The 71699-nt window shown below is 50.8% G+C and overlaps 1 long non-coding RNA gene across 1 annotated transcript; it reads left to right on the forward strand.

Annotated features, from left to right (window-relative positions):
• The first annotated feature begins 359 nt into the window (after positions 1-359).
• Positions 360-32645, forward strand: LOC142071982 (uncharacterized). The gene is made up of 4 exons (XR_012668265.1): positions 360-691; positions 3094-3221; positions 9599-9763; positions 32061-32645. It is a non-coding gene; the product is annotated as an uncharacterized LOC142071982 (long non-coding RNA).
• Positions 32646-71699: the final 39054 nt, after the last annotated feature.

Here is a 71699-nt window from a genome sequence, read left to right on the forward strand (position 1 = left end):
CCACAGGAAGAAATTCCCAAGTGTGCCTTCCTGGGCTCTCCAAGGGGTTCTGCACTTGGGTGGTGGCAGCATCTACCCATCCAAGGTCAGAGAAAAGCTGTACCCTTGGGAGTTTAGTACAAGCCTGGAGTGGCCAGCATTAATTTTTAGAGTCCTTGCAGGCCTCCACCTTCCGCACTCGAAGTGCCAGAGTGGGGAATCAGCCTTGACAATAGCATAGCAGCAGCAAAGGTCCTTCTTGCTGAGGCAGAGCAGTAACACAGCGGCTGAGAGTTCTGGGTGACCTGAGCAAGACCCCCCCCCAGCACTTGTAATGATCACTAAATTGTTAATAGACTGTTTGTGCCTGTAATGTTTCGACTCTGTGTAAAGTTTCATTTGCTCACTTGCAGGTAACCCACGGGCAGAGGCTGCAGTATATCTGTGAACAACTCAGCCAAAGGCACTCAGATGGAACAAACTTTACCAGTCTCTCAAAAGAACTGCACCACAGCTTACACTAAGCATTTCTTCAAGCGCTAACTCCTATCAATACAGCATGTATAACACTATCTGCAATAGTGTTGCCTCGTGACTTCCATTTATGTTACAGCCGACGCTGTACCCGACTGTACCCGCTGTACCCGACGCTGTACCCGCTGTACCCGACGCTGTACATGCTATCCACAACTTTTGGCCTAACTAATAGCTGGTAAATACAGTAATTATCAAGACCCGGGAATAGAGTTTTAATCTTGGGGTCCTGCTAGATGAGCTGATTATTGATCATTGTTGTAAATGAAAACCTAAATCAAAGGGGATATCTGAAGCTGAGGCTCACCCTGCAATTTCCTTAGCTCCTTTCCAGCTGGCATCTTTTCAGCATGGATAAGCTGCTGCTGCTACTGTTGCGGTTGCTTTAATCTTAATTTGGCCTGCAGGTCACAACCTCCCAAGCTGGCCAACATTGTCGCCTCTGACCTCGAGGGAAATTGCACAAGAGTACACCCAGCCAAAGCTGCCACGGATCTGAGTCTTTACAGACAAAGCAGCTCAGACACCGTCAGAAGCCCAGTCCCAGGAACGGAGAATTTTGACAAATGATTATTTATTTGAATTAGGTTCTGCCCCGCCGTGCCCGAGCTGTCTGGTGATGGAATCTCTGGCCGCTTCCCCTTGCCAGACAATGCGAGCAGGGAGATAATTAAAATTTGCTGGAAGCAAAGTAAATCAAAAGGGCCGTTTATAAAGAAAAGAAACGGGGACACCTGTGGGAATGCAAGAGCCAGGAAAATGCAAAGCCGGCATCCAACCGCTTGTAACAGAGATATTGTCTCCCTCCCCATTGGCAGGATTTAGCAGAGCACAAAAAGAAATCGGGGGGAGGGGATATTTTTTATGTGCTATTTAGAGCGTTGATTAATATCATGCCTGATTCTTATTAAATCCCACCTGTAGCAGCCCATTGGAAGCCAGTGCAAGATTATACCCCATGCTTTCTTCTCCAGGGTGATACCCAGGGCTTCCCCCTCTTCCCCTGGAAAACAGGCACTGGAGTGTCTGACTCTGATCCTGAGCAACCACACTGCCCAGTGAGGTCAGCAGCTGCTGAAGGTGTGGAGAAGCTCCGGAGCATACTGTGTGTGCTCAGCTTCGCCAGGCCCTCCAGCTCCACACAATGGGTACAACAGCTGTTGGCTACCAGAACCCTGTTCAGCCCAGTGGATACAATAGCTAATGGCTACCAGGAACCCAGGTCAACCCAGTGGGTACAATAGCTGTTGGCTACTAGAACCCTGCTCAATCCAGTTTATACGCTGGAATAGAAACATAGAATCATAGAATATCAGGGTTGGAAGGGACCCCAGAAGGTCATCTAGTCCAACCCCCTGCTCAAAGCAGGACCAATCCCCAATTAAATCATCCCAGCCAGGGCTTTGTCAAGCCTGGAGGCAGGGATAGGATACAGAGGGACTTAGACAAATTGGGGGATTGGGCCAAAAGAAATCTGATGAGGTTCAATAAGGATAAGTGCAGGGTCCTGCACTTAGGACGGAAGAACCCAATGCACAGCTACAGACTAGGGACCGAATGGCTAGGCAGCAGTTCTGCGGAAAAGGACCTAGGGGTGACAGTGGACGAGAAGCTGGATATGAGTCAGCAGTGTACCCTTGTTGCCAAGAAGGCCAATGGCATTTTGGGATGTATAAGTAGGGGCATAGCGAGCAGATCGAGGGACGTGATCGTTCCCCTCTATTCGACATTGGTGAGGCCTCATCTGGAGTACTGTGTCCAGTTTTGGGCCCCACACTACAAGAAGGATGTGGAAAAACTGGAAAGAGTCCAGCGGAGGGCAGCAAAAATTATTAGGGGGCTGGGCACATGACTTATGGGGAGAGGCTGAGGGAACTGGGGATGTTTAGTCTACGGAAGAGAAGAATGAGGGGGGATTTGATAGCTGCTTTCAACTACCTGAAAGGGGGTTCCAAAGAGGATGGCTCTAGACTGTTCTCAGTGGCAGCAGATGACAGAACGAGGAGCAATGGTCTCAAGTTGCAGTGGGAGAGGTTTAGGTTGGATATTAGGAAAAACTTTTTCACTAGGAGGGTGGTGAAATACTGGAATGGGTTACCTAGGGAGGTGGTGGAATCTCCTTCCTTAGAAGTTTTTAAGGTCAGGCTTGACAAAGCCCTGGATGGGATCATTGAGTTGGGGATTGGTCCTGCTTTGAGTGGGGGGTTGGACTAGATGACCTCCTGAGGTCCCTTCCAACCCTGATATTGTATGATTCTATGATACCCACTGGGTGGAGCTGGAGGGCCTGGTGAAGCTGGGCCCATACAGTATGCTCTGGAGGGATTCTCCACACCTTTGGCAGCTGGGTCAGACCAAAGGTCCATCTAGCCCAGGATCCTGTCTTCCGAGAGTGGCCAATGCCAGGTGCCCCAGAGGGAATGAACAGAACAGGGAATCAAGTGATCCATCCCCTGTTGCCCAGTCCCAGCTTCTGGCAAACAGAGGCTGGGGACACCATCCCTACCCATCCTGGCTAGTAGCTATTAATGGACCTATCCTCCATGAACTTACCTAGCTCTTTTTTGAACCCCGTTATAGTCTTGACCTTCACAACATCCTCTGGCAAAGGTGGCCTACAATAGGAGCTAGCAAACAGGAGCGGTGAACAGGGGAGTTTGGCGAGGGAGTTCTCCAGGTGAAGGAGGAGCGATTACGTGACCCTTGGGGTAAGTTTGTTGTCTGTAGTGTGTGTATCTGTGTTTGTGGTGTGCTTGCTGCTTGACTGAAATATCCCGTGGGCTCTGTCTGTTTGTTTGGAGGAGCGTGTGCGGAGCGTGTGGGTGCTGAGCCTAGAGCTTCTGAGAGCTTCTTAACAAGGCTGTGATCCCTAAGCCTTTCAGCACCCATCCGCCCTTAACCAGGGGGCAGGGCTACTCAGGTTTGTCAATGGGAGGGGGATCTGAACTACTTAGTGGCCCAATTGGGGCCAAAAGGGCCCAGAGAGGGTGAAACCATTGCCTCCAGGGAGGAAGTGGATACTGCCCAATACCAGGAGCGGGACTGCTTAAAGACTGCAGACACCCCCCCCCCCAGAAGGAGGCGCTCACGAGGGGGGGTGCCATGCCGTTACATTGTACAATAGTTGTGGGCTATCATACTTTCACCGTTGCACCGTGACGTGCGGGTTTCTTTGTCTGGTCCCAGGTTTTGATATATGTCCTTTCCAACGGAAGAGTTGATGTAGAGATTAATTTTTTCTCTCCTTTTGCTTTCAACTACATAAGTTGAAAATTGCCACAAAAATCCCAGTCAAGACAAAGAGTTGGCACATCAAGAAATGCATTAATTAAATCAAAAAGATAGAGATGACCGTGCCGAATGAATCAGCCAATGCTGTAATGTTCAGCCCCGGATTTTATTTCCTGTAATTAGCCCATTAATACGAACGTCTATAGAAGGGAGCTTTTAGCAGTCGCTACCATTAGCGTAATGGGGATGGGCGAATAGAGTTTTATTGGAATTTTCACTTCTACATCAGGCCTTTTAAACCAGCTGTCTCAATAGGCATTATTGCTCTGATTAGCGTTGAGACAGCACAAATCATGTGACGTCATCATTCTGTGTTACGCCGCTCTTCCTGGGGCAGGATTTTTTTTAACGGCAGCGGAGGTTGTGGGGGTCTTTTGTTTCCATAGGACTATTTCCGGCTCGACGTGCTAATAAACGGAGCAGGAGGGGCCTGCTGCGACCTGTGCACCTCAGGGTGCTGCTAGAATGGGAGGTTCCTTTTTCCTTCCTTGCTCGTGGGAGGAGCTGCTGGCAGCAGTGTCCGGAGGAGTGAGCTCAGGCCGAAGGGGCAGGATGTCCTGCATTTGAATCCTGAGTCTGCCACTGAGTAGCTACGAGCTAATTATTTCTGGTCTTTGCCTCCGCTTCTAAAGGAGCTCGATTCTTACCTACCTCCTGCAGGGGTTTGTTAACTAAACTTTGAAGAGCAGAAGTGAGCTGACTAGCAAGTGTGTGCTCGCACGTGCGTGTGTGCACAGCACTGCCCCCTGCTGGGCAAGAGCAGCGGCGTCTATGTGTTTCATAGACCCTATGCTGCTAATGCAGAGTTTCCTTCACCTCAAGTTGTAGGGGCACGAGGCTGTGAAGTTCTGAAGTGGGGTGGGTAGCATGTGACAGCTGTGGATTTCTACCTGGTCATTGGTTTGTGTTTGGACTCAGAGCGACTGCCGTTTCCTGAGACGGGCATCTGCTGGCCTGGCCCGGGGAGGGGAGGTGCTGCTCTCCTGCACAGCCGCTGCTGAGGCCTTGGATGGGCTTGTACCTCAAGCTTTGTCGTCAGCACAGGGGTGTCTATGCTGCAGCTGGCAGCGAGCGCCCCACCCAGGGCAGACAGACTCAAGCGCGTGGGGCTCAAGCTCGGGCAGTAACCAGAGCAGCGGGGATGCGGTTTAGGCAGCCGCTCAGGCTCTCCAGCCCTGCTGACCCCCTGGCTCGGAGTTCAGGAGGCTAACCTGCGTCTAACGTGGCCACTGCTGTTCAGAGGGTCCTAGCCCTGCCCTGCGAGCAGGAGTTTGTCTCCCCCGCTGAGAGCAGCGCAGCCAGACCCACATCAGCTAGAGTCACCCGCAGCCGTAGGGAGTAACGAATGGAAGGAAGGGGGAGAAGGTGCAGGACTGGGAGTCGGGGAGCTGGCCTCTGTGCTGCTGATTCCATCTTACAAATATGGAAACTGAGGCAGGGCGGGTCGCGGGCTTGCCCAAGGTGACAGCAAGCAGAAGTCTCAAGAAAAAAAGCCAGAAGTCCTGACTCTCACCCCAACTAACTTGCACTAGTGCCTGGGACAGCTGCTGTGAATTACTGACATGAGGAAACAAGCCAAGAAGCATAATCAAAAAGCCAGGATAATGCAGCAGAGAATGCACTCTGTCCTATTCCTATTTATGCCCGGGGGGCTGTTTAGCGGTGATTATTTAGAAAGATACAAGCATGGTGTGTTTTGTAAAAGGGAGTGAAGTCTCCCTGCTATATGTAGCTCAGCAGGCTCCATTCTGAGAAGGGGCAAGACGCTGGCGTGTTTGCTAGGTGTGGGGATTATCTGCCTATCTTGCATGGTCCCTGACACGGCCATGTGTGGATGGATGTACTAGCCAAGTGCAAATGAGGATGAACCAAATTCTCTAGTCAGTGTCGGGTGCTGGAATGCCAGGGCAGGGAGACGGGGGGCTGCATGGGGTTTGTTGGCCAGAATGATTTTCTAGACAATCCCAGAACATATATCCGTTTAGTGCTGTTAGCATCACCGGGGGGTGGGGCGGCCTGAGATCGGGACCTGTTGTCCAAATATGGAGCAAGAGACAGTCCCTGCCCTGAAGCGCTCATGAGCTAAACAAACAAGCGAGAAGTCGTGCAGCAGGAAGGAAGTATCATGCTTTCACGGAGGGGAAATTGAGGCCGTGAGACAGACATTCTGTCATCCCTGCCTGGGCGCCTGACTGATGCCCACCCAGGACCGGGGAGACTTTGCTTCTTCAGGACACTCACAAAGCTGGTGAAGTCCATTGGGCCAAGTCTTGAGGGGGCTTCCTTAGCCTTAGTGGGGTCCTTCCTTGGGCCAGGCTCCCATTGACTCCAGGAGGAATCTGCTTGTGTTCGAAACCGAGCCAGGGCCTCGGGGACTGGCCCATTGGGAACAGGTGTAGGGCTCACAGAAGCACTTGGAACAAGTCAGGTGCCCCGAGAAGCCTGGGATCCTCCTTCCAGCGCCACCCCTCCCGTTGGAGCCGCTCAAACAACAGCCCCTGTGAAAGGGCCAAGCACCCCTCTCCCTCCTTGTGTCTGGAGGCCCTCAGAGGCTACAAAACCCTGATCCTGGCTCTGCTGCAGGTTTGCCGTAGGACCCTGGATAAATGGCTCTGTAAAGTGGGGCTGATGATACCCAGCTTGCTAAAGCGGTCTGATATCGCAGGATGGGATGTGCTCAGTATTGCTTGGAAATGCCCCCAGCGCCAGCCCCCCTCGGAGAGTCTCCCCCAGCTTCACTTCTAACGTGACTGGTTCAAGCCCACAGCAGGGACAGACTCCTTGCTACAGAAGTAATTAGGCTTTGCTGTCAGGCTTCGCTCTCCTCCATTGACTCAGATCTTGTCAAGGGAGGGCAGTGTAAGGACCACCAAGCTGCCTGAGTGACTGACACCAGCTCTCTCTGTTCAGACACTCAGTGGAGAGGCGGCACGGTCCTCGCGGGTCACTGCTACTACCCCTGCTGTGTGGGACGCATGAAGTGCAGCCCGCGGCAGAGAGGCACATGCCGGAAAGGCCGGAAGACGTTTCCCTGCAGAGCCAGATGCTGGCGGGAGAGCAGAGCAGATCAGGGACAGATGCTGCTCTTGCACTGAGCCTCCCTTGGCTCTTCTTTTGACCTGTCAAGAGGCTCAGCTGGACTAGCTATGTTGCAAGCAGGCAGCAATCTTGCATGGATGTCAACACATCAGCAGAGAGCTGAGGCCTGGCCAGAGGCCAGTGCTCTACGAATTGACTCAAAGGCTATTTTTAATTCATTCTTTTTGTTTAAATTGCACGAGGTGCTGAATGAAGTGCTCTGGAGACGGATGCTCTCTGCAGGACCCTGCAGCTGGCTGCAGCAGGGCCGATTTCACACTGTCCCCAGCCCAGCTTCCTCACCGCTGGCCTGGGCAGGCCAAAGCGAGTGGGAAGGGCCATGCGTTGCTCAGCATTTCTGCAGAGGGTGCCAACAGGGGGACCATTCACTGCTGGCAGCAGCGGTAGCTTTAGTGACACCCTGTTGGGAACCCAATGGAGATCTCCAGCCCCATCCGCCTGGAGGTTTGGTTTAAAGCAAGGCCCGGTAGTGCCTGATTTCCAGATACGAATCTGTACCGTTCCACTGAAAGGAAATGCACAGCCTCCGAGTTAGTCATTATGTTCTTCTTGGGTTTTGTGCCATGCAGCAGCCTAGGTGTCCTTGGATCAAAGCCGTTAGAGATGAGAAAAGCCAATGAATTGGGCCCTGATTGGCCCATCTCTGCCCAGGCAGCATTGCTCCCTATATTGCCAAGTGTAATTTTCAGTATCAGCCATGGGACTTATCTATTTCCCCAAGAGGTGGGGCTCCTGCCACTACCCTTTGGGAAACTCCCTTGCAGCCTGATACATCTCACGCTGAAGCAGCTCTTCTGGATGCTCCATCCCGTTCCTCCTCCTCAACCCGACGTACATCTTGTTAACCAGTTCCTGCCCCTGCTGGGTGTTTACACTCTTCGGAGACTTGCAGGTGGCTCTCATGTTCCCCCCTGCCGTCAGGACTTAGCCCAGCGATGCAGATCTAGCGCTGTACATTATTCCTTTCAAATCAATCCCTCACGCTCCCCTAATCAGTTCAGCGGCTCTTCTCTGAGCTCCCACCCTCCCCCGATCTACTGATTATTTTTTTCTATATCTTTTTGACCAGGAGATGCCTGGAGGGAAAAGAAAAGGGCAGGCACACGGCTAGTGAGGGACTGGCACCATGTAGGAGTAGGCAGCATTGTTATCAATATATTCAGGAACGAAGATTCTCGGGAGAAAGCAGGTGCCTTACTAAATGCAGGTGTGTGTGTGTGTGTGAAATTAACCAGGACTCAGAAAATGGGCAAGATCTGGAATTCTGTCTGTGTCTGGCAAGAAAAACAAAGACAGAACAGTTTGGACAGATAAGGAAAATCTGATTCAGATCACGTAAGGGAATACTGAGAGGATGGAAACCTACGCAGCTAATCCGGCGAATATACCTCCTGGGGTCCCATGTCCTGAACTTACCGTGCCACTGGCAGTCATGGTAAACGGGGGAGAGGACTGAAGACTTGGAGGAACCCAAATGTAACAGTAACGCCACTTTTTGCGCAAGAAAAGATGAGTGATCCTACCAGTTACTTCCCCTCTAAAGCAAATCTTCCGTAAAAGAACAGAAGTTACCCGGCGGGGAAGGAATCGCTAACCCCGTTAGGGTTTCTGCAGCTCTGAGCACTAAGCAGCCGGGCTTTCTTGAGAACAGATCTTGGCAGACAAACCTGATGGCTGTATTTGACAGACTTACGTGGAGGGAGAGAGTGTCGGAGATGTCAGAGATCCAGCTGGATGTCAGCATCTCGGGGTGGAGGAGAGGCTGGTACAGAGAGAGATGTTGGATTTGTTAGGCCCTGGGGACTGTCTGGGGAAAAAGCAGAGTGCAACAGAGTGCCTTGCCCCAGGGGCTTCAGAGCCTGGAGCCAAGCCAGCCCTGGTTAGGGGATGAGCCCACCTGTGGGGAACTGGGCACTTCTCTACAAAGGGCAGAAGGTGGCTGCAGGAGAGGGGGAAGCTTGGGGAGCAGTAGCTATGTTGGTGGACACTGCAGGGAGAAAAAGGCTCCTTCAGGACCATGACCCCAGGGAGCATGGTGGGTAAAACTCAGCGAGCAGGAGGCTCCTGGTGGGGGGGCAGGAAACCCTGCCGCGTCTGGGGCTGGACATCAGAGCCCCAGCAAGGGAGGGCTGGCTGGGAGATCAGACTGGGATAGAAGAAAATCTCTGGGCATTAGAGAAGACACCAGAGCTATGTATGGACTTTTCCTTTGTGTCGTTGGGCTGGACTTCGGTGTGGGGCCCTGGGTGGTCGACCACTGGTTCTGGTATTAAACTAGCCCTAGGCAGGGGTATTGTTAACCCCAGAGAGTGTCTGGGAGTTTGTAAAGGCCCTGAAGGGAGGAATATCAGAAGCTGGGAGTCTGTAGAGCCGGCCCTGGCCAAGAGGAGGCCTGCAGGGAGCAGCAGTCCAATTGCAGAGAGCCTGCACCAAAAGGAAGACGGGATCCACCTGAAGTTAATATGCAAGTGGAGTCCGAGGGGCACAACAAATTAATATGTGATGGGGGGGGGGGAAGGGGAAATCATTGAAGCTAGGATCCAGAGGAGAGCCAGCCAATGACCAGAGAACACTTAGGACAGACAGAGTCATTTGCATCCGATGAAGTGAGCTGTAGCTCATGAAAACTTATGCTCAAATAAATTTGTTAGTTTCTAAGGTGCCACAAGTCCTCCTTTTCTTTTTGCGGATACAGACTAACACGGCGGCTCCTCTGAAACCTGTCATTATGCAAGGCGCTGAATTTAGCCGTATGGAGTGGAAATCTATCAACTTAATGAAAAAACTCGTACAGATACAGACAGGCATCATCTTCCTTTCCAACTGCAAACAGATGGACATCGTATCAAAAGGACTGAAGGTAAAAAATCCATTACAGTCTACGTACCACACAGACTGTGCTGACAGATTGCGTCACATGCTCTGAAAGAAACTGGGGAACCACTTGATCAACATCCTCTACAGCAAACAGGGAAAGATTAAGAATGAGCTCTCAGAACTGGATACTCAGCCATGCATCCGATGAAGCGAGCTGTAGCTCACGAAAGCTCATGCCCAAATAAATTGGTTAGTCTCTAAGGTGCCCCACGTCCTCCTTTTCTTTTTGGGGAATGCAAAGGTAACTGTCTGCTAAAGGATAGGGCACCAATGACAGCGGGGTGGGAGGAGGGAGAGGTGGGGATCAGAGGTATCTCCTGGAGAAGTAATGGGATATCTGACAAAGTTGCTACCCAGGAGGCACACAGCCAAAACTCAGAGCTGTACCTGGCTCGGTAGCCGTGTGAAAAAAGCTACAAAGCAAAGACAGATGGCTCAGGCTGCCAGGCATGAAAAGTATTCGGGGAGTGCGGCAGAATGGCTGAAATCAATGGGATACTGCGAGGCCTGCCCGTGAACTACCCCAAATAGGGCTCTCAGGGCAGGGAGCAGCCCTACACTGTACTGCGAGGATTTCATGCCACGGAGATAAGGGCATAAGCCTGTCTCTAACTGACGAAGGCTAGGAATGCCTGCGGCTCTTGGTCGCAGGATATTAGAGAGACAAGGTGGGTGAGGTCATAGCTTTTATTGGCCCAGCTTCCGGTGCTAAGAGACAAGCTTTCGTGCCACACAGAGCTATTAGGAAGATGCTTTCCCCAGGGGTCGTTTATTCCATAACTTCCCACTAGAAGGGTTCTTGCACCTTCCCTGGTACAGATGCTGCCAGATGCTGTTAGGCAGAGGGTGCTGGGCTCACTGGACCCTGAGTCTGAGCCTGTCTCTGACGTCCTATGTTGGACTATAAGCAAAGGGTTCAGCTACAGCAAAGTATCAAGCTGCAAGGAGATGTCCACGCAGGTTCTTCTCCCACTCTTGGCAGTATCTGAGCTTCTTCCAGGCATGCCTGACACCTGTCCCCTGCGGTTTGTTCTCTCTTATCCTCTCCCCAGAGGGATGATTGTGTGTGTAGGGGAGGTGGGGCTAAATACGCTCCCACGCTGCTGGAGGCCTAGAGAAGGCCAGTTGGAAAAATGTAACTAGCACTTTGAGTGGAAGGTGATGAATTTGGGGTGGTCCCTGGTTTCTGTGGAGTTCATTCCAGAATCTCAGCCTGGCCCCTGAGAAAGCTCCATCTCCCTCACAGGTGAGCACCACCCTTTGGCCTCATGGGGAAATGCAGGTATCTGTAGTAGGTCCAGTTTTATTGTCTGCTTTCTCAGGTGCTCTAGAAGAGGAAGAGAACAGCTTGTTAATTGCATCTACAAATAAGACTAAGGAAATGGGGAGGAGCTGTGAACCCCACCCAGAGGGATGCAGAGAGATCAGGGGCAGCAAGGAAAGATACAGAGACTCAGTAGACCACAGACCCTTGGTGAGAGGGAAACCCTGGGCAGAAGTGCCCTTGTTGCCAAGAAGGCCAATGGCATTTTGGGATGTATAAGTAGGGGCATAGCGAGCAGATCGAGGGACGTGATCGTTCCCCTCTATTCGACATTGGTGAGGCCTCATCTGGAGTACTGTGTCCAGTTTTGGGCCCCACACTTCAAGAAGGATGTGGATAAATTGGAGAGAGTCCAGCGAAGGGCAACAAAAATGATTAGGGGTCTGGAACACATGAGTTATGAGGAGAGGCTGAGGGAGCTGGGATTGTTTAGCCTGCAGAAGAGAAGAATGAGGGGGGATTTGATAGCTGCTTTCAACTACCTGAAAGGGGGTTCCAAAGAGGATGGTTCTAGACTGTTCTCAGTGGTGGAAGAGGACAGGACGAGGAGTAATGGTCTCAAGCTGCAGTGGGGGAGGTTTAGATTGGATATTAGGAAAAACTTTTTCACTAAGAGGGTGGTGAAACACTGGAATGCGTTACCTAGGGAGGTGGTAGAATCTCCTTCCTTGGAGGTTTTTAAGGTCAGGCTTGACAAAGCCCTGGCTGGGATGATTTAACTGGGAATTGGTCCTGCTTCGAGCAGGGGGTTGGACTAGATGACCTTCTGGTGTCCCTTCCAACCCTTATGTTCTATGATTCTATGATTCTATGATTCTAAGTGATGCTGAGGGGGCGGCGGGCAGCCAGACACAAATGGGCAATTATTATTAATATTTCAGTCGCATCTAGAGTCTCTGTCACAGGGTCACTGCCTCCAGAGCACCCACTTGTGGCCTGGGTTGGCTCTGCAGCAGCCCCCCTCCATTTCCCTTCTCAAGGCTCCTTAAAACTCTACACAGTCCTAGGTACGCAAAAGGTGATTCCCCTTTCGGGGCCCAATTTATTAAGTCCTTGCACCATTTCCAGCAGCGTCCAAGTATCCTCATCTAGTTCCACCCGGACTGGCCGCCTAGCCTTTCTACACAGCTAGAACTCAAAAAACCCAGATCTTCGTCACAGTCCTTCCACAACCACAGCTGGGAGGCCTCTATACCTCTGGGCGGCAGAGTCTCCCCTGCAGTTTCCACAGCCGTCTGCCACCACCTTCTCTTCCCCAGGCCTCTTCATTATCTACCCCAAAGGCCTGGTTAGGTCACATGACCACCTGCACTTTCCCACCTGGGGTAGCAGTTGGCTGGGTCACAGGTGGGGCTGAGACCCATCTCCCCTTAAAGGGCTGCCCACCCCGTGACAGTCCCTTACCAAGATCGGGGCCCATTTGCGCCAGGAGCTGCACATACACCCAGTAAAAGACAGTCCCTTCTCCGGGAACTAATCAGACGAAGAGTGGGAGGGGTAACAGGCACAGAGAGAGTGGCCTGCCCAACCGCACTCAGCAGGCCAGTGGCGGAGCTAGGGGTAGAATCCAGGTCTCCTGACTCCCAGCCTGGTGCTCTAGGCACTGAAGCCTGCTGTCTGACAATGCCCTAGGATACAAGAGCAAACAAAGTCCCTGCAGTTTTGGTCTTCATAGTTTCCAAGGCCAGAAGGGACCGTTGTGATTATTGCATCTGACCGCCTGCATCACACAAGCCAGAGAACTGCACCCAAATAATTCCTAGAGCAGAGCTGTGAGACAAACATCCAGTCTTGATGTGGTAAGTATCATCCCACTGGAGAGAGAGGTGATCATTTCTCTGTATACAGTAAGGATCCAGATGTAGAACTTCACTACTATGTGCTAACTCTACAACCAGCTGAAACTAAAACCTGGATCCAAACCCACTTCGGTGTTGGATCTGAGTCTTAAATTGGCCATTCCTTTGCCTCCTTCCACCCTGGAGACTTTGGTACCTCCCTCCATCAGACACGACTCATGAGATCCCTTGGTTCCATGGAACTGCCTTCCTGAAGATGCTGGAGTCAAGTGGCTCGGGATCATAGGTCCAGTTCTGCCTTGTGCTTCCATGGCCTTTGGTTACTACAGAGCAGATCTAGGGTGGCTTCTCCTTTAACCAGCATCTCCACCCTTCGGGCCAGCAAGCTGGGCACCTCATGCCGTAGGAGGCTCTCCTGTAGCTTTCCTCTGGCTGAGCTGGTTACCAGACGTGAATGTGGGTTTGTGTTCAGTACAAACCGTGGGATCACCACTCTTCTGGGAGCAGGCTGGCATCTTACAGCCTGGCTGGCAGAGAGCTGACCCCAGCACCTCTCCCCTTGCTGAAAAGCAAATGGAGGTCTCTGATCCCAGTCTCTGCTATACCATCCCCCTTGCTTTGATTGTCACCCGTTGAAGGGATTATGGGCCTAATGGACAGGTGACCTAAGGGATAGGTGCTGTGCAGCTCCAAATGAACCATGGCCCCATGATTGCAGCATCAATTACCAGGACCTAGCCCTGCTTTTCACAGGAGGAGGGCTCCATCTAGATCTGTGATGCATAAACCTAGATCACAAAACATATCCTGTGCCCCCTGGGATGTCACCCTGGTGACCACTGTGGGGGTAGAGAGTGGTGCTCCAAAAACAGCTGAGCTAAAGGAGAATTGCCATTATCTGCTAGCAGTATGGGGCCTATGACACTATAGAACAGTTCTGATTCCTTCCAGCAGAGGGCAGTGGTGCAGAGATATACTAGTTGGCTTGTTGCAGTCATGTTCAACTCCTCAGTGGCCATTGGGTGACAAAACCAAAGGCAATTGAGAGAACTGGAAAACTGACCGCATAAGGCTGTGTAGTGACATCAACAGCTGATCCTGAGTGGAAAATGAAAAGCAACATAAAAGGAAGATGACAAACCCATCTACCCACAGAGCAACGTAAAAGGAATGATGTGGCTCGAAAATACAAGAGACAGAAAAAAACCATCATGAGCCCCAGCCATGCACCAGCCAGAATGGGAGAGCTCCCCGGGGCGTTCAGGAATCTGTTCCGTTGGTGATGGGCCTTTTCAGGAACAAACCAGCTAGGACTGCTCAGTTATTACCCTGCTGCAGCCACACAGAAATTCAAGGCGGGTGCTACACCCCCCAGTTCACCTGTTCTATAAGCACAGGCCCCTACTGCATGAGGTAAAGGAGAATCCCTATTTGCTCCTTGCTGTGTAGGGCCTAGGATGCAGAGCAGAGCGGTTCTGGGTCCATCCAGAAGAGGGCAACGGTGCATACACCCTGCAGCTGTAAGCATGGCTCTGATCGGGGCCCGGTGAGGCAGGGGAGACCACCCACCCACCCCACTGAGTGCAATGCAGCATTGCAGTGGAAAAGCTTCCAGCCCCATGCAGCCAGCCTGTGCTCTCCCCTTCCGCTAAGTCCTGTTCTCACTGCGACTGGACAGAGCCACGTAGCGGGGCTGCCAGCTATTCGGGGGTACCCCGGGGGAGGGGCTAGTCATGGGCAGCAGGCCGCATTAGTGGTAATAGCGAGGTCTGTTTCCAGGCCTGAATTCAGTTACTCAGCCTGGGCTCGGCAGCTCTGGCCACCCCAAGAAGCCCCTTTTTATGGGGAGCCAGCAACTGGCACCTGTTGTGCGGCCGTACGATGAAACGACACCGGGGCTCGCCTGAGGCCTCTTGGCTGAGCTGTGATGGGAACGTGCCCTCTAAACGCTCCACGCCAGCTTCCCCGGCCTCCCACGTGGCGCCGGGCCGGGGGAGAGAGGGCTGGAGCCGTGTTTATGCCTCCCCGTGTTCTGGAGTTTGAAACTGGGGCAACTCTCAGCTGCAGTGCCCCTCCCCGGCCCATCTGCCAGCCACGCTCCCTCCTTTCCCCACCACGTCCCCTATGCCAGGGGCTACGGAGTGCAGTGTAAAGGTGCCACGGAGAATCGGGGTGCTCACACAGCAGGCACTGGTCTCTGGGAGCCAGTCCCCTGCTCAGTCCAAGTTGGCTGGGTGATCTCCAGGACCCAGTGCAAGGCCTGTCTGCTCCCTTGGGCGTTTGTCCAAGTGAGGGTTCAGGTGGGAGGCACCTTGGGCTAGGATCCAAGCTCGGCTTTAGCACTGTATTGACAGAGGGTCCCCCAGGCAGCTGACCCCACAGCACCACTCTCCTACCCCACCCTCCCACGGGGGATCCAGGGAATGCTGGCTGTTCCCGTGCCTCCCTTCTGCATGCTCATCTCCACAGGGCCTGGGGAGGTGGTCCCCAGCCAGGAATCCTCCTGGATTTCGTCTCTGCTGTGGTGAAGATGTGCCAGATTCCCCTCGGCCCTGGGTCCCCTTCACAGAATCAGGAGCTCTGGAGTGAGCAGGTGGGGAATTTGGCCTGGGGAAGCATTCCACACCCACTCTGCACAGGTGTAAACGGACCAGTGCTACACACAGGCCTGGTGCATGCGAACAGGTCCCCCTCCAGTGTCTGTTTTCCCCGTGGAGGAGCTCTCCTTTGGCTCTAGCGTTCATGTCAGGCTTGTGCTGCAGAAGTTTTCTCAAACTTCCCCCAGCTCCTGACGCCGGAGGCTTTTAACCGGGGAGTTATTACAAATGACGTTTTTTAAAAAAACCAAAATCTGTTGAAATGCAGGAAAGGGCTTAGGGGTATTTTGGTGTGGGAAGAGGCAGAGGTCCATTATGATCATCTAGTCTGACCCCCTGTAGAACCTAGGCCAGAGACCTGCCCCCAAATAATTCCTAGAGTGGCTATTTTAGAAAAACATCCAACCTTGATTTTAAAATTGTCAGGGATGGAGAATCCTCCACGACCCTGGGTATGTTTTCCAATGGCTAATTACGGTCACTGTTAACAATGTAGGCCTTATTTCCAGTCTGAATTTGTCTAGCTTCAACTTCCAGCCATTGGAATGTGTTCAACCTTCCTCTACTAGACTGAAGGGCCAAGTATCCAATATTTGTTCCCCATGTAGGTACTTCTAGATTGTGATCAAGTCACGTTACCGGCACAAAATTCTCTGTTACTCACACACTCTAGGACACCCACCCTCACCCGTTCCTAGGGTTCGGGCATAACCGTGCGGGTTTGCGGGGTCTTTTACCGTGCGGGTTTTAGGCAATTTACTCCAGTGCCTAACCACTCTGACAGGAAGCTTTTCCTAATGTTCAGCCTAAACTGCCCTTGCTGCAATTTAAGCCCATTGCTTCTTGTCCTGTTTTCAGAGGTTAAGAAGAATAATTTTCTCCCTCCTCCTTGTAACAACCTTTTATGTGCTTGAAAACTGGTATCATGTCCCCTCTCGGTCTTCTCTTCTCCAGACTAAACAAACCCAATTTTTTCAATCTTCTCTCATAGCTCATGAGAGATTTTCTAGACCTTTAATAATTTTTGTTGCTCTTCTCTAGACTTTCTCCAATTTATCTACATTTTTCCTGAAATGCAGTGCCCAGAACTGGATACAATACTCCAGTTGAGGCCTAACCAGCATCTAATTTAGCTTGTGATCCCCTATGGCCCCCAGATCCCTTTCCGCAGTACTCCTTCCTAGGCCATCATTTCCCATTTTGTGTGTGTGCAACGATTGTTCCCTCCTAAGTGGAGTACTTTGCATTTGTCCTTATAGGATGAAATTCACTTTACTTCAGACCATTTCTCTAGTTTGTCCAGATCATTTTGAATTTTAATCCTATCCTCAAAACCACTCCCAGCTTGGTGTTGTCCGCAAACTTTATAAGTGTACTCTCTATGCCATTATCTCAACCATTGATGAAAATATTGAACAGAACCAGACCCAGAACTGATCCCCGAGGGGCCCACTCAATATCCCCGCCCGTCCCTCTCGGCCAGAGCCCCAGCAAGGTGGTAAGTGGTGCTATGCAGCTGCATTGGTATACATTAAACATCCTTTGGCACTTTGCACAAGAGATTCAGGTGTTAGCCTCCGTGTCCTGGCCAAGGTCCTGCTCTGGTTTCTAGGTGGTCAATGCCTTAAGACCCTGGGTAAAAAATGGGTAATAGCGACCATAATATAATTATATTTAATGTCTTTGGGAAGGGGAAAAATACCAAAGAAACCCACTGCAGTAGTATTGAACTTCAGAAGGGGAACTGCACAAAAAGGAGGAGGCGAGTTAAACAGAAATAAAAGGTTTCAGAGGAACAGCCGTGTTAGTCTGTATTCGCAACAAGAAAAGGAGTTCTTGTGGCACCTTAGAGACTAACCAATTTATTTGAGCATGAGCTTTCGTGAGCTACAGCTCACTTCATCAGATGCAGTTTCCACGGTATACATCTGATGAAGTGAGCTGTAGCTCACGAAAGCTCATGCTCAAATAAATTGGTTAGTCTCTAAGGTGCCACAAGAACTCCTTTTTTTTAGAAATAAAAGGAACAGTCACAAGAGTGAAATGCCTGCAAGCTGCATGGAAGCTTTTTAAGAACACCATACTAGAAGCTCAAATAACTATATACCCCAAATTGAAAAACTCAGTAAGAGGACCAAACAAATGCCACCATGACTGAATAACAGAGTAAAAGAGGAAGTTAGAGAAAGCGGCATCCTTTAAAAACTGGAAGTCAAATCCTACAGAGGAAAATAGAAAGGAGCATAAACTCTGGGAAGTCAAGTGTGGAAGTACAATTAAGCCATTCTATTTACAAGGTGATTCCTCAGATTTGGAGGTGACAAATCTGAGGAACTGTCCCAGACTGAGGTGTCAATAGAGGAGATTTGGGAATAAATTGATCAGTTAAACAGCAATAAGTCACCAGGACCAGATGGCATCACCCAAGAGTTCTGAAGGAATTCAAATACAAAATTGCAGAACTACAATTGCGGTATATAACCTCTCGTTTAAATCCGTCTCTGGACCAGATGACTGGAGAATAGCTAATGTAAGGAAAATATTTTTTACAGGCTCTAGAGGTGATTATGGCAATTACAGGCCAGTAAACCTGACTTCAGTACCGGGCATATTGGTTGAAACTATAGTAAAGAACAGAATTGTCAGACAGATGAACATGGTTTGTTGGGGAAGAGTCAACATGGCTTTTGTAAAGGGAAGTCACGTCTCACCAATCTATTAAAATGATTTGAGGGAGTCAAAAATATGTGGACAAGGGGGATCCAGTGGGTATGGTGGACTTGGACTTTCAGAAAAGCTTTGACAGGGTCCCTCACCAACCCTCTTCAGCAAACTAAGTAGTCGTGGGATAAAAGGAAAGGTCCTCTCATGGATCAGTAACTGGTTAAAAAACAGGAAACAAAGGGTAGGAATCAATGGTCGGTTTTCAGAATGGAGAGGGGTAAATAGTGGTGTCCCCCAGGGGTCTGTTACTGGGACCAGTCCTATTCAACATGTTCATAAATGGTCTGGAAAAAGTTGTAAACAGTGAGGTGGCAAAGTTTGCAGATGATACAGAATTATTCAAAATAGTTAAGTCCCAGGCAGACTGCGAAGAGCTACAAAGGGATTCCACAAAACGGGGTGACTGGGCAACAAAATGGCGGATGAAATTCAGTGTTGATAAATGCAAAGTAATGCACATCGGAAACATAATCCCAACTCTACATATAAAATGGTGGGGTCTAAATTAGCTGTTACCACTCAGGAAAGATCTGGGAGTCATTGTGGATAGTTCTCTGAAAACATCCACACAATGTGCGGCGGCCGTCAAAAAAGCCAACAGAATGTTGGGAATCATTAAGAAAGGGAGAGATAATAAGACAGTAAATATCAGAATGCACACCTTGAATACTGAGTGCAGTTCTGGTTGCCCATCTCAAAAAAAATAAATTAGAAATGGAAAAGGACAACAAAAATTATTAGGGGTATGGAACAGCTTCCGTATGAGGAGAGATTAAAAAGACTGCTCACCTTGGAAAAGAGACGACCAAGGGATTATCTGATAGAGGTTTGTTAAATCATGACTGGTGTGAAGAAAGTGAATAGGGAAGTGTTATTTACCCCTTCACATAACACAAGAACCAGGGGTCAGTCAATGAAATTAGTAGGCAGCAGGTTTAAAACAAACAGAGAAGTATTTCTTCACACAATGCATGGTCAACCTGTGGAACTCACTGCCAGGGGATGTTGTGAAGGCCAAAAGGAATAATTGAGTTAAAAAAAAACAGAAGTTCCTGGGGATAGGTCCATCAATGGCTATTAGCCAAGATGGTCAGGGACACAACCCCATGCTCTGGGTGTCCCTAAGACTCTGACTGCCAAATGCTAGAACTGGATGACAGGGGATGGATCTCTTGATGATTGCCTGTTCTGTTCATTCCCTCTGAAGAATCTGGCATTGGCTACTGTCAACAGACAGGCTACTGGGCGAGGTGGACCATTGGTCTGACCCAGTATGGCGTTCTTATGTTCTTAAAGTACAAGTCTAGGCGTTGGGAGACCTAAATTCAATTCTCTGGTTTACCACAGGCTCCTTGTATGATCTTAAGTGAGTCACTTAACTGCTGTGTGCCTCCATTTCCCATCTGTAAAATGGGGAGAATAGCACTGCCCTGCTTCCCAGAGGTGTTGTGAGGATAACTAAAGATAGTGCAGTGCTTTGAGATCTACTTCTGAAAAGGGTTAGGTATGATATCCCTGCAATATCTTTAGGAGACAGGGTTCTTTTTCCCCCTTCTCCTAACCTGCCATTTAGTATTCATGGGCACTGCCATATTCCCCTCCCCAAAGGTGGCTGCCATCCAGTGATAGGTGAAGTGGTTGTTCTAGATGGATTCCTGTTGTTAATGAGTGGTTGGTTTATTTTGGCTTTGAGCACTCACTGGGAGCTCCTCACCCACCGGGAACATGCGTGAAATGCTAAGGATTCTATCTTTCCTTTCTTTCATAGCTGGAGATTTTCTTGCAAGTAACAACCCTGGCTGCTGGCATGTGATGATATGAATCATTTGCTAGCGCCAGTCCATTGTGCTATGGCATTAACATATTAGATTATGGTCTCGTTTATGTGGTTTTTAATCCTAATGCCACATCTGGAACTGATGTCTCTCTGCTCTTGTCGGATATCATTAATGTTAGTGCTACACCAGCCCGGTAATCCTACCGCCAATCAGCCATAACATCTGCGGGAGGGGAGAGGGATGGATTTTGCGGAGCAGAGCTGCCCAGGGAGGGCCAGTGTTTGCAAAGCGGGGAGGGTGCACTGCCCTGCCTTGAGAGCACACGGGGAAAGGGGCGAGGAGGAGCTAGCCGGGAGAGGCTGGGGGAGCATGTGTGCAGAGGGGGGGAGAAGGGGGTGACAGAAAAAGGGACACTGCAAACATTTCTTCAGAACTCAAGTTTCCGTTGTTAGCCACCCAACAGTAAGACTTGGGGCTTTTCATCGCCCATGCCTGGGGACAGAGCAGCCCTCGTCTGCCATCAGGGTGGCGTTCTGAGCACCCGCACCAGGCCATGGCCCGACTCACGGCCCATGTGAGGCTGCAAAGGGGGGTTTAAGCGGTGTCAAGGCCTCGTGCTGGGCCCTCTGCCCAAGGGCAACATTCATCCTCAACCTCTCATGGGGTGAAACTGGCTCCTGTGCAGAGGGGCCGGCGGGGGCCCAGCACGGCTGTCACCCTTTTCAAAGCCTGAAGTGGCCTGGGAATGGGTGTGTGACGCGTGGCAGCTCTACCTTTTCCAGACAGGGAAACTGAGGCTGTTTGTCCCTCCCACAGCCACAGAGGAAGAGCGTGTCAAAGGGGTCCTCTCGCACTCATTGGCCAATGCTGACTCGTATCAGCACTCAGGCTCTCCTGGAGTGGGAGGATGGAGTAGTGGTCAGAGCACCAGTCTGGGCCTTGCACGTTTTCCCTCTGTAAAATAGACTCGCCCACTTCCCAGGTGCTGTGAGGGTGAACCCCGTCGAGATTGTGAGGTGCTCAGATACTGCAGTGGTGAGGGGCAGTTAAGGAGAGGGTTGCCAACTGTCTAATACAAAAACCCAAACAGCCTTGCGCTGCCCCTTCCCCGAGGCCCCACCCCTGCCCAAGCCCCACTCCTTCCCCAAGGCCCCGCCCTGCCCACCCTTTCTCTGAGGCCCCACCCCTGCCCCACCCCTTCCCCAAGGCCCCCCCCGCCCTGCCCCGAGGCCCCACCCCATCCCCCCATCCCCACTCCCTCCATCACTCGCTTTCCCCCACCCTCACTCACTTTTACCAGGCAGGGGCAGGGGGTTGGGGTGTGGACTCTGGGAGGGAGTTTGGGTGCAGGAGGGGTCTCAGAGCTGGGGCAGCGGATTGGGATTCAGGGAACAGGCTCAGGGAGGGAGTTTGGGTGCAGGAGGGGACTCAGAGCAGGGGGTTGGGGTGCAGGAAGGGGTACAGGGTGCAGACTCTGGGAGGGAGTTTGAGTGCAGGAGCGGGCTCAGGGCTGGGGAAGAGGGTTGGGGTGAAGGAGGGGGTTTGGGGTGCTGGTTCCGGGAGGGGGCTCAGGGCTGAGGCAGGGGGTTGCGGTGTGGGACAGGGGTGAGGGCCGTGGGCTCCGGCCTGGCAGCGCTTACCTCTGGCAGCTCCCAGTCAGTGGTGCAGCAGGGCTAAGTCAGGCTCTCTGCTTGCTCTGGCCCCGTGCTACTCCCAGAAGCAGCCAGCATCTCCCTGCAGCCCCTGGGAGGGGGGCGAGGGGACCTATGCCCGCTGCCCCTGCCTTCAGGCACCGCCCCCGCAGCTCCCACTGGCCGCAATTCCCAGACAATGGGAGCTGCAGAGTCGGCGCTCGGGGTGGGGGCAGTGCGCGAAGACCCCCTGGCTACCCTCCCTAGGGACTGCAGGGATGTGCCGGCCGCTTCCAGGAGCGGCGCGGGGCCAGGGCAGGCAGAGAGCCTGCCTTAGCCCCGCTGCACTGCTGGACTTTCAGTGGCCTAAAATCTCCCGGTCTGGCTTCAGTAGCCTCCAGGAGATTGAGCCTGGCCAAACCAGGAGGGTTGGCAACTCCAGTTAAGGACCACAGAGAGAAAGAGCCAGAATGGAAACCCAGTAGCTTCTATCACCCAGTCTTATAGCACACTATAAACGGGCAGCAGGTTTAAAACAAATCAAAGGAAGTTCTTCTTCACTCAGCGCACAGTCAACCTGTGGAACTCCTTGCCTGAGGATGTTGTGAAGGCTAGGACTATAACAGGGTTTAAAAGAGAACTGGATAAATTCATGGAGGTTAAGTCCATTAATGGCTATTAGCCAGGATGGGTAAGGAATGGTGTCCCTAGCCTCTGTTTGTCAGAGGGTGGAGATGGATGGCAGGAGAGAAATCACTAGATCATTACCTGTTAGGTTCACTCCTTCTGGGGCACCTGGCATTGGCCACTGTCAGCAGACAGGATACTGGGCTGGATGGACCTTTGGTCTGACCCAGTGTGGCCATTCTTATGTTCTTATGCTGCACCATGCCGTCCCCACCGATCCTCTGAGCTCCGACAAGGACGTGGGACACTGAAAAAGTGAAGAAGGAGGGGGGGACATCTGTCTCACCAGAGAGGACTAGTTTGAATCCACTTTGGGAAATGAAATCTCACGTCTAGCAGGTGTGTTTATTTCAGCTGAGGGGTCTGATAGTCTTTGCCAGCACCAAGCCCCATTCATCACCGTGCCTGGCAGGGAGATATATTTGAGTTAGTGGAATCAGTAATGAACATATGGCACTAGAATTTTGATCCTTCCTGCTGCAGATAATTACTGGCTTCCCCCCTGCCCCAGTAAGAAACCAGAACATATGGAGCTTACAGGCCAAATTCGATAATTCCGATGTGACAGGCTTCAGAATAAATATCTCCAAATTAGTGCTGGAATTGCTCGTTTAAAATCCCTGACATCAATAAATAATGAACGGGGAGGATGTTGTGTGTTAAAATTCCCCAGATAAAGAAAAATGAACTTGTTCACCTTTCTGTAGCTGCAGCCTGGGAACACGTAAACCTCATTGAGTTCCTAGGTTCGGGTATGTCTTCTCTACAGAGACAGGATTGGCGTAGCGACCGTGTAATAACTGTGCCACCTTTACTCTATAGCAGAGACGCGACCTACACCGATGGAAGAGGTTTTCCCATCGCTGTCGGAACACCATTTCCTTGAAGTATGCTAGCTACATTAACGGAAGCATTCTTCCAGAGACCCAGATGCATCTAAGCCTGGGGCTGGGTCGGCATAGTGACATCGGTCAGGGCAGTAGTTCTGACTGACGAAACTATGCCAAAATAGCTTTTACTTGTAGACCAGACCTTAGGTTCCTCCAAATCTATATGCAAGTCACTGGAGTTTGCGGCCCTTTCTGTCTTTGCCCCTTCTGTTATTTAACGCACGGGGCTCTCCGCATAAATCCAGCTCTGAGCGCCGGTGGAGTCACTCTGGATTGATGCCTGTGTAACAGTGAGAAGACACTGATCCATTTGGGGCAGATGTAAATGGCTTCACAAGGTGCGAGGCAATGGAGACTCATACCCACAGGTTTACCTAAATGCCCAACTAAACTGGCGAGTGTGCATATGCACCATTGCCCTCCACGGGGTAGACTCAGAACTACTCACCTATGAGTCATAGGTCCTATACTGCTAGTGTGATTCTCCTTTAGGTGGGGCTTGTGCAGTTAACAATAGTAGCTCTTCTTTACATTCCTCCATTCCAGCCTGGCCAACTGTCTGCATTTCCTCCCCTGCTGCCACATCCCCATCACATCATGGCACCGGTTCCCCTTCTCCCACTGCATGTAGCACCTTCCTCCCCCTCGCTCACGCTGGCTCCAGCTCCCGCAATTGCTTTTGCAAAATGTGAGACAATCCCAAGCCAATTCCATCCCTATGAGCTAACGCTAGCTGTCTGATCACTGGCTGAGTTGCTCGTGATGTCCCTCACCCACCTTCTAGCTGCTCTTAGCCATTTTGAAATCAACCTAGGTAGCCAGCTGTTAATCCCAGGGGCCCTACCTATGTGCCCTGCTCTTGGATTGAACAGCTCAGATTGGCAGGAGGTCAGATAAAGCCCATCCTGTGTCCCAGCGTGATGCTGTGGGCAGCCTGGGGTGGCCCAGGGACGTTACATTCAAGCCCTGGGTTTGTCAGCAGGGTCCTGTCAGTTTATGGCAAGATCTAAAGCATTTTTTCTCCTTCCATAACAAATCTCGGGTAAATGAAATGTTACCGCTCCACAGAGCAGTTTGCTGCAGGGCAGAGGGGCGTTTAACATCTGCTTTTCATTTGAAATTGTTTTTCTTGTGTGAGCGCCTCTTGCTGATATCTTTCATATATAAGATGGAGCACCTCAGGCAGCTGAGAAACAAGAAACACACAGAAATCACAAGTGTGTACTCCCCACCCCGGCACATACATATCACATACTTTTCCACGTACTTGTGCACACAGAAACACATACATAACGCACACAAAATTCATACATGCACAGATGTGCAATATGGATCCCCATCAACAAATGCTCACGCACGCACTCATATGTGACTCATCGTCACACACGATTCACACACGTGCAATCACAGAGATCTCAGCTCTTCTCAAATACACAGTAGCATTCTACACCAACACACTTGTGAGCATTAGCATTTGGGTCCATTCCTGTAGAACACTGTTGTATTTTTATTTCCATAATGAGAAATGATCATCTGGCACCATCACCTCCCATATGCTGAAAATCACAGGTAAATGAGAAACAAGTTTGTTCTTATCTTTCAATGTCCTGTCTTCTTAAAAATATATAACCCAAAAGTCACCTTTGCAATTGCACCCTTAATTTCTCGGTATCTTTCATGCACAATGATATTTCAAGCTTTACCCACATTCACCAGTCAAAATCTCTCTGAAATTAGTTTCCTAGGTAATCAGCACAAAAACACCATTTTAAACCAACTGCAGGAAACTGCAAGGAATAAAACAAATGAATGCACATCATGCCCTATATATCAGACGCAGACAATTCATAACGCGCCCTCGGAAGGAGCTGGCGCCCTTACTAAAGAAGAGCTGGATAGCTGCCCATGACGCTGGTACAGCAGGGGTCCTGCCATGCAGGGGGCACTTACTGCAGGTGCATTGTGGTTTCCCGGTAAGGGATAAACTCAAGCAGGGACGAGCTGCGTGGCTTCATGGATGCAGAGAGGCTGTGGGAAGGAGAAAGCTTTGCTCACTTTCATACGGCTCTGTAAGAGCAGGTGAAGGCAGACAGAGATTGTAAGAACTCAGGAGCATCTACACGTAAACTGTAAGGAGGCAGAGCTCTGTCAAGCCACCCTCTTAGCAGGAGTGAGAGCCCTGCATAAAGCTGCCAAGTGAGTGTTTCCAATTCATCATAGCAAGTATGGCTGGTCAGCAACCCCTGACCCCCCGTTCCCAGATATACAAAGGAATGTAACCCTCTGGTCAGAGGGAACTAAGGGCAGAGCTAGAGAGATTCTGCAGGGATTCCTCCCAACACCCTGTCATGTGCAATGGCAAGGAATTGCAAAAAGCATCACTTTCCTCCAGCACGGAACAAGGAACTTTAGTAGAACATAGAAACCAGCTAATCTCACTCTGTTTCTGTGCAGTGTTCCCCAGCCCAGCTCCTGCTTGGCTTCCTGCTACCTAAACTGCACACACACAGCCAGGCTTGGAGAGAAAGTTCAGACTTGGATTTATTATCACTGTAACTGTTCATTTGTACAGTAGCAGTGCCCAAGAATCCCCATCATGGACCAGGATGGTGACCTTCATGGCACCAAATTCTGTACAAAGACAGAGCAAAAAGCTTACAAAATATAACACGAGACAACAGATGGCAAAAGAGGGAAAGAAGGACACAAGGAAGCAAGGAAACAATACTTCACACAACACACAGTCAACCTGTGGAATTTGCTGCCTGGGGATGTTGTGAAGGACACAACTATAATGGGGTCAAAAAAGAATGAGATAAGTTCCTGGAGGACAGGTTCATCAATGGCTACTAGCCAAGATGGTCAGGGACACAACCCCGTGCTCTGGGTGTCCCTAAACTTCTGACTACAAGGAGAGGGGACTGGATGACAGGAGATGGATCATTCAACGATTCCCTGTTCTGTTCATTCCCTCTGGGGCATCTGGCATTGGCCACTGCTGGCAGACAGGACACTGGGCTGGATGGACCTTTGGTCTGACCCAGTGTGGCCGTTCCCATGACAGGCAGTAGGCTCAGTGCAAGAGCAGCCTAACCATTGTCAAGTTTTTTAGAGGCCTAGTGGCAAAGTGAGCATTGCAAGGAGGGATCTGAAGATGGACCACGAGGTAGCTCTGTGGATGCTCACAAGGAGCCCATCCCAAGCATACGGGGCAGCCTGGGAGAAAGCACAAAGGGGCTTGTTTGAAAATGTGGGCAAAGGAGGCTGGACTCATGAGGAGGTGGGAGCGGGTGTCTCGGCAGTGACTGAGAGACGCTTGGTAGGTGAGGACAGGCCATGGAGGGCTTTGAGCGTGAAGTCACCTACATTGTGTTCGATCTGGGGAGCAGGGAGGAGCCAGTGGAGGGATGCAGAGAGGGGTGATGTGATGGGACTGACGAGCCAGCAGAATGACCTAGGGAGCTGTGCTTTGAATGGATGTAAGTGGAACAGGGCAGGGTTTGCCTTAGCTGGAGCCATTCCCCTGCACTGCATTTCAGCCAGGCCTAAGCCTGCTTTGTGCTGCTGATGCAGAGCCGGTGCTAGCCCATGTGGGGCCCTAAGCATGGGGCAGTGGCAAGCGAATGGGTCCAAGGACCTGGCCCATGGCCTCCCTACGCCAGGGCCTGAAGACCTCTCCCCTCCTGGCTGAGCAGGTGACAGGCCAGGCCAGGGTTAGCAGGGAGACAGCTTTCAGCACCATGGAAAGCAAGGGCCCTACTGCAGACTGAGTCGCTTATTTCCTCCCGGCTGGGATTTCCTCTAGTTTCATCAGCACTTCGATCCCCTGACGACGGGAACCCTGAGGACAGATGATGCGAGACACCCATCTTATTTCGCAGCCTTCTGGGGGAAGGGGCTGGGCTGGGGGATGGTGGGTCAGGGGGTCTTTTACTGTCCTCCTGTTAGCTCGTGGCTAGTTATTAACACGGCAGGTTGGGCAGCCCCTTATGGTACGTGGTGTATTTACTGGACACAGTGAGTTTGCAGAGGCTTTTATAATAGAAATACTGGGCGAGAGTGGACAGCCTATTTCCTGCAGGATGCAGTGAGAAGAGCAATATTGCTTGTGTGATTGGGGCAGGGGAGGGTGATTGTGGGAACTGTGGGATAGGAAGGCAGAGGAGAAATCAGCGGATGGATGCTCTGCACTGTCAGCAAAACCGCCTGTTCTCTCCCACCTTCTGGCACATTCTGGTGAATAAGTTTTAATCTCTTGCCTATGCATTTCCCTGGCCGAATGACAACTGGTGTTGAGTCGGGGGGTAGGAGCGGTGATGGGTATTAGAAGGGTGCGAGGATCTTTTGACCCCTGGGCCCGGTGGGTTGATACTAGGAGTAAGGGGAGCACACTGAGCAAAAGGCAATTTCGGCTGGATCTCCAAGAAAGCTTTGGGAAGATTTGTGCCAGTGTGGGGCATCCTGCCAAGAGAGTCCTAGGTCCCAAGTTCGGAAGGGACCACTGTGATCATCTCGCCTGACTCCCTGTAGAAAAGACATGGGTCTTTGCTGTGGCTGAGACGTTAACCTGAGCTCTCCAACGCCTGCCAGAAGGAAACATAGAATCACAGACCTGGAAGGGACCTCGAGAGGTCTCTAGTCCAGTCCCCTGCACTCAAGGCAGGACTAAGGATTATCTAGCCCAGTGCTTCTCAAGCGATCTGATGTGGGGGACCGGCATTTTTTTTCCCAATGTGCGTGCAGACCGGCAGCCGACGGCTCGCGGACCTGCACCGGTCTGCAGACCACCACTTTGAGTAGCACTGATCTAGACCATCCCTGACAGGGGTTTGTCCAACCTGCTCTTAAAAATCCCCAATGGTGGCCATTCCACAACCTCCCGAGGCAATTTATTCCAGTGCTTAACCACCCTGGAAGTTAGGAAGTTTTTTCCTAATATCCAACCTAAACTGCCCTTGCTGCAATCTAAGCCCATTGCTTCTTGTCCTGTCCTCAGAGGTTAAGAAGAAAATTTTTTCTCCCTCCTCCTTGTAACAAACTTTTATGTACTTGAAAACTGGTCTCAAGGCAGAGGCTGTTTCAGAGGTCCGTGTCTGTGTACGTGCCGCCCACTTTCCTCCCACCTCCGCTCAGGAGGCGTCTGGCTCTAGTGAGGATCAGGGCGCCTGGAGTATGAAACACGCTGCATCCAAGACCGGCCTCATTTTGCCAGGCAGTGGGAATCCCGAGGGGGGACAAATTCAGATTGCCTGGACGTTGTCTGGCATTTGAGCTCTTGATTTTACATCTTTAGTAGCCTTTGAATATAGTTTTTTGTACGTCATTTTCTAGAGTCAAGGGACCTGCACACAAATCTGGGAGTCTGATTTCCAGGCCTGTCTCTCACTCCTGGCGTGACCTTGGCCTTGTCATTTCCCCAATTGGTGCCTCGGTTTTCCCTATCTGTAAACTGGGGATAATGAACTTACACTATTAAAAAGTCTGCCTGTAAGACAGCAGTATCTGAGAAGCCACAGATCTTCCCCCTGAGGCCATAGCTGTGTGGTATCTGAGGGCAAAGGCCAGTTAGTCGTTGTTTAATGGTGACCGCTGTGCTTCATGGGGAGATGGGAGGGTTAATTAGCTAATGTCTGTGTTGCACTTTGAACACCCAAAGCACTATGCGTTAAGTGCTGAGTGCTGTTATTACCAGCTCCATCCCTTCTTGTGCTGAGCGTGGCAAACCCCACACAGCGCCTACGGGGTCGGCCCAGAAAGCGGGGTTCTTCACTCGCCTGTCACTCGAGGCTCTCTCCCGCTTCTTTGCTGGCAGAGCCGCGGGCTCGCTTGCCGCCGGAACTAATTGTACCAATTAGCCCGCCCTCGTCTGTGCAGGACCATCGCTGTCTACACTGTATAATTTGGACCTCAGCGAGACAGGTACCATTTATCTGGGCCGGTGTGTGATGTACTGCCCGACAGCTTCCACAAAGGCGGCGAGTCTGGCTGCAGGACTCACTCTGACAAGCAACTGCCACCTCTTGGAGTGCGCAGGTCCCTTCCCAGCTAGGGCCCTCTCTGCCTCTGGCAGGTGGGAATGCGCTGGCTTTCCTATCTGCCGGTGCTCACCCGAGAGGTTAGCAAAGGGCAGCTGGCCTGGTCTGACATGAGGCTCTCTAGCTGGGTTGTTGCTGGAGTATCTCGTTCTGCGCTGCATAGTCTTGTTGCCTTATTTTGCATTTCTTTGGCCAAGCCAGTGACTCTACCCTGGACACTCGGTGACGCCCATCCATCCTCAGCCCCTCAGCCGTATTCTGCGCTGCGTCCCTGCGTGGCCTGAATGTGACCCTCTGCAGGAGGTCTTTTGAAGACACTCCATCTTTCTTGCTGGGTGATCCACTGCTGTAAGTGCATCACTCAGTGGCCGGCTCCCGAGCAGCTTGGTCTGATGGACAGAGCAATGAACGAGAAGCTAGAAACACACGACATTTAGCCCTGCCTCTGCCAATAACTCGCTGTGCAAGTCAGTGCCCCTCCCGGTGCTCGAACGTGGCCTCTGCCCAGCCAGCTATCCCAGCACGTGACGACCCTCCCCACGCCACGCACGGTGTTCCCCGAAAGCACAGGTCCAAGCGGTGGGAGCGGATTGCTGTGGGAGTCGCAGATGAGTCCCATCACAGCGTGTGGAGAGGAGCAGCTTCCGTTCCAGCTGGCCAGCAGCGTGCAGAAAGTGGACCAGACAGGCCATTTGGCCAGTGGCCAGTGCACTGTTGGCTATCACTTGGAGGACTGCTTGAGTGGTTGGCCTAATCCCCATTCACACAGTCACCAGGAGGGTTCAGAGTTACCCAGTTAATTTCTACCTGTCCATAAACCCGCCGCCAGGGTTCTCTGTTGTAACCAGTCATAAAACCACTAGGGTGTGGATACAAAGACCTCTGCGGACACATGTAGGCTGTTAGCCAGGTCCATGAATGCCCATTTCTCCAGTACGGTCACCCCTAGGGGCCTCCTAGATCATCCCTGTGCCTTTGTGTTCGGTCCAGATGAGAAGAGGCAGCCAGGGCCCTGGGATGATGGGCTCCCATCAGCCAAGGAGCTGGGGGCTGCTATGAGCTGTCTGTGTGTCCCCCACCAGGCAAAGAGAGTGGCTGAAGTCTGAGCTGGAGGCGAGGAGCACATGGAGTGCAATGGTTGGGACTTTGTTGGGGAGGAAGGGATGTAGGCTCTCGGGCAAGCACAGTGGGGGCAGAGTTCCCCCTCACTGCTGAAAGCTGCATCTCCACGACTTGCATGACCCCAGGGCTCTGCACTGACTTGACAATGAGGGGTCCTTGCACCCTTAGCCCTGGTCTACACTAGGAGTTGAGGTCGAATTTAGCAGCGTTAAATCAATTTAACCCTGCACCCGTCCACATGACGAAGCCCTTTTTTTTTTACTTAAAGGGCTCTTAAAATTGATTTCCTTACTCCACCCCGACAAGGGGATTAGCGCTGAAATTGGCCTTGCCGGGTCGAATTTGGGGTACTGTGGACACAATTAGATGGTATTGGCCTCTGGGAGCTATCCCAGAGTGCTCCATTGTGACCGCTCTGGACAGCACTCTCAACTCAGATGCACTGGCCAGGTAGACAGGAAAAGGCCAGCGAACTTTTGAATTTCAATTTCCTGTTTGGCCAGCATGGCAAGCTGCAGGTGAGTGCAGAGTTCATCAGCAGAGGTGACCATGCAGAGCTCACCAGCAGAGGTGACCATGTGGAGTCCCAGAATCGCAAAAGAGCTCCAGCCTGGACTTAATGGGAGGTACAGGATCTGATCACTGTATGGGGAGAGGAATCCGTGCTATCAGAACTCCGTTCTAGTTTTCAAAATGCCAAAACATTTGTCAAAATCTCCCAGGGCATGAAGGACAGAGGCCATAACAGGGACCCAAAGCAGTGCCGCATGAAACTTAAGGAGCTGAGGCAAGCCTACCAGAAAACCAGAGAGGCGAACGGCCGCTCCGGGTCAGAGCCCCAAACATGCCGCTTCTATGATGAGCTGCATGCCATTTTATGGGGTTCAGCCACCACTACCCCAGCTGTGTTGTTTGACTCCTTCAATGGAGATGGAGGCAACACAGAAGCAGGTTTTGGGGACGAGGAAGATAGCTCACAGCAAGCAAGAGGAGAAACCGGTTTTCCCGACAGCCAGAAACTGTTTCTCACCCTGGACCTGGAGCCAGTACCCCCCGAACCCACCCAAGGCTGCCTCCCGGACCCGCCAGGCAGAGAAGGGACTTCTGGTGAGTGTACCTTTTAAAATACTATACATGGTTTAAAAGCAAGCATGTTTAATGATTAATTTGCCCTGGCATTCATGGCTCTCCTGGATGTACTCCCAAAGCCTTTGAAAAAAGTTTCTGGGGAGGGCAGCCTTATTCCGTCCACCATGGTAGGACACTTCACCACTCCAGGCCAGTAGCACGTAGTCAGGAATCATTGCAGAACAAAGCATTGCAGTGTATGTTTGCTGGCGTTCAAACAACATCCGTTCTTTATCTCTCTGTGTTATCCTCAGGAGAGTGATATCATTCATGGTCACCTGGTTGAAATAGGGTGCTTTTCTTAAGAGGACATTCAGAGGTGCCCGTTCCTGCTGGGCTGTTTGCCTGTAGCTGAATAGAAATCTTCTTCGCTGTTAGCCACGGGGAGGGGGGAGAGATGAGGGGCTAGCCACGTAGTGGGGGAAGGCAAAATGCAACCTTGGAACGAAAGCACATTTGCTATGTTTGTAATGTTAACAGCAAGGTTTACCGTGAAAGAGTGTACCCATTGCTCTATAAAATGTGTCTTTTTAAATACCACTGTCCCTTTTTTTCTCTCCACCAGCTGCATGTGTTTCAAGGATCACAGGATCTTCTCCTTCCCAGAGGCAAGCGAAGCTTAGAAGGCGAAAAAAACACATTCACGATTAAATGTTCTCTGAGCTCATGCTGTCCTCCCACACTGACAGAGCACAGACGAATGCGGGGAGGCAGACAATGTCAGAGTGCAGGAAAGCACAAAATGACCGGGAGGAGACATGGCAGGCTGAAGAGAGGGCTGAAGTTGAAAGGTGGCGGCAGCATGATGAGAGGAGGCAGGATTCAATGCTGAGGCTGCTGGAGGATCAAACTAATATGCTCCAGCGTATGGCTGAGCTGCAGGAAAGGCAGCTGGAGCACAGACCGCCGCTATAGCCCCTGTGTAACCAACCGCCCTCCTCTCCAAGTTCCATAGCTTCCTCACCCAGACGCCCAAGAATGCGGTGGGGGGGCCTCCGGCCACCCAGCCAAGCCACCCCAGAGGATTGCCCAAGCAACAGAAGGCTGGCATTCAATAAGTTTTAAAGTTTTAAACTTTTAAAGTGCTGTGTGGCCTTGTCCTTCCCTCCACCACCACCCCTCCCAGTGCTTCTTTCTTCCGCCACCCCTCCCGGGCTACCTTGGCAGTTATCCCCCTATTTGTGTGATGAATTAATAAAGAATGCATGAATGTGAAGCAACAATGACTTTATTGCCTCTGACAGCGGTGATCGAAGGGAGGTGGGGAGGGTGGTTAGCTTACAGGGAAGTAGAGTGAACCAAGGGGCGGGGGGGTTTCATCAAGGAGAAACAAACAGAACTTTCACACCGTAGCCTGGCCAGTCATGAAACTGGTTTTCAAAGCTTCTCTGATGCACACCGTGCCCTTCTGTGCTCTTCTAACTGCCCTGGTGTCTGGCTGCACGTAACCAGTGGTCAGGCGATTTGCCTCAACCACCCACCCTGCCATAAATGTCTCCCGCTTACTCTCACAGATATTGTGGAGTTCACAGCAAGCAGTAATAACAGTGGGAATATTGGTTTCGCTGAGGTCTAACCGAGTCAGTAAACTGCGCCAGCGTGCTTTTAAATGTCCAAATGAACATTCTACCACCGTTCTGCACTTGCTCAGCCTGTAGTTGAATAGCTCCTGACTACAGTCCAGGCTGCCTGTGTACGACTTCATGAGCCATGGCATTAAGGGGTAGGCTGGGTCCCCAAGGATAACTATAGGCATTTCAACATCCCCAACGGTTATTTTCTGGTCTGGGAATAAAGTCCCTTCCTGCAGCTTTTGAAACAGACCAGAGTTCCTGAAGATGCGAGCGTCATGTACCTTTCCCGGCCATCCCACGTTGATGTTGGTGAAACATCCCTTGTGATCCACCAGTGCTTGCAGCACTATTGAAAAGTACCCCTTGCGGTTTATGTACTTGCCGGCTTGGTGCTTCGGTGCCAAGATAAGGATATGGGTTCCGTCTATGGCCCCACCACAGTTAGGGAATCCCATTGCAGCAAAGCCATCCACTATGACCTGCACATTTCCCAGGGTCACTACCCTTGATAGCAGCAGATCTTTGATTCCATTGGCTACTTGCATCACAGCAGCCCCCACAGTAGATTTGCCCACTCCAAATTGATTCCCAACTGACCAGCAGCTGTCTGGCATTGCAAGGTTCCACAGGGCTATTGCCACTCACTTCTCAACTGTGAGGGCTGCTCTCATCTTGGTATTCATGTGCTTCAGGGCAGGGGAAAGCAAGTCACAAAGTTCCATGAAAGTGCCCTTATGCATGCGAAAGTTTCGCAGCCACTGGGAATCGTCCCAGACCTGCAAAACTATGCGGCCCCACCAGTCTGTTTTGAGAGAAGTCTGTGTCCATGTCCTCATCACTCTTGTCATCGCGCTGACGTCGCCTACTCGCCCGGTTTCGCTTTGCCAGGTTCTGGTGCTGCATATACTGCTGGATGATGTGTGTGGTGTTTAATGTGCTCCTAATTGCCAAAGTGATCTGAGCGGGCTCCATGGTTGCCGTGGTATGGCGTCTGCATGGATAAAAGGCGCGGAACGATTGTCTGCCGTTGCCCTGACGGAGGGAGGGGCAACTGACGACATGGCTTACAGGGTTGGCTTACCGGGAATTAAAATCAACAAAGAGGGTGGCTTTACATCAAGGAGAAACAAAAACAACTGTCATACAGAATGGCCCCCTCAAGGATTGAGCTCAAAACCCTGGGTTTAGTAGGCCAATGCTCAACCCACTAAGCTATCCTTCCCTCTGGTATTTCGGGCAGGACTGAATCCCATTAAAGTTTTCAAGGTGCCCCTGACAGACCTCACCAAAATGATTGTCGGCCGTTGATTTCATGGAGGGAGGGAGGGGGTAGCAAATGAATACAAAACAAATCTGGTCTATTTCTTGTTTTGATCCACTCCATCTACCTTTTACATTTTTGGCTGGCAGCAGACAGTACAGTAGGACTGCAAGCTATCCATATCTCCTGGCTGCCTGGCAGAAGATGGTACAATAGGACTGCTAGCCATCCACATCTCCTGCCTGCTCACCATAAGGTGGTGCATTAGGACTGCCTGCAGGACTAAAGAGAATGTCCTGGTCAAGTCACTCCTAATTTAGTCCCTGCGCCCATGTCTGCCCAGGCGCTCCTGACCAACCTCACCGAGGCGGCCAGGAGCACCTTGGACATGATGAGGATGGTTTTCAGGCCTATTTCACCACCTGCTGCCACAAGGCAATGGGTTGCTGCTGCTGTGTAGCAATGCAGTACCGCGTCTGCCAGCACCCAGGAGACATATGGTGACGGTGAGCTGAGCAGGCTCCATGCTTGCCGTGGTATGGCATCTGCACAGGTAACTCAGGAAAAAAGGCACGAAACGATTGTCTGCCTTTGCTTTCACGGAGGGAGGGAGGGCCTGAGGACATGTACCCAGAACCGCCCGCGACAATGTTTTTTGCCCCATCAGGCATTGGGATCTCAACCCAGAATTCCAATGGGCGGCGGAGACTGCGGGTACTGTGGGATAGCTACCCACAGTGCAACGCTCCAGAAGTCGACGCCAGCCTCGGTAGTGGGGAAGCACTCCGCCGAGTTAGTGCACTTAATGCACTTAGAGCATTTTGTGTGGGGACACACACACTTGACTATATAAAAATGATTTCTAAAAAAACAACTTTTATAAATTCGACCTAATTTCGTAGTGTAGACATACCCTTAGTCTGGGGGGGATATCAGCATCTCGCAAGCTCCCGCTTTGCCTGCGTTAGGTTGCATCCCACCAGGATGCAAAGCACAGTATATCAAGGTGACGTTCTTGCCATTCACCCCCAACATCAAGACTGTGCAAACCTGTAGTGAGAAACAGTCCTGGCCACAAACGGTTGCCAAACAGTCTCAATGCACAGGGCTGACAAAAGGTGGGAGGGGAAATAGAGGCACAGAGGGGGTAAGGGACTGGCCCAAAGTCAATGGAAGAGCTGGGAGTAGAATCATAGAATCATAGAATCATAGAATATAAGGGTTGGAAGGGACCCCAGAAGGTCATCTAGTCCAACCCCCTGCTCGAAGCAGGACCAATTCCCAGTTAAATCATCCCAGCCAGGGCTTTGTCAAGCCTGACCTTAAAAACCTCTAAGGAAGGAGATTCTACCACCTCCCTAGGTAACGCATTCCAGTGTTTCACCACCCTCTTAGTGAAAAAGTTTTTCCTAATATCCAATCTAAACCTCCCCCACTGCAGCTTGAGACCATTACTCCTCGTTCTGTCATCTGATACCATTGAGAACAGTCTAGAGCCATCCTCTTTGGAACCCCCTTTCAGGTAGTTGAAAGCAGCTATCAAATCCCCCCTCATTCTTCTCTTCTGGAGGCTAAACAATCCCAGCTCCCTCAGCCTCTCCTCATAACTCATGTGTTCCAGTCCCCTAATCATTTTTGTTGCCCTTCGCTGGACTCTCTCCAATTTATCCACATCCTTCTTGAAGTGTGGGGCCCAAAACTGGACACAGTACTCCAGATGAGGCCTCACCAATGTCGAATAGAGGGGAACGATCACGTCCCTCGATCTGCTCGCTATGCCCCTACTTATACATCCCAAAATGCCATTGGCCTTCTTGGCAACAAGGGCACACTGCTGACTCATATCCAGCTTCTCGTCCACTGTCACCCCTAGGTCCTTTTCCGCAGAACTGCTGCCTAGCCATTCGGTCCCTAGTCTGTAGCTGTGCATTGGGTTCTTCCGTCCTAAGTGCAGGACCCTGCACTTATCCTTGTTGAACCTCATCAGATTTCTTTTGGCCCAATCCTCCAATTTGTCTAGGTCCTTCTGTATCCTATCCCTCCCCTCCAGCGTATCTACCACTCCTCCCAGTTTAGTATCATCCGCAAATTTGCTGAGAGTGCAATCCACACCATCCTCCAGATCATTTATGAAGATATTGAACAAAACCGGCCCCAGGACCGACCCTTGGGGCACTCCACTTGATACCGGCTGCCAACTAGACATGGAGCCATTGATAACTACCCGTTGAGCCCGACAATCTAGCCAGCTTTCTACCCACCTTGTAGTGCATTCATCCAGCCCATACTTCCTTAACTTGCTGACAAGAATACTGTGGGAGACCGTGTCAAAAGCTTTGCTAAAGTCAAGAAACAATACATCCACTGCTTTCCCTTCATCCACAGAACCAGTAATCTCATCATAGAAGGCGATTAGATTAGTCAGGCATGACCTTCCCTTGGTGAATCCATGCTGGCTGTTCCTGATCACTTTCCTCTCATGCAAGTGCTTCAGGATTGATTCTTTGAGGACCTGCTCCATGATTTTTCCAGGGACTGAAGTGAGGCTGACTGGCCTGTAGTTCCCAGGATCCTCCTTCTTCCCTTTTTTAAAGATTGGCACTACATTAGCCTTTTTCCAGTCATCCGGGACTTCCCCGGTTCGCCACGAGTTTTCAAAGATAATGGCCAATGGCTCTGCAATCACAGCCGCCAGTTCCTTCAGCACTCTCGGATGCAACTCGTCCGGCCCCATGGACTTGTGCACGTCCAGCTTTTCTAAATAGTCCCTAACCACCTCTATCTCCACAGAGGGCTGGCCATCTCTTCCCCATTTTGTGATGCCCAGCGTAGCAGTCTGGGAGCTAACCTTGTTAGTGAAAACAGAGGCAAAAAAAGCATTGAGTACATTAGCTTTTTCCACATCCTCTGTCACTAGTTTGCCTCCCTCATTCAGTAAGGGGCCCACACATTCCTTGGCTTTCTTCTTGTTGCCAACATACCTGAAGAAACCCTTCTTGTTACTCTTGACATCTCTGGCTAGCTGCAGCTCCAGGTGCGATTTGGCCCTCCTGATAACATTCCTACATGCCCGAGCAATATTTTTATACTCTTCCCTGGTCATATGTCCAACTTTCCACTTCTTGTAAGCTTCTTTTTTATGTTTAAGATCCGCTAAGATTTCACCATTAAGCCAAGCTGGTCGCCTGCCATATTTACTATTCTTTCGACTCATTGGGATGGTTTGTCCCTGTAACCTCAACAGGGATTCCTTGAAATACAGCCAGCTCTCCTGGACTCCTTTCCCCTTCAAGTTAGTCCCCCAGGGGATCCTGGCCATCCGTTCCCTGAGGGAGTCGAAGTCTGCTTTCCTGAAGTCCAGGGTCCGTATCGTGCTGCTTACCTTTCTTCCCTGCATCAGGATCCTGAACTCAACCAACTCATGGTCACTGCCTCCCAGATTCCCATCCACTTTTGCTTCCCCCACTAATTCTACCCGGTTTGTGAGTAGACCCTCGGTCTCCTGAGCCCTACTCCACTGCTCTGCTCACTAGGCCACACTGCCTACAACAACTCCATTAGCCTGCAGCAGTACTAAGCCGTTATCTTTGAGTCACTCCAGCCACTAGAGGGAGACATGACACCCCTTTTGTCACCGAGTTATATCAGCACCCCTTGCAGCCAAGGATAATGCCGCCAACCCACCCCACCCAACTGACAAATATCAATTCATCCCATGAATGACTGCAGTGCCAAAACCAAGCTGGGTATTCTGGCGTATCCTCCCATGGGCTCCACGACTTCTGAGCCCCAGCCCATGGGAGGATACGCCAGAATACCCAGCTTCTCTCTCCTATGGGCAGCGTCTCAACCCACTTCTCTGGGGGCACCGGTTAGGCCAGCTTGCCAACAGGTAGCAATCCCAATTCAGTGAGAGTCAGTTGAGCTGTAACCCAAGATCTTTGATCTGGTTGCTATTGCTAGGAAAAGCCTCTGGTTTTTCACTTACCCACATTGCAAATGTCTGGATTGCCTGGAGTTTTTCCCCCAGCGGAGCTTGGAATTGCATAGACAAAAGAGTAACTTAGCCGTTCGGTAAAAAGAAACAGATTTCCCGCTCTGCCTTTGATTTTGTTTTCCGCTAGCAGTGGGGGGAGAAGGGAAGGAGAGAAGGGGGAGGGGAGATCTGAAGACTGCAGAGCATGGGTGGAGGATTCAAGTAAAGCTGGTTAAAAAAAATGTCACACCACCGGTTTCCATCCAAAAACCGCAGTTTGATCAAAATTAACCGTTTTGTGGGAATGTTGCGATTTCAGCGACTTCTTCGATAGGGAAAAAGTCAGAATGGCTTGTTGTGAGTGTGTCCTTTTGACTTTTATATGACATTAAAATATTAATGTTAACACCATTGGATACTGCCGACCCTTTTGGACCTGAGCGGCTGGCCAAATTTCGGGGTCCTGGGGACAGTTCTACTTGGGAGCAGAAATCAGTCCTGTGTGAGAATGCAGAAGGAACCAAGGCCAAAAGGAGCAGTTTGTGGGCTCACAGCCCCCATCCTCGTTAGCTAGCAGACCCCAGAATTCTCTTTTTCCGGACTCACACTGTGCTCACTGGCTCCTGCTTGGCTTCCTTGCTTGTCTGCCTCTCGCTCAGTTTTCATCTGCTCTCGGTTTCTGTGGGTTCTCTCTCACGCACACACGCACCTGTCACAATACCCTGTGGTACCCTTGGTCCACATGACACTAGCTTCTGGGCAGGGTCTGTTAGGTTTTCTTTACAACTATTTGTGAGCTGTAGCTCACGAAAGCTGATGCTCAAATAAATGGATTAGTCTCTAAGGTGCCACAAGTCCTCCTTTCCTTTTTGCGGACACAGACTGACACGGCTGCTACTCTGAAAACTATTTTAAAGAGTCTTGCAATAGTCACACATCGGTTTGAATGAGGTTTTATCTCAACTCAACCGCAAGGTTTCACCCACCGTATGGCAGTGCTGATGGATATTTTATAGTTAATATTACATAGATATTATATTTAATATTTTAGTATAATATAAAAGTCAGACCAAAGTTAATTGAAGTGACACTATTGGAATGAAACTTTTTTGCTGGTCCTGAATCAGTATTTCGGGGGAAGTTTTGTTTCATGGGAAATTTCAGCTTTTTGATCTGGATTGGGGGTGGGGGTGGGGGTCAACATGTCAGGATTTCCCACGGAACAGCGATTCCAGCTCCTGGGTAGCGCTAGCATCAAGCCTCTTGCCCAGAATTACAGCAGGGGAGAAAAGTTTGGCCAGGTATTTCTTTGTCCATACACAGCTTTCTTGTTCTCCATGGCACAAGACACTGGACTTTTGCTCCTTTCTGTGCCATCCCTTACTCCCCCACCACTAGAGGCAGAGCGATTTGGTTTCATCTCTGCTTCAGCCACAGGCAAATGGCCCACATAATTCCAAGGAAGCTAAATATATCCCGTTGTCCCCACAGAGGTCTCCAGACTGCCCAAGCAAGGATGGACTTGTGGATAAGAGATCTGAGTTGTAATCTGGGTTCTGCCACCAACTTGCCATGTGACCCTGCGTAAGTCACTTTCTGTGCCTCAGTTTCCCTAGTTGGGCTAACAGTAGTGCCTTAGCCTTCCTGAAGAAGGTGGTTCTATTCTGTTCAGGTTCTTATACTGGGCCCATCACCATGGTTTCTGCGCGTGCAGTAAGCAACATGACTATTGTCTGTGATGCATGGTTCATTCTCTCTGCTGTGAGACTGTGTTTAAATTTCAGTTTATTTCATCTGTATTTCTTTAATGCTGTGCCATACGCATTACCTGCATGGGCGCTGTGCCAGGTGTGTGGCACTGGGGGCTTACATCCCTATCCCTAAAGGCTGAGATAACAGCCCATCAGGCGGGTTCTCTGGTGCGCTTCCATCTCACTCAGCCCTCGGAGACATTAAAGGGCAAGTCTACAATTAAAAAGCTGCAACGGTTCTAGCACTTTAATGAAGATGCTCTAAGCCGACGGGGGAGGGCTTCTCCCCTGAGGGGAGTTAATCCACGTCCCCGAGAGACGACAGGGGTGTTGGTGGGAGAAGCTCTCCCGCCACCCTAGCGCTGTCTACATGAGGGTTTGGGGTGGTATAACTACGTCGTTCCAGGGGGTGGAGTGACGCCCCGGAGTGACATGGTGACACTGATATAGGTCTGACCTGTAGCCCAGCCCTAATAAACATCTGCTTCTCTCGGCGAGATCGTCATCCCCATGTTCCATGTTGGAGAACGGTGACTCTGAGCAGCCCTGAATTCACCCTCCACACCATTGTCATAACCTTTGTACAAAACCTGCCTGGCGAGGTATGATTTGAAACCTAAGAATGCACCGATCATTAATATGCTTGTGCGCAATGGGTATGAAGAGTTAGGAGGAATATATGTTGGAATTATAACAAAGATGTGGTCAAATCTGGTGTGTCGGGGGGACTTGTTAAATATGTCCGCTCTAAGCAAAGGAATATGGGTTTGCCTCAATTGCCATATAAGCAGTAAACGGCCCCCTCCAGGATCGGAGGCAAACCTCACACCACCAAGTGGGGGAGAAGACAGCCTGGCGTCTACACTCAGCAGGAGAGAGAAGTGTGGCCTTGGTTTACATTTCAGAAGACTTCATTTCGAAGGTTCACTGGCCTATAAGGACGGGGGGGCTGAACCTCAAGTGATAAGCAACTGATCGTACCCAATGTTACTGCATGAGCACAGTGTATCGAGGGAGGTCTCTTCTGCAAGCTGACGACACCCTGGTGATGAATACCATTGTGAAATATACGTATTAACGCTATCGAAGGAATGATGGGTATGCACGGATATCGGGCTGTACGGTCTGCCCAGACAGGAGGCAATGTCTGAGAGATCCACCTGAGAGACAAAGTGGGGGTGGGGGAAGGGGAGCAGTATCTCTTTTGGACCAACGTCTCTTGATGAGAGAGACAAGCTTTCGAGTTTATGCGGAGCTCTTCACGCCTGGGAAAAGTACTCAGAGTGCCACACCTAAATCCGAGGTCGAATGGATAGTCTAGCGTAAACAGTCAGCCCTTATTCGAAGGGGCCATTGGGAGTGACGGGGCCTGTAGTCCCAGGACAAAAAAGGGGTTAGTGGGTTACAGATTGTTGTAACCGGCCATAAATCCCGGGTCTTTATTAAGACCATGATTTCGGTGTCTAACGACGCTATGAATGTAAGGTGCCAGGCTCGTCCTTTGAAAGCCTCGTGCCTACGGGTCTGTGCTCTCCTCTCTGATCTGCGGATGATGGGATATTCCCCGCCTCAAAACCAGCCCCTGTCTGTGCTGCCCTTCTCGGACGTTCCCTTAGGGGACTGAGGCACCACGTGCGAACCTCAGCGCTTGGCAGCTGTAGCACGGCTCTGCCCCCGAGGCGTGAGCAGAGCCCAGCCGTGATCCCTGACCAGAGAATGGTGGCACAGGTTCTGCTCTCGGGTGTGACCCTGCAAATCCCGATCCCTCAGCGGATGTAAAACCGCCAGCTCCGTGGGAACCCATCGACACCAGCTGGGGATCTGAGCCATGCACTTCAGTGGAGTCACGCTGCATTGACTGGTGGGGCTGCGCTCAGTCTGGCCCCGATACTCCAGTATATTCCTAGGAGACTCCACAAGGGATTACGGTTGGGTTCGCCCCTGGAACCTGGGCACAGGAAGCACCGCTACTGGGTGAGCTGAAGGGGAAGGACACACAGGAGCCGTGATCACCCTGCAAGGCGCTTTTAGAAACATTGGCTTTGACTGGGGCTGAGGGAGCTCAGGAAAGGTTCCCCTGAGGAATCCCAGTTAATATAGAGGATGCTACTAAACCCAGTAAGAATAGGGGATTTCAACTATCTCCACGCTGACTGGGCACACATCACCCCCGACGGGAGGCAAAGATAACGTTTCTAAACACCATAAATGGCTGCCTCTTGGATCAGGTCATCCTGGAACCCACAAAGGGGAGGCAATTCTTGATTTAGGCCTAAACAGAGCGCAGCATCTGGTCCAAGAGGTGAACAGAGCTGAACCGCTCAGTAATAGTGACCCTCATGTAATTAAATTTAACATCTGTCTGGGGGGAAATATCAAAGCAACCCACTACAGTAGCATTTAATTTCCAAAAGGGGAGCTACCCCAAAATGAGGAAGCTAGTTAAACGGCAATGAAAAGGAACAGTCATGAGAGTGCAATGCCTGCAAGCTGCACAGAAACTTTTTAAAAACGCCATACTAGAGGCTCAAATTAAGTATATACTCCAAATTAAAGAAAATAGAAAGAGGACCAAGAAAATGCCTCCACGACTAAACAACAAAGAGGCATTTAGAGGCAAAAGGTATCCTTTACAAAGTGGAGGTCAAATCCTACCGAGGAAGATAGAAAGAAGCATAAACTCTGGCAAGTCAAGTGTAGAAATATAATTTAGGCAGGACAAAAAAGAATTCAAAGAGCAGCTAGCAAAAGACACACCCACTAGCAGCACATATTTTTTAAGTGCATCAGAAGCAGGAACCTGCCAAACCACCAGTCGAGCCAGGGGATGGTTGAAGGGCTAAGGGAGCACTCAAGGAAGACAAGGACATTGTGAAGAAGCTAAATGAATTTTTTTGCATTGTTTTCACTGCACAGGACGTGAGGAAGTTTCCCACCCCAGAGCCATTCTTTGTTAGGTGACAAATCTGAGGAACTGTCCCAAATTGAGGTGTCAATAAAGAAGTTTTGGAACAAATTGATAAACAGTAATAAGTCACCAAGACCAGATGATATTCACTCAAGAGTTCTAAAGGAACTCTTCATTTGAAATTTCAGAACTACTAACTCTGAAACCTGTAACTTGGTATGTAACCTCTGGCTTAAATCAGCCTCTGAACCAGATGACTTGCGGATAGCTAATGTATTACTGACTTTTCAAAAAGGCTCCAGAGGTGATCCTGGCAATTACAGGTCAGTAAACCTAACTTCAGTCCCAGGCAAACTGTAGCAAAGAACCGAATGATCAGACAGAGGGATGAACACGATATGTTGGGGAAGAGTTGACACTGCTTTTGTAAAGGGAAATCATGCCTCACCAATCTATTAGAAGTCTTCAAGGGAGTGAACAAACATGTGGACAAGGGGGATCCAGTGGATATAGTGTATTTAGATTTTCAGAAATCGTTGACAAGGTCCCTCACCAAAGGCTCTTAAGCAAAGTGAGCTGTCATGGGATACGAGGGAAAGTCCTCTCGTGGATTAGTAACTGGTTAAAAGGTAGGAAACAAAGGGTAGGAACAAATGGTCAGTTTTCAGGATGGAGAGCAGCATATAGCAGTGTCCCTCAAGGATCTGTCCCAGGTCAAGTGCTTCAACACATTCATAAATGGTCTGGGAAAGGGAGTATAAACAGAGAGGCGGCAAAGTTTTCAGACTATACTAAATTACTCAAGATAGCTAAGCCCAAAGCTGACTGCAAAGAGTCACAAAGGGGTCTCACAAAACTGGGTGACTGGGTAACAAAATGGCAGATGAAATTCAATGTTGATAAATGCAAAGTAATACACATTGAAAACATAATCCCAACTCTACATATAAAATTGATGGAGTCTAAATTAACTGTTACCACTCAAGAAAGAGATCTTTGAGTAATTGTGGAGAAAGGGAATAAGGAAGTGTTATTTACCCCTTCATGTAACACAAGAACCAGGAGTCACTCAGTGAAATTAATAGCCAGCAGGTTTAAAACAAACATAAGGACGTACTTCTTCCCACAATGCACTGCCAACCTGTGGGGCTCATTGCCAGGGGATGTTGTGAAGGCCAAAAGAATAACTGGGTTCAAAAACGAACTGGGTAAGTCTCTAGAGGATAGGTCCATCAATGACTATTAGCCAAGATGGTCAGGGCTGCAACCCCATACTCTGTGTGTCCCTAAACCTCTGACTGCCAGAAGCTGGGAGTGGACAACAGGGGATGGATCACTCGATAAGTGCGTTGTTCTGTTCATTCCCTCTGAAGCATCTGACACCAGGCACTGTCAGAAGACAGAATATTGGGCTAGATGAACCATTGGACTGACCCAATTTGGCCGTTCTTCTGTTCTTACTTTTCTATGTGCTGCTCACAGGCCTGAACCAAATCCAAGCCCCGTCTGAACAGCCTCCAAATTGCCTGGGGCTGCAGACGAGATCTACACTGTGCAGCAAGTCCTCTCTTTAGCAGGAATGCACTTGGTAGTTCTCCTACAGGCTCCAGCTCCTATTGTGTATCTGGGAGAGGGATTTTGCTCATCTTCCCTTGGAGACTCCTGCAGTCCCAGACTGTGGTGGATTCCTCTGTGCTCAGTCTCTTGGGACACGGGGCCTGGTTCAGAGGAACACCCTCAAGTGTGGGAACTTATTAGAAGGGAAGCTTAATCCTGTTATACATCAAAGGAGCCTTCTCCTGTGCCCTCCTCCAATCCCAGGGCTTTCCTGACCTCCTCACTAACCTGGTCCCCAGTTTAGGTGGGAGAATGTTGGCATGCTCCCTAGTACATGGCTTAGAACCAGCGACCTTCACACGCTCCGCCGGGGTACCTCTGCTCTGATAGGAAGCAGAGCCAAACCCTTTCTCAAGGGATCATGGGAGAGAGCTGTCTTTCCACTCCTCTGGGGCCTAGCTGCAGAGGGCAGATTGTGCTGTAGCAGGGAAGAAAGACGAGGGGAATTTGGGGTGAGGGAGGTGTCACAAAGGGCACTGGGGAGAGGACTGCCAGGGACTATGGGAAAGCGGAAACTTCCGATGAGAATGAGACATCTGCATCCAACTAGCCGCTCACCGAGAGGGGCGCACAAATCCCGTGTTGTTGTGAAAACACGCCTCCTGTCCCAGTGGCCAGAGCGTCCAGGGAATGTTCTCGATCGACCTGACGTTCCCTTTGTGTCTCATGAAACCCAACTCTTGGTGGGCGAGTGGGAGAGGGGGCCGGGCTCAGGGAGGTGAACTGCAGATAGAAAATCATCCATTCTCCCCGTCCTCTGGGGCTCTGAAGTCAGACACTCCTTCAACCGTGTAATGCGAATCAACAGATCTCGGCTACTGCTGGCAACGCTTTAATCCACCATGTAATTATTTTAGCTTCACGGTAGCTGTGAAGCAAGGAGAATGTACCCCACAGACAGCTGAAGTCCTGGGAAGCATTACAGGGTATCGGCTGCTCTGTTCCTTTCCTTCCCAGGGGCTGAAGACCCACTGCAGGAGCCGTGAGCACTGGTGCCCTTCCATCATTCCTGTCCTTTGCCGGTGACACATCATAGTCTAGTCTCCTGTGGGTCTCATCTACTTTGGTCTCGTTTGGGCTGTTGGGTTTAGTGGGCAGGTGCTGGGTGGTCGTGGTGGCCTGTGATAAACAGGAGATCAGACCAGGGGGTCCTTCTGGCCTTAAACTCATGGACTCTGCCTATGACTGTGGTCAGAGCAGTCCCTGGTGGAGCACGAGGCGGGTCCATGGAGTGACGGCTTGAGCACATTGGTGCTGGCTCATTGCTGGACAGATGCAAGAGGGGCGAGGAGATGCAGCGCAAAGGGAGACGGTGGCTGCATTGCCAGCCCAACGCCTGGCAAAATCATCTGACTGGCGTGAAAAAACATGAGATTTTTCACAACATTGAATCTGGAGGCTTGGCTCATCTCCTGGTTTCTGAGCCTTTAGGAGTCACATTCTCAAGGTTTTCGCCTCAGCCACCAGGGCCAAAGAGATACTTTTTTAAAGAATGAAAGCTGAAAGTCTCATGCCATCACATGACTCCAGCAGCTGGAGCTTTAAGTAAAACACCAAATAGCATGACACTCGCCATTTAATACCAAGCATTGGCCACACTGCCATGTGACTGTCCTGCTGCAGAAAGATCCAAACCCCCAGCGCGGTGGAGAGGCTAAAAATACATCTGGATTTTCCAAACGTTACTCTCCTATGGGAGCAATTGGGAGTGTTGTCACAAGGATCCTAGGGGACGGGGGACGGGCAGGGAGGCAGGTCTGGGTGGTGGGGGATGGCTGAAGAGATGGGGCTGAAGGATAGGTAGACTTGTGAGCATAGGGCAGGGGTCGGCAAACTACAGCCTGTAGGCCGGGTGCAGCCCGCCAGCCATTTTAATCCGGCCCTCGAGCTCCAGCTGTGGAGCGGGGTCTGGGGTTTGCCCCGCTCTGCCGCTCCAGCTGGGGAGCAGGGTCGGGGGCCGCTCCCCGCAGCTAGCAGAGCAGCGGCATGTCCCCCCTCTGGCTTCTACATGTAGGGGCAGCCAGGGGGCTCCGCTCCACATGCTGCCCTTACCCCAAGCACCGCCGCAAGCACCACCCCCACAGCTCCCATTGGCCGGGAACCGTGGCCAATGGGAGCTTCAGGGGCACCACCTGCAGATGGGGCAGCTTGCAGAGACGCCTGGCCATGCCTCTGCGTAGGAGCTGGAAAGGGGATATCCCACTGCTTCTGGGAGCTGCTAGAGGTAAGTGCCACCCAGAGCCTGCACTCCTGAGCCACTCCCCATGCCCCAACCCCCTGCATCAGCCCTGATCCCCCTCCCACCCTTTGAACCCCACGGTCCCAGCACAGAGCACCCTCCTGCACCCCAAACCCCTCATCCGCAGCCCCACCCCAGAGCCCACACCCCCAGCTGGAGCCCTTATCCCCACCCCATTTCACCCCACCTGCCCCAGCCCAGAACCCCTCCTGCCCTCCAAACCCCTTGGTCCCAGCCCAAAGCACCCTCCTATACCCCAAACCCTCATCCCCAGCCCCAGCCCAGAGCCTGCACCCCCAGCTGGAGCCCTCACCCCCCCACACACACATCCAACCACCCTGCCCCAGCCCGGAGCCCCCTCCCATACCCTGAACTCCTAATTTCTGGCCCCAGCCCGGAGCCCGCACCCCCAGCAAGAGCCATCACCCCCTCCCTCACCCCAAGCCCAATTTCGTGAGCATTCATGGCCCGCCACGCAATTTCTATACCCAGATGTTGCCCTCGGGCCAAAAAGTTTGCCCACCCCTGGTCTAGGGGAATGGGTGCTGAGGTAGATGGGGGGAGAGAGGAAAGGTGGATCTGGGGGATGGGCAGGAAGGTGGGGTTGGAGAGGCTGTATATTTCCTTCCCATCCTCTCTAGGAGCCTCCCCAGCTTTGTCAGACCTCAAAGCCTGGCCAACCCTCTTCCCCAACCAACAGGAATGTGTTGGTTCTCAAGAGAGACAGTGTCACCTACTGGTTAGAGCACAAGGCTGACACACTGGAGAGCTGGCTTCTCTTCCCAGTGCTGCCACTGACTCACCTGTGACCTGGAGCAAGTTGCTCCCCCCCCACTGTGCCTCAGTTTCCCCATCTGTACAATGGGGAAAATCTCTCTCTTGGGGCACTTCCTGTGTGGCCCTAGTACTTAGAAGATTTCTGCAGTGGCAGGTGACTGGATGAACAGTACTAAACCCATAAGAACAGAAGAGCAGCGATACTGGGTCAAACCAATAGTCCATCTAGCCCAGTATTCCGGCTTCTGACAGTGGCCAGTGCCAGGGGCTTCAGAGGGAATGAACAGAACAGGCAATCTTCAAGTGATCCACTAGGACTAACCTCAGGGTCCCCAGAATCCTTCCTCACTAAGATAACATCTCATCTGGAACAGTGTTCCTTCCCCTGGCCCCTTAGCCTGCTCTCTTAAAGGGGCAGGATGGGGGGCGGGCTGTCCCCATTGATTTTTCCTGCGGCAACCACATCTGCCACCATGCCTGGTGCACACAGTCCCCTCCATGCCAACCTGCCTCCCTTTCCTGAGTAAAGCTTCCTGGACACTACGGTGCTAATAAGCGATGGTCACATAAACACCACCCTATACCGGAAACCTACTGACCGCTATTCCTACCTACATGCCTCCAGCTTTCACCCTGACCACACCACACGATCCATCGTCTACAGCCAAGCTCTGCGATACAACCGCATTTGCTCCAACCCCTCAGACAGAGACAAACACCTACAAGATCTCTGTCAAGCTTTCTTACAACTGCAATACCCACCTGCTGAAGTGAAGAAACAGATTGACAGAGCCAGAAGAGTTCCCAGAAGTCACCTACTACAGGACAGGCCCAACAAAGAAAATAACAGAACACCACTAGCCGTCACCTTCAGCCCCCAACTAAAACCTCTCCAGCCCATCATCAAGGATCTACAACCTATCCTGAAGGACGACCCATCAGTCTCACAGATCTTGGGAGACAGGCCAGTCCTCGCTTACAGACAGCCCCCCAACCTGAAGCAAATACTCACCAGCAACCACATACCACACAACAGAACCACTAACCCAGGAACCTACCCTTGCAACAAAGCCCGTTGCCAACTGTGTCCACATATTTATTCAGGAGACACCATCACAGGGCCTAATCACATCAGCTACACTATCAGAGGCTCGTTCACCTGCACATCTACCAATGTGATATATGCCATCATGTGCCAGCAATGCCCCTCTGCCATGTACATTGGCCAAACTGGACAGTCTCGACGTAAAACAATAAATGGACACAAATCAGCCTTATGAAAACCCACTGGAAACACACCCACTTGATGATGATTTCCCATTTAGAATTACATTTTGAGACCTATTATTAGACCAATTTCTCTTGGTGAGAAAGACAAGCCCTGGGAAAGCTTGTCTCTCTCACCAGCAGAAGTTGGGCCAGTAAAAGGTATCACCTCCCCCACCTTGTCTCGGTAATATCCTGGGACCGATATGGCTACAACAATACTGCCTGCATTCTGAGACCTGTCAGTTAGCCAGCTTTTAATCCATTTAATGTGTGCTAAGTTAATTTGATGTTAATGTTAATTTTATATCGTTCTAGTTTTTTAATCAAAATGTCATGCCGTGAGAAGTCAAAGTATATTACATCAACACTATTACCTTATGAATCAAACTTGTAATCTCATCAAAAGATGTCAAATTAGTCTGAAAGGATCTGTTTTCCATAAAACCCTGTTGATTGGCATTAATTATATAATTCTCCTTTAATTCTTTATTAATCAAGTCCCATGTCAGCTGCTCCATTATCTTGCCCCGGATAAGTGTCAGGGCCTATAATTATCGAGGTCATCCCATTTAACCTGTTTAAATATTGGTACAACATTAGCTTTCTTGCAGTCTTCTGGAACTTCCCCAGTGTTCCAAGCTTATTGAAAATCAACATTAATGGCCCAGCGAGCTCCTCAGCCAGCTCTTTTAAAACACTTTGGATGCAAGTTATCCAGACTTGCTGATTTTAAAATGACTAACTTTAGTAGCTGCTGTTTAACATCCTCCTGAAATGCTAGCGGAATGGAAAGAGTATCATCATAGTATGATGAGACTACATCATCTTTTTTCCCACACATGGAACAGAAATATTTATTGACCCGACAAATATACTTTAAAAACTCCTTATTGTCCTTAGCTCTGCCGGCCATAGAGTTCGCCTTGTGGTCCCTTGGCTTCTCTTATCAGTTTTCTACAATTCCTAGCTTCTGATTTATATTCAATACTATCAAATTATCCTTTCTTCCATCTGTTATATGCTTCTTTATTTTATTTATTTATTTATTATAGCTGCCATCAGTTCCAGGTCAGTTTTTTAACCAATATGGCCCTCTTTCTTGATTGTGGTTTTTTTGGCATCTAGTGAAGTGCTTTTAAACAATTCCCACTTATTATTCATATTTGTCTAACTAAATTCTTCCTCCCAGCTGGTTTGGCTCATAATTATTTTCGGTTTTGTGACACTAGCCCTTTTAAAGAAACATATAGATATACTTAATTGGTTGAGACCCCGATAAAGCACTGCCTCCAGTAAAGTCTTGTAAAGGACCATGCGAGTTACTATTTCTGGACACCTTGGCAAGAGTTTCACCTTGTAACGTACGACTGGCTCTGTGTGGAGGGGTAGGGTATCACGGCACCCTCTAGTGGCCACAGCCCGTAGCGGGGCAGCTAAGGGACCTACCCCCATTGCCAGCTCAGCTGCCTGTGCCAGAGGAGGCCATGGAGAAGGTGGTGGGAGCTGGGGTTCTCCACCCTGGTAGCTGCTTGTTAGTCTGTCCTTAGGCCTGGGTTTGGCGAGGAGCCTGCTCCGGTCTCTTCACGCTCCAGCAGCTGTTCACACAGGCCGAGAGGTCTGTGGGCAGCACATCCACAATGGAGGGACCTTGACTCTGGAATGTACTCCCCTTCCCTCCAGGGAGCCCATGGCTGTGGTGCATCGGGTCCAGCTTTTCCCCTGGCTTTCCCTGGCAGGGCTGTTTGAGGGGGATCCAGAGCTGGGGTGCTGTTTCTATGACCAACTGAGGTCCATTCCTCTGAGGATTCCTTGTTTGTGAGTCATCCCGCGTTATTGTGCACCTGGAGGCCACGCAAGCACAGCATGCGTGGCTTCGTTCTGCTCTAGTGGGCCTGGGAATGAGGGGAGACAGTGGCAGAGGGGACTAGGAGCCATATGGGGGAAGACTGGTCCCTATAACAGAATAACAGCCTACCACAGCTGCCAGGCCAAGGAGAAGCTCGTCCTTTAGCTCAAGTGGGAAAGGCTCGTGGGTCCAGGGATGAACCCTGCTGATGGCAGTCACGGGATGGCTGGCCCATCTAAGGGGAGACAGGACATTGTCTACCTGTGATGGGTTCCTTTATGGAGAATGAGTCCATCTTGGCCCACCTCCTCAAGAGAGGAGCTCCCAGGGGCGCGGGCAGGAAGGTGGCTGAGAGAGCTCAGTGGCCAGGGGGAAAGCAGCAGAGAGCTGCCAGGGGTCTGCTGGAGAGTCAGAGGCTTCTCAGCGAGTAGGTGGGATTGCTCTAGAAATAGGCCTGGAAGAAGCAGGGGACTCCTGGATTAAGGAGGGGTTGGGAACATCTGTCTTCAGGCAAGTGAGATTTTATAAGTCCTGGTGGCTACAAAGCTGAACCTGAGCTCCCTGTGCGATGCTATGGCCAAAAGGGAGCAGAGAGGTGATTTTCCCTCTGTACCTGGCACTGGGGCAGCCACTGCCGGGATCCTGGGTCCAGGTCTGGGGCCCACTAGCCTCAAAGGATGTTGAGAAATTGGAGCGGGTTCGGGGAAGAGCCACGAGAATGAGGAAAGGATTCGAAAACCTGCCTTAGAATGAGAGACTCACGGAGCTCAGTTTATTTAGCTTGACAGAGAAGGCTAAGGGGTGACTTGATCACAGTCTATAAGTACCTCCCCGGGGAACGAATATTTAATAATGGGCTCTTTGATCCAGCAGAGAAAGATCCAGCCCCTCTCAGAGGAGGGGACATAGAATCATAGAATCATAGAATATAAGGGTTGGAAGGGACCCCAGAAGGTCATCTAGTCCAACCCCCTGCTCAAAGCAGGACCAATTCCCAGTTAAATCATCCCAGCCAGGGCTTTGTCAAGCCTGACCTTAAAAACCTCTAAGGAAGGAGATTCTACCACCTCCCTAGGTAACGCATTCCAGTGTTTCACCACCCTCATAGTGAAAAAGTTTTTCCTAATATCCAATCTAAACCTCCCCCACTGCAGCTTGAGACCATTACTCCTCGTTCTGTCATCTGATACCATTGAGAACAGTCTAGAGCCATCCTCTTTGGAACCCCCTTTCAGGTAGTTGAAAACAGCTATCAAATCCCCCCTCATTCTTCTCTTCTGCAGGCTAAACAATCCCAGCTCCCTCAGCCTCTCCTCATAACTCATGTGTTCCAGACCCCTAATCATTTTTGTTGCCCTTCGCTGGACTCTCTCCAATTTATCCACATCCTTCTTGAAGTGTGGGGCCCAAAACTGGACACACTACTCCAGATGAGGCCTCACCAATGTCGAATAGAGGGGAACGATCACGTCCCTCGATCTGCTCGCTATGCCCCTACTTATACATCCCAAAATGCCATTGGCCTTCTTGGCAACAAGGGCACACTGCTGACTCATATCCAGCTTCTCGTCCACTGTCACCCCTAGGTCCTTTTCCGCAGAACTGCTGCCTAGCCATTCGGTCCCTAGTCTGTAGCTGTGCATTGGGTTCTTCCGTCCTAAGTGCAGGACCCTGCACTTATCCTTATTGAACCTCATCAGATTTCTTTTGGCCCAATCCTCCAATTTGTCTAGGTCCTTCTGTATCCTATCCCTCCCCTCCAGTGTATCTACCACTCCTCCCAGTTTAGTATCATCCGCAAATTTGCTGAGAGTGCAATCCACACCATCCTCCAGATCATTTATGAAGATATTGAACAAAACCGGCCCCAGGACCGACCCTTGGGGCACTCCACTTGATACCGGCTGCCAACTAGACATGGAGCCATTGATCACTACCCGTTGAGCCCGACAATCTAGCCAGCTTTCTACCCACCTTGTAGTGCATTCATCCAGCCCATACTTCCTTAACTTGCTGACAAGAATACTGTGGGAGCATCTGAGCACATCTGAGCACCCGCATTGTACAGATGGGGAAAGCAAGACAGGGAGCAAGCTAAGTGACTCACCCAAACCCAGGCAGCTGCAACAGAGCTGGGAAAAGAACCCAGGAGTCCTGATGCCCCCTCCTCTTCATGAACCACCCTTTCTCCCCAGCCCACCAGTTGAGTGGAGGTTTCCCTTCCCCGTGTTTTAGAACTTCCCCCAGTGCCATCTGACTCACACAAACCGAGTCCCCTTCCTGGGCTCCCCTATAAAATCAGAGCCCACCAATGGCTTTCACAAGATCTCTTCTGCTACCTTGGCCACGGCTTCTTCTCATTGGCCTGAGACTAGGGGCAGGATGGCTCCCCAACACCCCAGCAGCTGATTTCTCCTGAGGGCTTCCCTCACCTGTGTGCTGTGAGCAAGGAGAAAGAACCCAGGATGGATGTGTCCCCCGATCTCAGGCGCTCCGCTCTCCTCATCAGCTTCTGGGGAACTGGGCCCACTGACACTGGAGGACAGTGCTTTCCCCCGCCAGTGCCAGCTGTACGGGATAATTATCTCATCTCCCCTGCGACTGGAAGGGGGCAGAAAGTGGAGCAGAACCTATCTCTCCAGGCAATTGACTCACCCTTCACGTCCAGCCCCACCAGCGTGGCTCCAACGGGGGTGGCAGGGCCTTGGGGAGCCCTACCCCCAGCCTGTATGCCCTGCGACGGGGTGGGGGAGGTTTTCCTAGTCCCAGGGGCAGTTCTATTGTTCCATAAGAAATCCTGTGGTTTCAGCAGCATCAGTGGAGACACAGCTACCCATGTAAAGGAGCAGGGAGACCTGGGGCAAAGGGCCGAGTGATGGGAAATAGCGGGGATTCCAAGACGGCCAAAAAGCAGGGCTGAGGCAGCCCAGACAAGGAGCCTGGCTGCTTATTTGACAGCTGTAGTTTAGTACGAATTATTCCTTCGTTCTGTGCCAGCCTGCGTGCTCTAGCTGGGTGATGACGGGCTGAATAATATTACGGTAGGCCGAGCCAGTAGTGTCACCTGGACATAAGGTTGCCTGACACTTCCCATTCTAAGAACCTGTTTTCAGTGCTTAATAACTGTGCCAAACTTTACGCGCTCCGGCTGAAATTTTCCTCCCTGGGTGGCTGCCTCAGGCAGAAATTTTTTTTTCCTTTTGAACGTTTCAGCTAACATGGTTCCACTGTTTCCGAGGCTGAGACCAGAGGCAAAGACGCTGGTTTGCCCATGTTAAAAAAAAATTCTTCGGACCGTACTGCTGGGGCCTCCACACTTTGGAGCAGGGACTTGAAATTGGCAGGGTGGGTCGCCCTGGTTGCAGGGAGATGCTTTTTTCTGTTCCCAGGAAAAAACACCCATGTTTGGCCAAGCTATAAGCCTTTCAGAAATGTCACGTTGCACATGCTCAGTAGAGATGTGTTAGAGTTTCGCAGCTAAAACCTCCAAAGATTCCCTTTCCACTGGGCATGCTCCATCCCCTCAGTGTGCCTAGCTCTGGCTGGATGCAGCATGCATCATCCCCACTGAGCGACTGGCTAGGCAGCAGTTCTGCGGAAAAGGACCTAGGGGTGACAGTGGACGAGAAGCTGGATATGAGTCAGCAGTGTGCCCTTGTTGCCAAGAAGGCCAATGGCATTTTGGGATGTATAAGTAGGGGCATAGCGAGCAGATCGAGGGACGTGATCGTTCCCCTCTATTCGACATTGGTGAGGCCTCATCTGGAGTAGTGTGTCCAGTTTTGGGCCCCACACTTCAAGAAGGATGTGGATAAATTGGAGAGAGTCCAGCGAAGGGCAACAAAAATGATTAGGGGTCTGGAACACATGAGTTATGAGGAGAGGCTGAGGGAGCTGGGATTGTTTAGCCTGCAGAAGAGAAGAATGAGGGGGGATTTGATAGCTGCTTTCAACTACCTGAAAGGGGGTTCCAAAGAGGATGGCTCTAGACTGTTCTCAATGGTATCAGATGACAGAACGAGGAGTAATGGTCTCAAGCTGCAGTGGGGGAGGTTTAGATTGGATATTAGGAAAAACTTTTTCACTAAGAGGGTGGTGAAACACTGGAATGCGTTACCTAGGGAGGTGGTAGAATCTCCTTCCTTAGAGGTTTTTAAGGTCAGGCTTGACAAAGCCCTGGCTGGGATGATTTAACTGGGAATTGGTCCTGCTTTGAGCAGGGGGTTGGACTAGATGACCTTCTGGGGTCCCTTCCAACCCTTATATTCTATGATTCTATGACTGGGCATGCTACAGCCCAAGGTTGCAGGGGCTGAGCAGGACGTTCCCTGCAATTACTCCTCCTGGCAGGCATGGCACTGGAACGGAGGGTAGGGACCCAGTCTCTCCAGTGCTCTCAGGGAGGCACCCCCCTCCCCCCTCCTGCTGCTACCAGGCTGCCCGGAGGAGGAAACTGCCTGATTCAGATGCAGAGGGAACAAGAATTGGACTATGGCAGAGGGTTGGGGCAGCAAAGGAGGAGGAGGAGACTGAGACTGGGAGCTGCGGAGGGAGACTGGGCCTGGCTGGGCAAGGAGACAGGGCCTGGGAACCAGGGGAGACGGTTGAGGAGGGGACTGGGAGCCATATGGGGGAAGACTGGGATCGGACCAGGGGCTGAGGTGGGGAGAAAGTGTGGCAGGCTAGGTAGGAGGCTTCTGCATCTTTTTCACAGGCCGCCTTAACTCTGGCCTGTCCTCACTTTTCAGCGATTGGCTTTGCAACCTCAGTGATGGTGTTTTAATGTGGTTTTTTCAGCTGTCTTCATATTTATGTTAAGACAGCTGCCACCTGTGGGTCTAGGCCCTCTCGGGCCAGGTGCTGTACAAACGAGCGCGGAGCACAGTGCCTGTCCCCAAAGAGTTTAGAACCAACCCTGCAATTAACTCCATGGAAGCAAACCCTTCAGAGGGGCTGCACAGCGCCACAAGGGTCGCCCCACGCGGATCGGCTGGGGCTGGGAAGCAGAGCGAGACTGCGGTATTGCCACGTGATTGTTTGCACTGCATGATGGTAGGGCCCAAAGGCTGCAGGCAGGATGCTGGGTGCTGCCCAAACTGTCCCTGCCTGGAAGGGTGCAGACAAGACAGATGCCATAGAAGCAAAAGGGCAAAAGAACAAACCCAACCCCACCTATGCCCAGGTATGGCAACCCTCCCGCTGTGTCACTGCTGACCCAAGGTGCCATCCTGTCTCCCCGACTGGACAGGATACAACCACCCACCCAATCTGGGCCCAGAGACCCCCTGACTTTTCCCACAAGTGCCGTGGACGTTTCGTGCTCCCTGTCCCAAAGACCAGGACCTCCCCAGGACGGAGCATGGTTCGATTCTGACTCAGAAGGTAGAGAAACCCCAGGGCACAGTGCCCACTAGCCCAGGGTAATGCCACCCCAAAAAGGCACAAGCCAAGAAATGTAACAGCAGGGGCATTTCTGACCCCTCTGAAACACTGTGGGGGAGACGGGGAAAGGGGAAGTCTGGAGGTGACCTGATCCAAACGCCCCAGCCTTCGTCCTCCCTGTAAAGGAAGGAGACCAACCAGCAGCAGGGTGAAGGACTGGGGTCCTACGGGCAGCTGCTCTCAGCCGGATGATGGGGAGTCTGTGCCTTGCTTGGAGAGACCATAAACATTTAGAACGGATGTACGTGGCGCGGCTGTGGCGGGAACACTGCGGTCGCAGAGAGAACACATCTTATCTGTGACTGGCGTGTTGGAAAGGCCCTGGCTGCAGGGTAATTCAGTGCTCCTGCCGCTAAAAGTTCCATTAAATCAAAGGCAGCAAGAGCCAGAAGGAAGCTGGGAGATAAGGACAAAAACAACAGTAAAACTGGAACGAAATGACAGTAATAAACTCCACGCCGGGAGGGACACTAAAACCGCAGCTTGGCAGCAGCCAACAACCCTTCGCCGATTTCCTCTTTCTTTATTAAAACACTCCGGATACAGATTTGCTTTCTTTGCTCAATATTTATCGCGTCACCTGCTTCCAAATGGGACCTGCAGGCGCTTTGAAACATGGACTGAGAAGTTCATCTGTTTCACTGCAGCCCCGGGACATGCTGGTTAAAATGCCAGCTTTTAACAGTAGCGGGAGTTATTGTGATTCTAACCAGTGACGGGTGGTTATGTTACAGTCCCAGGCTCCCCCAGAGAGCTCGGCTGTTGGGTCTGGGAGCTGCTGGTAACTCGGCCTATTATTATAGAGTTAGTGGCCAGGCTCAGAGCTATGTGTGCTCCCAGATGGCTTCTAGTTCGGGCCCAACTCCATCATTCCAAGAGCAAGAGAGGTTGGGGTGTAGAGGACGTCTCAGCCTTGTAGCTGAGAGCACAAGAGACCCAAGCCCGAGCCGTGGTCCTGCCCACGCCCTGGGAGTTTCCTATCTGGGGATAATAATCCTTTCCTTCTCCCCGCTGTCTTGTCTGTGTAGCGTGTAAGCTCCTCAGGGAACGGACGGTCTCTCACGGTGGTGCTACAACCGTAAGAATGGGGAGAGCATATAAACAACCAGAGAGCCATCGAAATGGAGGGCTGGGAGGGACCTCAAGAGCTATGCTGAGCCAGGACCAAATGTACTGCAATCCCTGCCAGGTGTGTGTCCAACCTGTTCTACAAAACCTCCAGTGATGGGGATTCCACCACCTCCCTTGAGAGCCTGTTCCGGAGCTTAACTCCCCTTAGTTAGAAAACTTTTCCTGTTATCGAACCAAAATCTCCCTGGCTGCAGATTAAGCCCATTGCTTCTTTACTTGCCTTCAGCAGACACGGAGAACCATTGATCACTGTCCTCTTCATAACAGCCCTCAACATATGTGAAGACTGTTCGCTGGTCCCCCCTCAAGTCTTCTTTTCTCAAGACTAAACACGCCCAATGTATTCAACCTTTCCTCATAGGTCAGGTTTTCTAAACCTTTGATCATTTGTGTTGCTCTCCTCTGGACTCTGTTCAGTTTATCCACATCTTTCTTAAAGTGCGGCACCCAGAACTGGACACAGCGCTCCAGCTGGGGCCTCACCAGCGCCGAGCAGAGTGGGACATCTACCTTCTGGGTCTGACATACGACATTATTATTAATACACCCCAGCATGATATTAGCCTCTTTTGCAGCTGCATCACCGTATTGGCTTATGTTCAATTTGTGATCAGTTATAACCCTCAGATCCCTTTCAGAAGTGCTACCCCATAGCTGGTTATTCTAGCCCCTAGCTGTAGTTGTGGGGTTGATTTTTCCTCCCTAATTGAAGCACTTTGCACTTGTCTTTATTGAATTTCGTTTTGTTGCTTTCAGTCCAATTCTCCAATTTGTCCAGATCCTTTTGAATTCTACTCCTGCCCTCCATGGTGTTTGCAACCCCTCCCAGCTCAGTGTCTGCAAATATCATAAACATACTCTGCTTTCCATTACCCAAGTCGTTACTGAAAATATTTAATAGTACCAGACTCAGGACTGATGCCTGCGGGTCCCCACTTGATATGCCCTCACAATTTGAACAAATCATTGCTAACTTTGATGATTTAGTTGGGGTTGGTCCTGCTTTGAGCAGGGGGTTGGACTAGATGACCTCCTGAGGTCCCTTCCGACCCTGATAGTCTGTGATTCTATAAATACACTTTTGCAACCAGTTGTGCATCCACCTCAGAGTTATTTCCTCTAGATCACATTTCCCTGGTTTGCTTATGAGAATGTCATGTGGGACTGTGTGAAAAGCTGTACTAAAATCAAGGTATATCACATCGACCACTTCCCTTATCCAATAGGCCAGTAACCCCGTTAAAGAAGGAAATTATGCTCGTTTGGCATGATTTGTTCTTAACAAATCCATGTTGGCTATTCCTTATAACTCTATTGTGCTTTTTGTACTTACAAATTGATTGTTTAATAAGTTGTGCCAGTATCTTTCCAGGTATCGAAGTTATGCTGACTGATCTATAATTAACCAGGTCCTCTGTGTTTCCCTTTTTAAAGATAGGTTCTATGTTTGCCTTTCTCCGGTCCTCTGAGATCTCACCTGTCCTCCAGGAGTTCTCGAAGATAATTGCTAATGGTTCTGAGATTGCTGCAGCTCATTCTTTAAGCACCCTATTCGTCACGCCCTGCTGACTTGAATACATTTAACTTAACTAAATATTCTTCCCTACTCTGGCTTGAGTTCCGTCCCTTAATATTAATTGCATTAAGCACCTGCTCACGAGTAACCCTTTTTTGTGAAGAGTGACCCAAAATAGGCATTCAACACCTAGGCCTTCTTGGTGTCGTCCACCTTCCCTGCAAAGTAGAGGACCTACACTTTCCTTCAGCTTTCTCTTGCTCCTAATGTACTGATAGGATCTCTTCTCATTGCCTTTCCTGTCCCTTATGAGGTGTAACTCATTTTGTGCCTTTGCCTTTTTGATTGGATTCCTACATGCTGGCGCTGTTCTTTTGTACTCATCCTTAGCAATTTTTCCGTGTTGCCACGTGTAATAATGCCACATCATTCTTATTACTCTCTACATAGCGAGTCCACAGCTGCTGTAGCTGACTGCCAATATGGTGTGTTTCAGCCATAGCTCTATCAAGCCCCGTACACAGGAGGGTGAGTATTATCATTCTCATTTACAGCTGGGGAAACTGAGACAGGAAGAGACTCACCCAAGGCCACAGAGAGAGTCAGTGTCAGCTGAGACTAGATCCCAGGCCTCCATCATGGATCAGCTCACCCCTTCACCAGGAAAGGCGGATGGGGGATTGGCAGAAGGTCGAGAAAGGAGGGTCTGCGAAGCATGATAAAGACAGCACACTAGCCCTGGGGGGGGAGCAAAGCAGGGAGCGGGTGAGGAGGGCAAGTTAAGAAAGGGCATTGGGCGTGCTGTGTCCAAGGACAGGAAAGTGAGTTGAAAGGAGAAAAGGGGGATGGAGCAAAAGAAGAAACTAACAGGTAAGAAAAGGAGGACTTGTGGCACCTTAGAGACTAACCAATTTATTTGAGCATGAGCTTTCGTGAGCTACAGCTCACTTCATCGGATGCATACCGTGGAAACTGCAGAAGACATTATATACACAGAGACCATGAAACAATATGTCTTTCCCCCCAAAATACTTCCCAAAACCTTGCACCCCACTTTCTGGACAAGGTTTGGTAAAAAGCCTCACCAATTTGCCTAGGTGACTACAGACCCAGACCCTTGGATCTTAAGAACAATGAACAATCCTCCCAACACTTGCACCCCCCCTTTCCAGGGAAATGTTGGATAAAAAGCCTCACCACTTTGCACAGGTGACCACAGACCCAAACCCTTGGATCTGAGAACAATGAAAAAGCATTCAGTTTTCTTACAAGAAGACTTTTAATAGAAATAGAAGTAAATAGAAATAAAGAAACCCCCCCTGTAAAATCAGGATGGTAGATACCTTACAGGGTAATTAGATTCAAAACATAGAGAACCCCTCTAGGCAAAACCTTAAGTTACAAAAAAGATACCCAGACAGAAATAGTTATTCTATTCAGCACAATTCTTTTCTCAGCCATTTAAAGAAATCATAATCTAACACATACCTAGCTAGATTACTTACTAAAAGTTCTAAGACTCCATTCCTGGTCTATCCCTGGCAGAAAACAGTTTCCACAGTATGCATCCAATGCAGTGAGCTGTAGCTCACGAAAGCTCATGCTCAAATAAATTGGTTAGTCTTTAAGGTGCCACAAGTCCTCCTTTTCTTTTTGTGAATACAGACTAACACGGCTGTTACTCTGAAACCTAACAGGTAAGAGAGGCTGATATCCAACCCTTTGGCAAAGCTGAGGGAGCTGCCCCTAATCTTGGCAGGGAGCAGCAAGGGGGCAGAAGCGCTGTCTGATCTGGATGTCTTTGATGGGACCAGGACTGGGCCTTAAAGCAGCCATTGGTTGTAGCCAGAGTAAATGAGCTCAGGGGACAGTGTTACTAGCCCTAAGGGGTTTAAACAATGTAGGTTGTGTAATATTATTGGGATCCACCAAATGGTGCTGTTGCTGACCATGTTACACATTCTCTTCATCTGAATGAATAAGGAATTAGATCTTGGAGAAATGCTTAAAGTCAGCTGTGGAGCAGTTCATTTTAGATGCTCAGCAAATCACCAGTAAAGTCTCTTCTGCCAGGGTCTCTCTCCCTAAGTGAATGAGTTTCTTAGAAGCCTATGGGTTATACCAATGCAGACCAACAAGACATCCATTTCTTTACACTCATGCCTTATGTGCACTTACTCCTGGCAGCATTTCTCTTCATTCTACAGGCAGGGAAACTGAGGTACAGAAAGGGGAAATGGCTTGGCCAAACTCACATACCCCATCAGTGACAGAGCCAGGCTTTGAACCCATGAAACTACCATCTCTTGGGCCACTCCATTATAATCCACAAAGAGCAGACTACATGCTCTCCCTTTATTAAGAGGACTCACGGCCACAGCAATATAAAGGAATGCACTAAAAATATTCTATAACCATTCCAAACTTCCCAGATATTACTTCCCCTACATAAAGGAACAGGCTGGGTTTTACAGTGGCTTTGATGTAGAAAAATACCATGAAAAGGGTGCAAGAAACGGAGATGAATCATATACACGAGACCTTTAACAAGAAACCACATAAACTTTAAAACCTCCACCTCCTTTTTACCATAATGCATTCTCTAATAAATGTGAAAACTCTGATCCGCCGAACAGAGCCAGCTCTGTAAATGCAAAAAAAAACGAGGCAAAAGCCACCCTGTACTCAGTCAATCTGGTGCCTCAGGCTAGGAGTGTGTCCGCACTCGTAAACTAAGCGGGGCTGTGCCTGGCTGGTGTTTGGCTGGGAAACATCCCAGGAACACTGATGAAGGCTCATTCTCCCCCAGCTGGCGTCTTGTTACTTGCAGTGGTTGTAAAATGCCACCCTGGGTACGAGCAAAGCGCTCTGCGCAGGTGGGATTTCACATCCCATTTTGAACAGGTGCAAATGAGGGCACAAGCACCTGGGGATCCGGCCCTTGGGAGCCGCAGGAAGTCATGTTAACGATTCAGGAATGGCACTGCTCCCTCTGAGTCCATCTATGGAGGAAATGCCCCAGCAGGGGGCGGAGGGGTGCGACAAAGGGCTGGCGCGTGGCCCAAGTGGACCTGATTGCATGGCTGGGGCCACGGATGTGCGGTCTCCAGCAGGAGGCATTCTAAGGATTGCTTTTGCGCACATGTCTGGGCCCCAGCCCGCTCTGGAGCACGGCCTGTGGGAGAGCCCTGGACCCGGCCCCCTGTGGATGCATGGAGGGCTCTTTCTTGCAAATGAAGCGTTCTTAACCAGCTAGCAATAAAGTGACGCCTCCAAACCTGCTCCAGGTCCTGCCCCTCTGACTCGCACTTCCATGCCCAACCCCAGCGCTGCCCCCACAGGATCTCCCCGCGGCCTGGCTGAGGGAGGGGGAATGAACCCAGCCCCCTCTGGATCCTGATGCTGCCACATCAGCATTTCGGCCCTGCCCTTGGCATTCTAGCCCTGGACGCTCCATGTCCTACGCTGAGGGGCTCTGTCGCTCACTGGCACATCCCCCTCTGAGCCTGATCCACGGAGGGCGTGAGTCTGTACCAGCCCCAGCTGCAGAACTGGGAGCCCAGCCCCAGCCCCAGCCCCAGCCCCAGCCCCGCTCCCTGAGTGCAGCTCCCTGACCTTCTCACTGCTGCTGGATACACCAAGAGCCACTGCTGTGGAGCGAGCGCTTTCCTGCCGATTGCTGGCGACCACGCCACAGCCCTGCTGCTGGCTCGGGCTGAGCCACGGTGAGCCACACGTTCGTGAGCTGCAGGCTTGGCTCCTGCAATTCTGTGCCATGCCCCTGCTGCCTTGGCCCTGGCTCCCCGGGACAGGTTCAAGGCTTTGGTCTTGGCTTCCCAGCCCCCCGTAGCACTGGCCCTGGGCGGCATGACCAGGAGTTCACATGGCTGCTGCCTTCCACCGGAGCACCGGCGCCCCCGCCAGGCCGGTGTGCACAGGAGACGGAGCTCGCTGGGCAGCTGCCCGGGGAGCCTTCCCTCTTGGAAGAGATGAGAATGAGCATGAAGCTCGATGTCTCCGGAGCCCAGTGCTTGGACCCAGCCACGCCACCGTATGACACGCACCCAGAGAAAACCAACAAACACCCTGCAGGATGAAGGGGACAGGAATACAGAGGCTGGATCCTCAGCTGGCGTAAATCGGTGTAACTTCAAGATCCAGCCCTATAGCTTTATATCCACAATGTACAATTGTGGCAGGCACTGCAGTCCCATGTGATGGGCTCAGCACGAGGACCGAGACAGCCCTGAGAAAGCAAACTCCCTTTAGGGCCAACTCCCTTCAGCTGCAACCCGCAGGCTGTGTTAATGGCGCAGGAAAACAAACAGATGAAAATTAGAATGTGTCACTGACCTCCCCGCCCGCAAATGTCTTTTAATCTCACTGCCCCCCCGGTGTGCTAACAGCTCGCTGTTTACACGGCGCGGAGGGCCTATGTGCTGACCCAGCAATGCAATCTACCGCAAAAGCACCACACCCCTCCTAAAAGCTCTGAGTGTTATTAACGCACCGTGGCGAGAGCAAACACATCGATGAGATTTTAATGTGTTTTTAATGTGTCGGCACCACGGCTGAGTGCAGCCACTAGGAACCATCTCCCTCGCCCTTCCGCCAGATTCCCCTTCCCTTTGTCTCTTCCCGGTCCTCGTAACCTCCCTTCCCCGTTAAAACGATTCCATGGCAACTTTCCCAACTAGAACCCCACATAAGAGCAGGTTAGACAAACACCTGTCAGGGATGGGCTAGATAATACTTAGTCCTGCCATGAGTGCAGGGGACTGGACTAGAGGCCTCGCGAGGTCCCCTCCAGTTCTGTGATTCTATGATTCTATAACAATAGGGCCTCACCTTTCCATTGTGCCGTTCAGCCCAAAGCCTTGTAGGTCATTAACATTTCACCCACCACTAAAATGCAGCCAGCTCTGGGATGGGACGTGGCAGCTGATTAACAGAGTCCAGCAACGCTGTTTGCAAAAAGTGAGGCGGACTAGTCTCCATTCGAGGTGCCCTGGGTAATTTTAGCTGCACAGAATGTAATTAGTAAAGCCAGGACCCTAACGATGCACAGAATGGGGATCTTAAAGCAGGATCTCAGCTCTTCATCTCATCTGAAACCCTGCGCATACTGGACGAGACCCCCCTAAGCACTGCCCTCAACACAGGGATAAATTTCACCCATTGAGTAGAATCTTACACATGCAACGTGAACAGTGGATTTCCACTCGGCTACTCGCCAGAGTATGACTCTGCAGCTGAGCAAGAGGTGCAGAATCAGGCCGCTGGCTTGCGAAGCACTTGGTAAGTTAGTGGCACTAAAGACATTTTTAAAATAAATCGTTATGATGACAGTGTTCCTCCTTTGGACCAGAGGGGTTAGCCAAAATGTGGGGTTCTTCCAGCTGGGAGGTGGGGAATCGATGATGGAATCTGGTGCCTTTGATGCAATCTGGTTTATTCCCCAATATTGCACGAAGTCCTGTTTCCCTGAACACAGGAGGAACCTGAATAACTGAAGACAGTTTATTTGCTCACAGCCCCCTTCCCAGACTGGGGAAGTGGCTGGACGCCCCACACCCGGGGAAGGGGGAAACACAGATGATGACCCAGCCGGAGGACTGGGTCCAGAAGAGGACATTGCGTTCCGGGAGCTGAGAGAGGAGCTGCAGGCAGGAGCTGAGACAGAGTGCTGGGGTGCAGACCACGTGTTGGATCATATTAAAGAAGTTCTGTATTAAAATCACAAATGAGTTTGATTCCCCATAGTTTAAATGCCAGGGTATTACTAATTAAGAGGTCTCTTGGTTTTTGGTACTGTTTCTCTCCCTCTATGTGTGAAACTTGCAAGCTGCTAATTGCGTTAGTACATTCTAAGACAGAGTCTGTTCTCAAAGCAATTCGCACAGAGAGACTCAAAGCAATACTCTGTAACAACTCGCTGCCCTTTTGTTGTATTAACAATTGTGATCTAAAATAGAGATAGAGGATGGATGTGGATGGATGCTTGGTGTGCATAATAACTGAATGATCAGGGAGGTGCCAGCCTAAGAATCCAGTGTCCATCGGCTGAAGAAGGTGTCAAGTGGCAATAACCAGAGGACCCCCGGAGGGCAGACTGGAATCCACCCAACAGCCTCAAGAATGGGAGAACCAAAGAACAAGATAACATCTTGGAGCCGTCAGGAATGTGCCATCTGCTGATTGATTCAGCAACAGCATGATGAAGCAATTCCCATAGACTGCCATAGGAAGAAATTCCTATAAAAATAGACTCTAAAAAGTGAGAACTTTGGGGTCTGATTCTGCAAACCAACTTCCAGGAGCATCAGATGAGCATCTGACAAGGCCCTGCTCCCTCCTCATGTCCAGGCCACCTGGCCAGTGGCTTGGCATGAGCAACTCTAAGGCTGGTAACTATGATAACAACCTTGCAGAACCTGTGTGTGTGTGTGTGTGTGTGTGTGTGTGTGTGTGTGTGTTATAGCTGTAACTAACTGCTTACTATGATTCTTTCTGTATTCACAATAAATGTGGTATTTTGCCTTTTCCCTTTAATAAGATCCTGCTGGTTTTTATTTTATTGGTACAACACACGGACGTGGGCGTTGGGCTCGAGCTAATCCCCAGCACGACCAGGAGGAGGTGCCAGTCTGGGGTTGAGGGCTGCACCCTGTGACAACCATGCTGGACACACAATACTGGGCCAGATCCCCAGGTAGCATACAGCACTGCAGCCCCCCTGCATCCCGTGGCACCAGCGTGCCATCTGACAGCTGGAGATCTGGCCCCAAATAGCTTCAGTTTAAGATTCGATTCAAACACCTCGGCAGTCGCAGCACCAAATAAAGGACCCAGCCGCCTGGCCTGGGAGCTCTTTGGAGCACGGGCTGTCATTTCAATAAGCCTGAGTGCCGCCCTGATCCAGGATGGGAGCCCTACGGCGCTACCAGATCACGAGCCAATAAATAACTCTCATGGCCGAGCCAGCCCCAGCAAGTGGGGTTGGTGCAACCAGATGCCCGAGAGACCTGCCAAGTTAGAGACACGCACACCCTAAGACCCCAGCATCTATGCTGCAGTCAAATGCAGGGGAGTGGGGAGCAGGAACTGCGTGCCAGGTGCTTCCCCTCCTCCCCACTGCAGGGGGGTGGAGTCTCAGCTGCCCCATCGGCCATGCACTGGCTGGGCACAGCACGGCACCGGGGCAGTAATCTACGCTTGGCCTTGCTCGCAGAGGGATGCCTCTGGCAGCAAGGGGGCCACAAGGGAGGAAATGCGCTGCCAAGAGAGTCCGGTCGAAAAGGGGACCCGACAGTGTCCGGTCAGATCTATTGACTGGGCACCCAATGTCTGGTTACTGCAGGTTGGGGAGGCAGGGAGGTGTCAGGTCATCACCCGCATCAGCCCCTACTTATCCGGGGCCACCTCCCACCTGCATCGGGTGGCTGCGGCTCCCAGCCCCAGCTCCGCAGGCGAGTCCCTCCTGACCTGAGGGGGGGAAGAGGAAAAGCAGCGAGCGACAGGGGGGAGGAGGGAAGAGGAGTGGATGGGGGCATGGCATTGGGCAAAGGGGCGGGGCAGAAGCGGGGCTTTGGGGGGAATAGGTGGGAGCAGGGGTGGGGCCTCAGGGGAAGGGGCGGGACAGAGGTGGGGTTTTGGGGGAGAATAGGTGGGGCAGAGGTGGGGCCTCAGGGGAAGGGGCGGGACAGGGAAGGTTCCGGCACTTAGAATCATAGAATATTAGGGTTGGAAGGGACCTCAGGAGGTCATCTAGTCCAACCCCCTGCTCAAAGCAGGACCAATTCCCAACTAAATCATCCCAGCCAGGGCTGTGTCAAGCTGGGCCTTAAAAACTTCTAAGGAAGGAGATTCCACCACCTCCCTAGGTAACGCATTCCAGTGTTTCACCACCCTCTTAGTGAAATAGTGTTTCCTAATATCCAACCTAAACCTCCCCCACTGCAACTTGAGACCATTACTCCTCGTTCTGTCATTTGCCTCCACTGAGCCAGCCGAGCTCCATCCTCTTTGGAACCCCCTTCAGGTAGTTGGAGGCTGCTGTCAAATCCCCCCTCGCTCTTCTCTTCTGCAGATTAAATAACCCCAGTTCCCCCAGTCTCTCCTCTTAAGTCATGTGCCCCAGCCCCCTAATCATTTTTGTTGCCCTCCACTGGACTCTCTCCAATTTGTCCCCATCCTTTCTGTAGTGGGGGCCCAAAACTGGACAAAGTACTCCAGGTGTGAAATTGCAGAAAAACCTGAGTGTCTCTGGATTAAGTTTAGAAGTGTGAGCAACAAGAGTGATGTCGTGGTGGGAGTCTGCTATAGACCACCGGACCAGGGGGATGAGGTGGACGAGGCTTTCTTCCGGCAACTCACAGAAGTTACTAGATCGCAGGCCCTGGTTCTCATGGGAGACTTCAATCACCCTGATATCTGCTGGGAGAGCAATACAGCGGTGCACAGGCAATCCAGGAAGTTTTTGGAAAGCGTAGGGGACAATTTCCTGGTGCAAGTGCTGGAGGAACAACTAGGGGCAGAACTTTTCTTGACCTGCTGCTCACAAACCGGGAAGAATTAGTAGGGGAAGCAAAAGTGGATGGGAACCTGGGAGGCAGTGACCATGAGATGGTCGAGTTCAGGATCCTGACACAGGGAAGAAAGGAGAGCAGCAGAATACGGACCCTGGACTTCAGAAAAGCAGACTTTGACTCCCTCAGGGAACGGATGGGCAGGATCCCCTGGGAGAATAACATGAGGGGGAAAGGAGTCCAGGAGAGCTGGCTGTATTTTAAAGAATCCTTATTAAGGTTGCAGGAACAAACCATCCCGATGTGTAGAAAGAATAATAAATATGGCAGGCGACCAGCTTGGCTTAACAGTGAAATCCTTGCTGATCTTAAACACAAAAAGGAAGCTTACAAGAAGTGGAAGATTGGACAAATGACCAGGGAAGAGTATAGAAATATTGCTCAGGCATGCAGGAGTGAAATCAGGAAGGCCAAATCACACCTGGAGTTGCAGCTAGCAAGGGATGTTAAGAGTAACAAGAAGGGTTTCTTCAGGTAAGTTAGCAACAAGAAGATCAAGGAAAGTGTGGGCCCCCTACTGAATGGGGGAGGCAACCTAGTGACAGAGGATGTGGAAAAAGCTAATGTACTCACTGCTTTTTTCCCCTCTGTCTTCACGAACAAGGTCAGCTCCCAGACTACTGCACTGGGCAGCACAGCATGGAGAGGAGGTGACTAGCCCTCTGTGGAGAAAGAAGTGGTTTGGGACTATTTAGAAAAGCTGGACGAGCACAAGTCCATGGGGCCAGATGTGCTGCATCAGAGAGTGCTCAAGGAGTTGGCGGATGTGATTGCTGAGCCATTGGCCATTATCTTTGAAAACTCATGGCGATTGAGGGAGGTCCCAGACGACTGGAAAAAGGCTAATGTAGTGCCCATCTTTAAAAAAGAGAAGAAGGAGGATCCTGGGAACTACAGGCCAGTCAGCCTCACCTCAGTCCCTGGAAAAATCATGGAGCAGGTCCTCAAGGAATCAATTCCGAAGCACTTAGAGGAGAGGAAAGTGATCAGGAACAGTCAGCATGGATTCACCAAGGGCAAGTCATGCCTGACTAATCTAATTGCCTTCTATGATGAGATAACTGGCTCTGTGGATCAAGGGAAAGCGGAGGGCATGTTATTCCTTGACTTTAGCAAAGCTTTGATTTGGTCTCCCACAGTATTCTTGCCAGCAAGTTAAAGAAGGTGGATAGAAAGCTGGCTAGATCATCAGGCTCAACGGGTAGTGATCAATGGCTCCATGTCTAGCTGGCAGCCGGTATCAAGCAGAGTGCCCCAAGGGTCAGTCCTGGGGCCGGTTTTGTTCAATAGCTTCATTAATGATGTGAAGGATGGTGTGGATTGCACCCTCAGCAAGTTTGCAGATGACACTAAACTGGGAGGAGAGGTAGATACGCTGGAGGGCAGGGATAGGATACAGAGGGACCTAGACAAATTAGAGGATTGGGCCAAAAGAAATCTGATGAGGTTCAACAAGGACAAGTGCAGAGTCCTGCACTTAGGACAGAAGAATCCCAAGCACTGCTACAGGCTGGGGACCGAATGGCTAAGCAGCAGTTCTGCGGAAAAGGACCTAGGGGTGACAGTGGACGAGAAGCTGGATATGAGTCAGCAGTGTGCCCTTGTTGCCAAGATGGCCAATGGCATTTTGGGATGTATAAGTAGGGGCATAGCGAGCAGATCGAGGGACATGATCGTCCCCCTCTATTCGACATTGGTGAGGCCTCATCTGGAGTACTGTGTCCAGTTTTGGGCCCCACACTACAAGAAGGATGTGGATAAATTGGAAAGAGTCCAGCGAAGGGCAACAAAAATGATTAGGGGTCTGGAACACATGACTTATGATGAGAGGCTGAGGGAACTGGGACTGTTTAGTCTGCGGAAGAGAAGAATGAGGGGGGATTTGATAGCTGCTTTCAACTACCTGAGAGGTGGTTCCAGAGAGGATGGTTCTAGACTATTCTCAGTGGTGGAAGAGGACAGAACAAGGAGTAATGGTCTCAAGTTGCAGTGAGGGAGGTTTAGGTTGGATATTAGGAAAAACTTTTTCACTAAGAGGGTGGTGAAACACTGGAATGGGTTACCTAGGGAGGTGGTAGAATCTCCTTCCTTAGAAGTTTTTAAGGTCAGGCTTGACACAGCCCTGGCTGGGATGATTTAATTGGGGATGGGTCCTGCTTTTGAGCAGGGGGTTGGACTAGATGACCTCCTGAGGTCCCTTCCAACCATGATATTCTATGATTCTATGATTCTACCTGAAAGGGGGTTCCAAAGAGAATGGAGCTCGGCTGTTCTCAGTGGTGGCAAATGACAGAACGAGGAATAATAGTCTCAAGTTGCAGTGGGGGAGGTCTAGGTTGGATATTAGGAAAAACTTTTTCACTAGGAGGGTGGTGAAGCACTGGAATGGGTTACCTAGGGAGGTGGTGGAATCTCCTTTCCTAGAGGTTTTTAAGGTCAGGCTTGACAAAGCCCTGGGTGGGACGATTTAGTTGGGGATCGGTCCTGCTTTGAGCAGGGGGTTGGACTAGATGACCTCCTGAGATCTCTTCCAACCCTGATCTCCCATAATTCTATGAGACAGGCCCTGCCAGTTGAGATCAGGGCCCCATTGTGCCAGGCACTGCACAGACATACAGCTAGAGATTGTTCCTGCCCTCAAAAGCTAACCGTATAAACAGATGAACAGAGTGGAAGGGAAAATGGAGGTCTGGAAAGGAGCTGCCCAAGGTCACACAGCAAGTCAGCAGAAAAGCCATAAACAGACCCCACATCTTTGCTTGTTGCAATCCACGGGTGAGTTACATTTCAGTCTAGCCAGGGTCTGGCCACAGGGAATGCTCTGTCCCAGCACTTGCAAGTCTTTCAACCTATCAGGGGCATTACACTCTGCATGACCTTGCCTCCCTTTTCCTACTTGACTGTTCCCTGTATCACACACCCTAGAAAGTGAGACGTGCCAGGCACCCCAGTAGCCATGCAGTGACCAACCCGCATCCTGCCATGCAACACAGTGCTCTGTGGGTGTCGCATTGGCGCAGAACACCCGACAGGGCTAGCCCACCTTTATTAGTCCAGCTGTGCCTCTTGGAAACACAGCTGGCTAGCCCCTGCTGCAGGGATTTTTGGGTAAGTCTACACTGAACTCAAAGCCGGGGTCTGTGGGACTCAGGCTTGTGGACTCAGTGGTTCAAACACCATGCTTGAGCATCCACACTGCCTTGTAAACCTAGTTTACTGGACCCAGGTTTCACAGCCGTGTTAATGCGTCCACACTGCACTACACAGAGCTTCTCACTTGGGTCTTCAGCTAAGCTGCGTCCGTACTGCAAAACGACAGGACTTGGATCAGAGTCCCAGGGAGACTTGGGCTCTCACCAACCCCCCTAGAAGGGGGCTAGGACGCAGGTCCTGAGTGCTTGCTGATCTGTGTGAGACTGATCTGTGTGTGTCTGGAAGTGGGGCTTGGGCTCAAACCCAGGTGACATGACGAGTACAAGCAAGGGGCTCCAGCACTAACCTCCGGCAGCCAGTGGGAGTGGCGGGGCCAGGAGTTTTTTGAGGTCTACTATAACCTAGCTTTTGGCTTTATAGGAGGCCTCTCATAGTCTATCTTGGCCTCCAGGTCATGCTGCAATGGACATGAGATGAGAGCCATATTAACTGGGGCTGGGCAAACATCTGAAGAGTTGGTGTTAAGGTAAGGAGAAGGTGCCCAATGTTTGGATACTTATTCCAAGCTGCTTGGGCTAGAGATCCCATGGCAACCTGCTGCTTCCTACTTGTGACCAGGCTGGCAATAAATAGCCCATCTCATGTGGCCATGCCCCCCTCCTGACTGGAGTGCAAACAGAGTGAAAAACGGGGGCGTGGGGAGAAAATCGGCCAAATGCTTTCAAACAGGAATCATAATGCATAGCTCGCTCACAGGGGCGGGGCTGTGAAGATTAAATAATGGTACTTTACATTTATTAATATGGCACTCCCTGTCAGGGGATCACAGAGCGCTTTACATACAGAGCTGACTCAAGCCTGTTGTTCCCCTCCCCCCATGATGAAAGTAACTAGGGTCATTCCCTGTTTTACAGATGGGGAAACTGAGGCACAAAGATGCAGCCTCTCCCAAGGACACATAGAACGTCTGTGGCAGAGGTGGGAATAGAGCCCAGGTGCACAGTCCTGGGCTGTCATCCTGGCCCTTACACTTTGAAGATTGTGCAGTGCTTGGAAACTGATGATTATTTCCAGCCCAGATGGGACCAAGTGGTGCTGGAAAACCCCAGAGCACGTTTCCGGGCTAGAGGAGGTTGGGAAGCTTGGAAGGGCTTCC

Source organism: Caretta caretta, chromosome 5, assembly GCF_965140235.1.
Source record: "Caretta caretta isolate rCarCar2 chromosome 5, rCarCar1.hap1, whole genome shotgun sequence".
Lineage (NCBI taxonomy): Eukaryota > Metazoa > Chordata > Testudines > Cheloniidae > Caretta > Caretta caretta.